The sequence below is a fragment of the Melozone crissalis genome, unplaced genomic scaffold, assembly GCF_028551555.1.
Source record: "Melozone crissalis strain CALT ecotype California unplaced genomic scaffold, PUWL_Pcris_2 ptg000111l_1, whole genome shotgun sequence".
Taxonomy (NCBI): domain Eukaryota; kingdom Metazoa; phylum Chordata; class Aves; order Passeriformes; family Passerellidae; genus Melozone; species Melozone crissalis.
The window spans coordinates 137,107-209,195 of record NW_026535888.1 but is presented as its reverse complement, the minus strand read 5'-3'; the positions used below and the strand labels follow the sequence as shown (position 1 = coordinate 209,195).

At 45.5% G+C, this 72,089-nt stretch overlaps 1 long non-coding RNA gene and 1 pseudogene across 2 annotated transcripts; one reads left to right on the top strand and one right to left on the bottom strand.

Annotated features, from left to right (window-relative positions):
• Positions 1-14,699: 14,699 nt before the first annotated feature.
• On the bottom strand, positions 14,700-19,052 carry LOC128947961 (uncharacterized). Of its 2 annotated transcripts, none has more exons than XR_008484070.1 (4): positions 18,818-19,052; positions 18,114-18,244; positions 16,656-16,781; positions 14,700-14,718 (listed from the first exon to the last, which is right to left on the bottom strand). It is a non-coding gene; the product is annotated as an uncharacterized LOC128947961 (long non-coding RNA). The 2 variants fall into 2 exon arrangements; XR_008484071.1 differs by having other exon boundaries at positions 18,874-19,052.
• A 15,457-nt stretch (positions 19,053-34,509) lies between these two features.
• On the top strand, positions 34,510-47,804 carry LOC128947958 (kinetochore protein NDC80 homolog; annotated as a pseudogene).
• Positions 47,805-72,089: the final 24,285 nt, after the last annotated feature.

Sequence of the window (72,089 nt, the reverse complement as noted above, 5' to 3'; positions counted from 1 at the left end):
GGGGCCGCTCTCCTTGGCCTTGCGCTGCCATCGCGCATGCGTCGCCTTCGGGATCAGCGTGTCCAGCTTCAGCAGCCCGTGCAGGTCCGCCTCGAACAGGAACTGCACCATGGTCCTGCGGGCGGGCGGCATTAGCCGTACCCGCCGGCCGGGCTGAGCCTACTCCAACAGGCCCCGCCGGCCTCCCCACCACCGCATCGTGCAAGCGCTCCGGCGCTCCTCCCCACCAACGGACACCCACACTCTCCCCAGCTGCTCCTCGGGACACTCCATCAGCCGATACGCCCTCCCTCCGCTCCTCAGGGGTCCTTGATCAGCCAGCACCCCTTCCGGCCGCTCTTTGGGGCTCTCTCGGATAAGCGACATTCTCCCTTCCCCTGCCGTTCAAGGGCAATCTCGTCCCTGCTCTTTCTCCTCCCCACCGTGCTTTGCCTCCGCCCTGTGCCCCTGGGGCTGCTCCTGGCCAGGCAGCCTCGGTGGGACCCAGCACTGGCTGCAGCCCCAGCGGGCCCCCCAGGACAAGGCCCAGCAATTAGGAGCCAATGAAAGCTCTGGGCAGCAGCAGAACCCTCAGCAGAGTTCTTTGGACAATCAAGGACTGGCCACACCTACCCTGCAGCCTCACTGGGAATGTTTCCTATGTACAGTAGACTTTCAAAAGAAGCTGTTTGAGGGAAAGGTGAACTAAACACTCACTGTCTTCAAGTAAGTCCAAATTCGGACAGAGCCTAAGATGAAGATGAGCTCCAAAACAAGCAGGCCTGCCAGGAACCCCAGCCAGCAGCCTGTTCCCTGACAGAAACCCCTTCCAAGGCCCTTCTGGGCATCAGGAACACGTGCTGTGGTTCCAGCTGCACCTGTGGGAGCAATGGGGGGCGTCAGCCCGTGCTGTGCTGCACTGCTGAGCTGGCAGCATGGTGGATGCGGGCAGGACATTCTCCGTTTCCCCCAGAACTGGGGCCTGCAGGCACCTTGCCGCCCCTTGGCACAGGCTGTGCCACCCAACAAAGCCCAGCAGGCCGGGAGGAGAGCCCAGGCCAGCAGGAAGCTGAGAGAAGGCCCTGCTCTAGAACTGAGGGAGTTCCACCAGAAGCAAACAAAGATGGGAACTTGAAGAGATTCTCTCTGTGCTCAGTTTGTCTGAGAAGACTAAGACGGGAGCTTGTCAAAAATCCCAGGAAATATCTGGGAAAAGGTTTTATATGTGTTGGTTGTGACCAGATAAAAAGCTTCTGCGGGAAAAGAGCCTCTGCAGCAGACTGGCTGGATGAAGGGGTCTTACTTCTTCCTAGAATAAAGATTACCACTGAAATGCAATTTTATTTTTTATTGTATAAGGGGAAAATATTTTCCAGAACTCTAAAACTAGTTTCAAAAATACAGATATGTTGTGGAAACAGGAACGAAACATTTGGGGATTTCTCTCTACAAAAGATATTTCTAAATATTTCTAAAGATGAAAAGTGAAGACAAAATGAGGTCACTTTTCCTGGATTCTAAAACTACTCAGAAAAATCTTTAACGACTATAGGAAATGAGAAGAAATATTTAGGGATGTCTCTCTACAGAAAAAATATTTTGAAATATTTCTACCAATTTATAATTTCTAAAACTGAAGAACTAAGCAAATGGGGTTGCTTTTTCACGGGAGCCCCATGCTGCTGCCTGCCCAATGGGCTCCCCCAGCCCTCGGGACCCCGCCGCTGGTCACAGCAGCCCCTGCCTGGCTCCTGGCTGCCCACACCGTGGGCATCCACGGCTGCTCCTGGCCATGGAGCTCAGCCAGTGCTGCTGCCGGCTGGGCTTTGCTGCCGCTGCCACCTGGACACTGGCTGTCAGCTCCATCTCTTTATTGCAATAGGAGAAGGGGCCATCAGCTACTCCTGCAGAGGTGGGTCAATGTCTGTGTTGTTTAGAGGGAATGGCCAGGGCGCTCGGGGGCAGAGGACACGACATGTTGGACTCAGGAAGGGCTGGAGGGTGCTGGGCTGCTCCTGGGTGTGAAAGTCTATCCGAAAATCTTTCATTTTTTGCCTCACAATTGTCATGAGAAAAGACCACCGAAAGGTTAAAAACTGTTGAGCCAGTTGGGAAAGAAAGTCTCATGCTTATTCAGTGTGTTCACAGGTGGTGTTTGCAGAACATGCCATGCTGTACTCGAAAGGGGCATGCTGCCCTTTTCTGAACAATGGATCTGGACTTTCTCCTTACCTCCTGACTTGGCTGGTCTGAGCTCTGGGGTGGCTCCCCCCTCCAAGAGAAGACCCCTCTTGCCTGCCTTCAACCACTGTGACAGACAAACAGAGATGCGAATCCTCTCATCAAGGAAGCATCCCGAAATTGATGTACAGATGACGCAAAGTTCATGACACTGTGGAGATGGGTCGGAACGGCCCTGCCCAGCAAAGGCTCTGGTGAGGCTAAGGAGAAACCCTCTCCCTTTACTTCCAGGGAGCCCGTCCCACTAAAGACCTCTCCGCTAAGCTGACATCAGATTGCCTCCTGTGATAGGAAAGGCTTCTCCCCTTCTCCCAACCACTGGCCCCGACACTTAGCTTTTGGAAGACGAGCGGACAAAAGCCATCGTTGGTCAGACAGGGATGTTGAGATGTTCTCAATGTGTGTGCTTTGGTGCTGCCGCTTCCAAGCTGTGGCTACAAGCCTCCTCAGGGTACCTAAGGCAAAACAGAAAAGGTGACTATTGCCCTCAAAAAGAGTAATCCCCGGGACTCCTCCGCACCCCTGCCCCAGCTCACCTCAAGTCTTGATTTGACTCTGGAGGCTGCCCAGAAGGTACCTGCAAAAAGAAAAGGGACACGCTCAGCATGCTGCTGCATAACGCTCGCCTATGAGTCAGCCTGCCTAAACCCCGAGTCACCTGCCCTCCTCTGTTCCTTGGCATGCCTAGGGCAGCGACAGCACCTGCAAAGAAACAAAGCAGAAAAGCATGCTGAGATACTGTGAAAACACAACCTCCCAACCCTGACAAGTATGCCACACCAATACCTTTAGCTTGAACCCACCTGGAACAGGCATGCTGGGCTAGGATAGATGGCAAGCGGACCATCTAAAATAAAAAGAAGAATAATACATACTTAGAGCCGCACCAAAAACTGAGACCTCAGAAATAACAACAGCTTCGGTACCCTACTCAATGCTCACCTTGCCCACTCAGCCTTGACAGCTGCTCTCTGCCTTGACTTCCTAAAAATAAAGACAAAGAGCAGAGCCGTAACAGCCACCATTTATGCTTCCTCTGCAGAGACAAACAGTGACTGACCTGCACGGGGGAATCCCCTCACCCAGGATGGGTGGCTCTGCCCTGGATTTTATCCTTCTGCAACTAAAAGAAAGTTAGGATGAAAGTCAAAGGGCTGCAGCATAACTTATCGGCTCCAGATATCCTGTGTCCATCTACAGATCCCATCTAGAGTCCACCTGCACCCCACATTACACAACCCAAGTCCCCAGGACTTCGCCTATCGCACCAGGCTGTGCGGCAGGGCAGAACAGCTCCGGCACAAATGTGTGCAGACACCCGTGACACAGGACAGACAGGACTGGACAGGACAGGACAGACAATGGGGACATAACACAGACAGAAACCTCTAGGCAAGGAAAATGGCTGCCAGGACTGAGAGAATGCAAAAGGAAATGACCGAGCTGAGACCGATGGTGAGCTGATGAGGCTCAGAGAACCCTGGGGGAAGAATATGCTAACTGAAGGATTTATTCCAAGAACAGCAAAGATGGATGCCTAGGAATCCTACGGTCAGAATGCTGTGCCTAACCTCATATTATTACAAGTCCTAATCCACCACAATGATGGATCCAGGTGGGGCAGAGCTGTCCATACAGCTCAGAACAAGACCTGACAAGACATCTGACTGGATGCTTCCAAAGAGAGATGGAAGTCTGATACCTGTCTGAGCTCCCGAGTTAAAAGTTCTATGGCCTGGGTGCCAGACCAAGGAATGCAGAGATCACAGATGCTAATAATGATGCCAAGGTTTCTGACAGACCCCTCAAAGGGCTAAACTAAAGGACAGGAGATACACAAACAACACAAAATACACAATAGACAAGAGACACGAGACACACCGGGACTGCTCTGCCCTGCTGCACGCCTCAGCACTGTGATCAAAAGTGAGACTTTGCTTTTATGGGGCCTAAGGGGCCACTTCATGAACACCCCCCACCTCCAAAGCGGACTCAGAAACCCCTCCCAGTAATTCCCAAACCAGCACCCCGCTTTCATCGCCTCTGTGGGTCGTAGCCCTCCACTTATCTCTCAGACATCTGGGGATGCCAGTCTGTCTCAGGTGCAAAAAAAGGCCACCTCGTCAGCTGGGAAGGTCCTGCTGGCACCCGGCTGCTGTCTCTGAGACAGCTAGATTAAACAGAACCAAACATCAGTGCCTGATCTTAGCACCACATCAGCAAAATCCCCACCACTCTGCTACTCACTGCGCTCCTAAGAAGGCCCAGAACCTCCTAACTCTGACCCTCTGCCACACATGGAATGCATCTGCACCTGAAAGAAAGTTAGAACATATGTCAAACACCACCAGGATAACTCACAAGCTGCAAACACCTTATGTCAACCTAGGAACAGCATCTAGAGCCCAAGTACAGCCCACACTACAAATTCCAACTCCCCAGGCTTGTCCTATTGCAGCAGGCCATGCGGCAGGGCAGAACAGCTCCGGCACAAATGTGTGCAGACACCCGTGACACAGAACGTGACAAACAGGGGGACGTGAAACACGACACATCATGCTTGTGGTGAGGGCCTCGAGGGGAGAAGGCAAAAGGGACCCCAAAGACACACCAGGGAACACGGCACACCAGACAACACGACACAGACCAGAGCTGTTCTGCACTGCCCGCCTGAAAGCTGCCATCAAAAGTAGAGCCTCTCCCTTTAGCTGTCCTAACAGGCACTTGGACAAAAATGCTTTTCCCATTGCTAATTTTTAAATTTGCCCCAAGAACTCCCAACCCACTACTCTCCCATCAACCCATCTCCAGGCCGTGGCCCCCGACTTATCTTTTGGATGATCAGTGATGGGAATCCACATTGCACCTGAAATGAGTCTGCCTCGGAGGGCCTCGTGATGGCCTGTCAGCCTCTCGGTCAGCTAAAATAAAAAAAACCAAAACCAAAGTATGAGTCCAGAGTTATGTGGGCCAAATCCCACCAAGGCGGCTACTTGCCCTCTCCTGAGTGTGCCTGGCTCCTTCAGGCTCCAGCTTCATCCTGATTCCAAGGCTGTGGCCTTCATTAGGGGTGGCACCTGGGTTAGAGAAAGGCAAAGTTAAATGGCATTCCTGTGAGTGCAGTGGATGACCTTGTGCCCTGTAAGACCTGTGAAAACCTCTGCTAGGCTTCTGAGAAGCCTTGTGAGGCGGGGGTCCTCAAATAAACAAATAAACACCCTTTCTCACCCTGCTGCCTGCAAACCTCCCCCTGCCCACAATAACTCCTAACTGGATACCTGCTCACCCTCCCTCTCCCAGTCACAATCCTCAACTCACCTGAAGCCTCAATCTCAAACATCATCCTTGACACTGGGCAGATCTCTCTTGTGATATGATGAATCTGCTGAAAAATTGTTGTGCTTTACACAGCTTGGAATTTCAGGGAGTTGCACTCCTCAAATACTAAAAAAAAAAAAACAAAACCCAAAAAGCCCAAAACACCAAAACCAACCCCACAAAAAAAAAAAACCAAACCAAAAACAACCCCAAAAGCAAAAATCCCCAAAACCACCAAAAACCCCAGAAAAACAAAAAAACCCACCAAACCCCACAAAAAAACCAAACCTCCAAAAACCAAAAAAACCCAAAAAAACAACGAAAACCAACCAAAAACCCCAAAAAACCCCAGAAAGACAACAATACTACACCAAAAATTCCAACAAAAATAACCCAACCAAAAAAAAAAAACCACAAAAAAAAAAAACCCCACCAGAGCAAAACCAAAAATTACAAAAGCAACTTACCACCCCTAAACACAAGACCCAAAATCACAAACCTAAATATTCCCTGTGTTCTATGCTGTTTTCTTCACAGAATCTTCCAAGCCGCTGTGCTTTAGATGCCCAGAAACACCCGCTGGAAAGAAGCTGAGATGAGCTGAAGGAGCCTCTTTACTGAAATGAGAGGAGAGCTCTCACCCCAGCACATCCCAGAGAGGGAATGAAGCCCCTCAGCCACGGCTGGGGTTAATATACCCCTGATTGTGCCCGCCTCTCGTTCCCATGGCACCCAGGAAAAGGGAGGGGGTGAATCCCACCCGGTATAAAAGCCCTCAGAGCAGCTGCAGCTGTTTGGCCCCTCTGACTCACATTCAAGGGCAGTAAGTGGCTTTTTATAGAAGAAAACTCTTCAGAAAAATACCAGTGCTTTCTTTTTTGCAACAACTACTTGGAGCAGAAGGACAGAAAACTGGCAAGATATAAAACTTTGTGGTAAGGTTACATAGCTGGATAAATTGGGTAATTGGCTAATTTGCTGTTACCTCACATAATTATTCTGTGTTTAACAAAAGCCATCTAATAAATTCACACCCAAAATTCCAGGAGCCCAGCTGGCCCTACCAAATCTGTATGTTTATGCATACAACAAACAAAACCAAAATCCCAGTAATACCTATCAGAATTCTATGAAAGAATCCTATTGAAATTAATCCTGCCTCAAATACAAACCAACCCATCCAGAAAGTCAGCTTCACTCAAAAAACAATTTACACAGAACTAATAACACCAAGAAATAAAACAACACACCATATACCACCAATGAATATAATAGTGAAGAAAAAAGAAACCACTTTTTTTTTTCTTTAATTTAAACTAACTTCTTTTATTAACTAGAACAAAAGCTTTTGCCAGGACTGTAACAACAACTTCTTCTCCTTCTTCTCCTTCTGAAATGTCCCTTATCCTTCCCAAATTCCTTACAACTTCTGAGTTTACATCCAAGCAAAAAGCAAAATTCGTGCACTCGTGCGTTCGCTGCTGCTGTCAGATTCTCTGTTTCCCGCCACATCTTCTTACACTTTCAGTCTTCACGCTGTCCTGCCGTGATGAGTTTGACGGAAGAATTGGTAGAGGTAAAGAGAGGTTTTCCCTGCCTCCCTCCCCACAGCTGGTTTCCCTAGTGCATTTCACTCAAACCCAGGCCGGCAACGATGCACGATCACCTCAAGCGTGCAAGGCTCACAGCTGCTCGGCTAAATTCGGCCGCATTTGGCTAAACTCGGCTATTGTCAGCTAAATTCGACTGGACTCGTCTCTTCGGCGCGGCTCGGCTTCATTCGGCCGAACTCGGAGCCGCTCAGTGCACTCGCGCAGATCAGCTTCATTCGGCCGAACTCGGAGCCGCTCTCCGTGCGCTCGGCGCGGCTCGGCTCGCTTCGGCCGAACTCGGAGCCGCTCTCCGTGCGTTCAGCTGAGCTCGGCTCGCTTCGGCCGAACTCGGAGCCTCTCCGTGCGCTCGGCGCGGCTCGGCTTCATCCGGCCGAACTCGGAGCCGCTCTCCGTGCGCTCGGCTGAGCTCGGCTCGCTTCGGCCGAACTCCGAGCCTCTCCGTGCGCTCGACGCGGCTCGGCTCGCTTCGGCCGAACTCGGAGCCGCTCTCGTGCGTTCGACTGAGCTCGGCTAGCTTCGGCCGAACTCGGAGCCTCTCCGTGCGCTCGGCGCGGCTCGGCTCGCTTCGTCCGAACTCGGAGCCGCTCTCCGTGCGTTCGGCTGAGCTCGGCTTCATTAGGCCGGACTCGGAGCCGCTCTCCGTGCGCGCGGCGTGGCTCGGCTTCATCCGGCCGAACTCGGAGCCGCTCTCTGCACTTGGCGCGGCTCGGCTTCATTCGGCCGAAGTCGGAGCCGCTCTGTGCGCTCGGCGCGGCTCGGCTCGCTTCGGCCGAACTCGGAGCCGCTCTCCGTGCGCTCGGGGTGGCTCGGCTTCATCCGGCCGAACTCGGAGCCGCTCTCTGCACTTGGCGCGGCTCGGCTTCATTCGGCCGAACTCGGAGCCGCTCTGTGCGGTCGGCGCGGCTCGGCTCGCTTCGGCCGAACTCGGAGCCGCTCTCCGTGCGCTCGACTCGGCTCGGCTAAATTCGGCCGAACTCGGAGCCTCTCCGTGCGTTCGGCAGAGCGCGGCTCGCTTCGGCCGAACTCGGAGCATCTCCGTGCGCTCGGCGCGGCTCTGCGCGCTTCGGCCGAACTCGGAGCCGCTCTCCGTGCGCTCGACTCGGTTCGGCTTCATTCGGCCGAACTCGGAGCCTCTCCCTGCGCTCGGCGCGGCTCGGCTCGCTTCGGCCGAACTCGGAGCCGCTCTCCGTGAGCTCGGCGCGGCTCGGCTCGCTTCGGCCGAACTCGGAGCCGCTCTCCGTGCGTTCGGCGCGGCTCGGCTCGCTTCGGCCGAACTCGGAGCCGCTCTCGTGCGTTCGACTGAGCTCGGCTCGCTTCAGCCGAACTCGGAGCCTCTCCGTGCGGTCGGCGCAGCTGGGCTTGCTTCGGCCGAACTCGGAGCCGCTCTCCCTGCGTTCGGCTGAGCTCGGCTCGCTTCGGCCGAATTCTGAGCCTCTCATGGCGTTCGGCGCGGCTCGGCTCGCTTGGGCCGAAGTCGGAGCCGTTCTCCGTGCGCTCGACGCGGCTCGGCTCGCTTCGGCCGAACTCGGAGTCGCTCTCCGTGCTCTCGGCGCGGCTCGGCTCGCTTCGGCCGAACTCGGAGTCGCTCTCCGTGCTCTCGGCGCGGCTCGGCTCGCTTCGGCCGAACTCGGAGCCTCTCCGTGCGCTCGGCGCGGCTCTGCTCGCTTCGTCCGAACTCGGAGCCACTCTCCGTGCGTTCGGCTGAACTCGGCTTCATTAGGCCGGACTCGGAGCCGCTCTCCGTGTGCGCGGCGTGGCTCGGCTTCATCCGGCCGAACTCGGAGCCGCTCTCTGCACTTGGCGCGGCTCGGCTTCATTCGGCCGAAGTCGGAGCCTCTCCGTGCGCGCGGCGCGGCTCGGCTCGCTTCGGCCGAACTCGGAGCCGCTCTCCGTGCGCTTGGCGCGGCTCGGCTCGCTTCGGCCGAACTCGGAGCCGCTCTCCGTGAGTTCGGCGCGGCTCGGCTCGCTTCGGCCGAACTCGGAGCCGCTCTCCGTGAGTTCGGCGCGGCTCGGCTCGCTTCGGCCGAACTCGGAGCCGCTCTCTGTGCGTTCCGCGCGGCTCGGCTCGCTTCGGCCGAACTCGGAGCCGCTCTCCGTGCTCTCGGCGCGGCTCGGCTCGCTTCGGCCGAACTCGGAGCCTCTCCGTGTGCTCGGCGCGGCTCGGCTTCATCCGGCCGAACTCGGAGCCGCTCTCCGTGCGCTCGGCGCGGCTCGGCTTCATCCGGCCGAACTCGGAGCCGCTCTCCTTGCGCTCGGCGCGGCTCGGCTCGCTTCGGCCGAACTCGGAGCCTCTCCGTGTGCTCGGCGCGGCTCGGCTCGCTTCGGCCGAACTCGGAGCCGCTCTCCGTGCGTTCGGCTGAGCTCGGCACGCTTCGGCCGAACTCGGAGCCTCTCCGTGCGCCTGGCGGGGCTGGGGTTCATTCGGCCGATCTCGGAGCCTCTCCCTGCGTTCGGCGCGGCTCGGCTCGCTTCGGCCGAACTCGGAGCCGCTCTCCGTGCGCTCGGCTCGGCTCGGCTCGCTTCGGCCGAACTCGGAGCCGCTCTCCGTGCGCTCGGCGCGGCTCGGCTCGCTTCGGCCGAACTCGGAGCCGCTCTCCGTGCGCTCGGCTCGGCTCGGCTCGCTTCGGCCGAACTCGGAGCCGCTCTCCGTGCGCTCGGCGCGGCTCGGCTCGCTTCGGCCGAACTCGGAGCCTCTCCGTGAGCTCGGCGCGGCTCGGCTCGCTTCGGCCGAACTCGGAGCCGCTCTCCGTGCGCTCGGCTCGGCTCGGCTCGCTTCGGCCGAACTCGGAGCCGCTCTCCGTGCGCTCGACGCGGCTCGGCTCGCTTCGGCCGAACTCGGAGCCTCTCCGTGCGCCTGGCGGGGCTGGGGTTCGTTCGGCCGAACTCGGAGCCTCTCCCTGCGCTCGGCTCGGCTCGGCTCGCTTCGGCCGAACTCGGAGCCGCTCCGTGCGCTTGGCGCGGCTCGGCTCGCTTCGGCTGACCTCGGAGCTTGTCCGTGCGCTTGGCGCGGCTCGGCTCGCTTCGGCCGAACTCGGAGCCGCTCTCCGTGCGCTCGGCGCGGCTCTGCTTCATCGGACCGAACTCGGAGCCTCTCCGTGCGCTCGGCCACGGCTCGGCTTCATTCGGCCGAACTCGGAGCCGCTCTGTGCATTTATTTGTATATTTTTATACATATTTTTACATAGCAAGTATATATTTCTGTTAGGATTTTTACTTCTGTAACACTCACAGTAGTCAAAATAAAACCGCTGCCTCTACCCCATACTTGGCAAATAAAACCCCCTTTCATTTCAACTGTATTTAAAATTTTTTAAAAAATATTTTTCAAATGTACAATTTAAATGTTTACTGATGTATGATCGATTTTGCATTTATATTTAGCGATTTATTTAGAAATTTATATTCTATGTTACATGTGTTCCTATTACTTATATTTTTTATATACTTTTATTCATATCTTTATATATTTATTATATCTTTCTGTGTTAGGATTTTTACATCTGCAACACTTACATTATTTAAAATAAAACCCCTGCCTCTCCCCATATTAAAGCCAAAACGAACCCCTTTCTTCTCAACTGTATTTAAATATTTTTTAAAATTCTTTTTTTCAGGTTCATATTCACTTTTACATTTAAAATGTATACTAATGTATACTCTTATTTGTATTCTCCATTGCTTCTCTTCCTATTATTTAGATTTACTTATATTTTGTGTTTATATATATTTATATCTTGATTTTATATCTCAATATTTAGAAATATTTAACAATAATATCTACATTCATATTATTTAAAATAAAAACCCTGCCTCTAACCCAATAATAAAAAAGACCCCAACCCGTTCTTTTAAAAATATTTAAATAGGTTTTATCCTTATGTCTGATTTTTATATTAATATTTGTATTTATAATGTATACTAATGCCTATTGCTTACTTATACATTTATCTTTACCAGTGTCAAGTTATAAATAAATTTTTATTCTATATTACATCTGATGCAAGTAGTTATTTATATATTTTTATACATATTTTTATACATTGAATAAATATTTCTGCGTCAAGATTTTTACTTCTCTAACACCTATAATATTCAAAATAAAACCCCTGCCTCTACTTAAATAAAAGTCAAAACATTCCCTTTCTTTTAAACTGTGTTTACATATTTTTATATTTATATTCCCATATAATGTTATTTATATTTTATACTACAACTCTTCATATTACTTACATATAGTTATATATAAATTTATATTCATACTTTAGCAATTTCTCTTTATATATTATATATTTCTATCTTAAGATCCACATTTCTATATTACTTATATTATTTAAAATAAAACTCCTGCCTCTAACCAAATAAAAACCAAGGACACCCCTTTATTTGAACCAGATTTAAAATGTAGGAAGTAAATTTATTTTTCAAAATTATAATGATATTTATATGGATATTTTTATTTATTTTATTCATAGATATTATATATATTAGAGAGAATACCTTCTAATATAATAATAGATATATATTTTCTGTATTGTATATTTCTTTTACTTTTATTTATTTAAATTAAATATTTATAGAGATTTGTATTTGTATATATATTTGTATATCTGAATTGATATTTTATTTCTGTCATTTATTTAAAAACCCCAGCCTATAACCTAATAAAACCTCCCATTTATTTTAACTCTATTTAAATATTTTTATATTTACAATCTATATTGACATATCTTTGTGTGTATATATATAACAGACTATCATTTATCTATATGATAATATGTTACAATTATATACCATGTATTACAGTTTTATGTATGTATCTGTTATCTATATTTATGTTTACCACTCTAATGTTATATTTATTTTTAAATTTATATTTATTTCTATTTTCATCTCTATATTAAACCATACAAGTTCATTAACCCCACGCACCAGAACCACAACAATACCGTACCTTTGTCGGCACCGGCACACAGCACGCGCTCGTCCCATCGCAGCGCATCAAAACAAAACCCATTGCTATTACTAACGGAAGAAACATCCCGCAACGTCATTGAACCCTAATAAAAACTCAAATAAACCTAACTGTAAATAAATTTCAAATCCCACTATAAAGTAGCCCAAAACCTCCGCACATTCTCATCATAAACTTCCTCCTAAACCACTATCTCAAAAACCCCAAAAAACTCAAATGCACCTTGAAAGTGACACAACTGCTAATAAAAACAAACACCCATTAACAATTAAATAAATTCAACTCACTAGACTCAAAACTGTACAACTGACCCTGAACAGTACTAAAAAAAGTCCCCAAAGCTCTACCTTTATGCTAATGCACAAATAATAACCTATCATCTCGAAAAGTTATTTGAAAAAATTAAAAAAAATAATTAAACCCATGAAAATAAAAAACCTGAACTATTAAAATACTAAAAAATATCACTACCTAAATTCAAAAACGTATTGCCTATAAAAACCCACCATATAAATGCCCCTGACCCAAAAAATAAAAATAAAAAAAACTATCGAACCAGAAAGAAATCAGAACTTAGGAACACCAAAACCATAGCGTTCAAGAAGTCACACCACATCCCTTATCATACACCAACTACAAACAACAGAAAACAATACAATGAATTCTTAAAAACCACCTTAAAACCACTACATTGAAAAACATTTCAAAAATTAAAAACTGCATTTAACAAAAGCCATCTCATAAATTCACACCCAAAACTCCAGCAGCCCAGCTGGCCCTACCAAAGCTCTATGTTTATACATACAACAAACAAAACCAAAATCCCAGTAATACCCATCAGAAATCTATGAAACAATCCCATTGAAATTAATGCTGCCTCAAATACAAACCAACCCATCCAGAAAGTCAGCTTCACTCAAAAAACAATTTACACAGAGCTAACAATACCAAGAAATAAAACAACACACCATATACCACCAATGAATGTAACAGTGAAGTAAAAGAAAAACACTACTTTTTTTTCTTTTTGTTTTTTAAACTAACAACTTTTATTAGCTAGAACAAAAGATTTTGCCAGGACTGTAACAACAACAACAACTTCTTTTTCTTCTTCTCCTTCTAAAATGTCCCTTCTCACTCCCAAATTCCTTTCAACTCCTGAGTTTACATCCAAGCAAAAAGCAAAATTCGTGCACTCGTGCGTTCGCTGCTGCTGTCAGATTCTCTGTTTCCCTCCACATCTTCTCACACTTTCAGTCTTCACGCTGTCCCGCCGTGATGAGTCTGACAGAACAATTGGCACAAGTTAACAGAGCATTTCCCTCCCTCCCTCCCTCTGCTTTCCTCAGCGCATTTCAATCCATCCCAGGCCTGCAACGATGCACCCTCACCCCAAAGCTCACAGCAAGCATGCAGCAGATCAGGCTTACCTGGCTCCAGGGCTCTGTGCCTTGGATAGCCGAGGAAACTTCTGATGAGCCTCCGTTCCAATCAACTGGAATGCAAACTCACCTCCATCTCAGAGCCTCAGTGACCTCGGCCAGCCCCTTCCTCGCTTCCCTGGGTCACAATGACTTCCAGGCACAAGGGTGCCAAGCAGGTTTTTGTCTTTTCTCTTGAGTGCCAACAGGTCAAATATGTAGGCTTTGACATAACTAATTACCCTCTCTCTGAACTCTCCCAAGGACACTTTTAAAGAAAAGACACAAGATTGCTGCTACAGCCATGTGGGATCGGGAGGAAAGCAGCAAGGATCCCAGGCCAGCGGCGCGGCCGGGCAGTGTCACGTCCCTGCCGCCCTGTGACAGGGCGCACGGCTGCAGGGCCCCAGAGCCTGCAGGCCCTGGAGCTGCCACACGGATGGACCCGGTTCCCTCCCCGGGTGCCCAGAGGGAAACCTGAGGGCAGGTGTCCACCCCGAGGGTGCACCCAGAGCCCCGGGCACGGATGGAGTCACTGGCCGCTCTCTGGGGACGAGACCCTCCCTGCAGGTGACACTGCCTTGTCCTCTCCCTCCCTGTGGCACAGGCACCTCCAGGCTCCATGACCAGCCTCCTTCCGTCAGCATCCAGGTGCTGTGTCGGAGCCAGAGGGGTCGAGGCTTTCCAGAACCATAGCATCCTTTAGGCTGCAAAAGCCTTCTAAGGCCATCGAGCCCAGCTGCTGCCCCAGCACTGCCAAGCCCCCACCCAAATCAGGTCCCTAAACACCACATCTTGCCATGCTTCAAATGTCTCCAGCAATGGGGACTGCCCTGGGCAGCCCGCTCCTACGCCTGACCACCCTTTCAGTGAACAAATTGGTCCTCAAAGCCAATCTGAGCCTTCCCTGCTGCAACTTGAGGCCATTTCCTTTTGCCACGTCACTTCTTACTGGGGAGATCTCGGTACTTCAACCTTACCTGCTCCTTCCCCGGAGCTCTCTGGCTTGCCTGCATGAGAGGAGAAACACTCCCAGCACAGGAACGGCAGCTCAGCAGGTCCCACACCGAGGCAGGGGAGCAGCTGTCCTCACCACGGCTCCCGTGTCAGCTCTCACAGATCGGCTCTGCTCTGCCTCCCGGGGGCAGATCTCTGCTCAGCGCTTCAGAATTGCCTGTTTGGAGGAGGGGGAAAAAACAGGTTAGCCAAGATTTTTATCCAGACTTATCTGATGTCTTTGCCTGCTTTGCCTCTTCCTGACTTCCTCCTGCTAAGAAAACAGCTGCCTTTGGACTTCTAGGGGCAACTGCCACGTAATGCTTGAAAAGGAACTACAGAAAAGTGCCTCATTTTTAAAGACTCAGCCAAGAAGACAGACAACTGCACCTTCTCCATCCCCACTGCCTGCAGAGCTGCCAGGCACCAGGCCAGCTCTGCTCCTGCTTCCAGTTGTTCCCAACTCTGCTGCAAGAACTGAAGGCTGCTTTGGCGTTCCATTGCTCCGCTTCTCCCAAAAAAGATCTTTCAGTGCCGTTCTCCCTCCACGGGAAGGGCCCTTCTGTCTCACACGCTCGGTGACACGAGGCTGCGCGATGCTGCAGCAGCCTCTGGTCCAGCTGGGAAGGGCTTTCTTCCTCCTCTGGCACCTGGCTGGCACAGGTTGCTCACACACGCTGGGGCTGCCCCATCCCTGGAAGTGTTCGAGGCCCATTGGTGCTCTGGGATCAGGCTCAGAGCAACCTGGTCCATGGAACCATGGCCCTGCCCACGGCAGCAGGCTTGGAACGAGGTGATCTTTAGAGCCCCTTCCAACCTGAATTATTCCATGATTCTATGAACTCAAAAAACTCGGGGAAGAAATCTGTAAAGGTCACTAAATACATAAAAGCATATCCCCATCAACATAATTTTGAATGAAAAGTATATCTACAAACAGGGAGAAATATTCTATGGATTTGCTCTTGCTACCTTTCAGGCGTAATTTTAGCTATCACTTCCAGTTTTAAAATATTCTCTTTTGAAATAATAAGCAGTGTTAAAATTTTAGCATTTTTACACTATTGCAGAAGCAAAAATTGCTGACAGTCAGGCCGTGTCATTCTTTATGGAGCAGAGCCATTGTGACAGCATTCCTGGGACAGAAATTTTACAGGACGTCACTCCACAGAGAGCACCAAATTCCATATCAGTTGGCAGTTCAGCTCCTCCACATCAGAAAGCTAAACTAGGACAAGACAGCCTCGGGATTCACGAATGGCAAGGCAATAAGAGACACGCCTTAATAATATCATTACAATTTCCACAGATCTGCCACCTGATCTGCGACAGCACAGCACCCTGGCCCAGAGGAAGGTGAGCCTGCCCAGGACAGGGGTGGAACTAGGTCGTTTTCAAGATCTCTTCCACCCCAAACCATTCTGCGGTGTGATGACACAGGAGAGTTGTAAGGGAGAAGAAGGATGAATTCCTTTGGAAGGATCATTGTTTGCCTCTCTAGTAGCAGGCTTTGCTGGCAGGATTGTTTTGCTCTTGCACTGACCTTGGCTGAAGGTGCTTCACCCTGCAGAGAGCGGTGACAGCCTGCTGCACACGCTGTTCTTGGGCAGAGCGCACGGAGCCAGAGGGCAAAGAGCCCCCAGCAGGTCCGTGACAGGAGCGGATGCTCCTCCCCACCTTTGGAAATATCCATTAGGGATTTTTCCAGCAGATGGCAACAGCAGACCGGCGTGGACTGCAAGGGCAGACTCTGCGGGCTGCCTGAAATCTGGCTGGGCTCCACCCAAAGCACCTCTCGGGTCTGCTCCTCCCGCTCCTGGCATTGAGCCTGGCTGGCAGCCCAGGGCATGGTTACTGGAATACAGAATAAATCAGTGCTGCAGTAAACTGCACTACAAGCTCTGCGGCTCTTGCTGTGTGTGCAGGCCTTAAAACACACCTGGTGCATTTGGAACAGATGAAAATTATGGCTCCCCGTGAATAAACATGATTTCTCTCCTAGATATCATTTTGAAAAATAATACTTCAAGGGGTGATCAGAATGGGAGCACAGACAAACACAAAGAATAAAAACTACAGCGTTTGATGCTTTATCAAAAGGTGTGTCTGCCCTACCCTGTCGGGAAGCTGGACTGCTGGACCCAACTTTGCAGCACATTCTTGTCATTGCTTCTGAGCCACCTTCACCAGCTGCTCTCGTGGCATTTGCCGTGCCATTTGCAAATTACAATACGAGCGAACCTGGAAGGCAAAACACAAGATAAATTTACAGCTGGACGGTCAAATCTTTTTCTCCAAAATGCAATCAATGTACAGCTTTCCCCTTAAGCTGAAGTACAGGCCAAATTCATAGAATCACTCGGGTGAGAGAAGCCCTTCAGGCAGTGAAAACGAGCATTTAGGTGTGGTATGAAGCTTGGGGAGCCCTGAAGAGGCCGTAAAAGTTGACTGATATTCTTTGGAAATTACAAATAAAAAATGGGAGGAATGAATTTACAATGAATCCAGTGCGGAAACGCCGCAAGGGACAGCTTGCAGGGGAGATGCCTGAAAGCCAAAGCTGTGCTTCAGTGGCATCTGAGGTGACAATTTTGCAGAGTGCCTGTAGACAAGTTTCTTTTCACTGTGAGCAGCGAGCAGCGGCTCAGAAGACCTGGCTGTAAAAAACACAGGTTATTGTCCCCAAGCACATGCCAGTGGTCTGGAAAAGGGTGACACTCATTGACATGAGTGTTGTGATTGCTCAAGGGGAGAGCTCCTCAGTCCTCCTCACTTCACTGATGCTCCCAGTTGGGGTGCAGGTGAATGGCACCACTGGGCTGTGCTTCACCTCCCTGGGTATATTCTGTGCAGGGAACTGCAATGCCATTGCAACTTTTCTGCTCTCACATCATTCTTCCAGAAAAAAACAGTACCTTGAAGAGGAAAGTGCCCTGTCCCTGTCCCACTTCCTTTGTCACTTGTGCTAACCCACAGCACACACTCCCTGCACATGTTATCTGAATGTTAACTCTGTTTACAAGTGCTGTGAATAAACCCCAATCCAACTGACAAAGTTCCTCTTTGCTCACATTTCAATACAAGGCTGGAACTATCACCTTGCAAAGAACTTTCCTCTACCAGTGCTAGATGCAAAACCAAAAAGCAAACCTAGGAATGCCTGCCACACTCCAGCACACAAAGCTGCTGCTGCTGCTGCTGCTGCTGCTTTTAATGGCTTAGCCTGAGGGCTTTGCTGTTCTTCCTTTGCTCTGCTGTGAGACCTCTTTGAACTAGCTACAGATAGGAAAGACTGAGTAAACCAGTATTCTTCATCCCATTTCTCTTAAGAGTTTGTCCTGACAGATGTCTTCTCCCTCCTGAGGTGTGGATTATAGTTTGTGTTTCCCCTTTTTTCCCCCTTTAGCCCCTGACGCATTTCACACCCTGCTGGGCAAATGCCCAGAAGTAATCAGACTGACTGAACAGGGGAAACGCAGACAAAAGAAAAGGCTGGAAGTTACTGTTCTTCTCCCAGCTGGCACCGCCAGCTCCTGAGGGCTCAGCCACGACAGCCCACGTTTCTGAGAGTACCTGCACACTCTGGGTGTGTGCAGCCCTTGGGTCCTGCGGCAGCCTGGAGCTGCAGGCTCAGATATCCACCGCGAGCTCCTGGATCCTCCAGGACAAAGCCAGCTCTCCCTGCTGCTCCCGTGTTGTTCTGCCTGTGGAGCAGGGAGGGAAGGAGAGGCACACAGGTTAGCACAGTGGCAGTGCACGAGCTGCCAGGCGTCACCCATCTGACCTGCACCAAGGAGAAAATCTTAATTTTCAAAACTTCCCATCATGCCACACAAAACACTGAAGACTTCCAAATCTGGAAGGGATAGCCTGGCATGATGCCCCCCCAGGTCACATCTTACATAAAGAGTTCTTTTTCTCCTGCACAAGGCTCTATATCCTACTTGGACAGATATACAAATATCTATAGAAACTACAGATATTCAATAAGCAATCTTAAATCATAACAGCCAGGCCTCTGTACGACCGTGCTTAACTCCTGCTGAGCTCAGGCCACCTCCCCGTTCCTCAGGCATCAGAAACCACTGAAACTCCCGTGTTTTCCTGGGGGCTGCCTGCCTGCAGCTGCCCTCCTCTCACCAACGGGGCCACCTGCCAGGCTCCCCAGGGCACAGCAGCCTCCAAGGGGAGCATTCGTCTCTTTGAGAGGTGATTGAAAGCCTGGGGGAAAAAAAAGCTCAGCGATACTGTGGCTCTGAAGGTGCAAGAATCATTACCCTGGAGATGTGCAGCTCACCTGGTTCATGCTGGGCATGCTCTCTGCTCGCTTCACCTGAGCGTTCAGCTGGAGAGATCCATTTCCACACGCTGGGCTGGGTCCATCTCCGTCCCTGCTGTGAGAAGGTGTTCGGGGGGATGCCGCTGCCCGCTCAGCAGAGGCTTCACACACTCTGCCAGCAGCAGGGGCAGCCTTTGAGGCCACACCAGCCTGGCACAGAGTCACTGAGCCATTCTGACTGTGTTAACAGCACCACGGATGACTCCCCATACCCTCGGGCCTTTATTCTCCGGCACCCCGAGCCCCGCGGCTGCGCGGCAAAGAAGGAAAGGGGGCACGGGAAGAGAGGAGCGAGAGCAGGGCATGACAAAGGGCGGCGAGGGAGGGCGGCGAGGGAGGGCGGCGAGGGAGGGCGGGCCGTGCAGGAAAGCGGCACGGGAAGGGAAAGCCCGGGAGGGGGGTAGAGGGAGGGTGGACAGAGGAGGCAGAAACGGGGAACGGAAAGGGAGCAGCGGGGAAGGGGCTGGACAGGAAGGAGCCGGGCTTGTGGGGGGAGAGGGAATGGGGGAAAGGGAGCGAGAGAAGGCGAATACGGGGAGAAGGAAGGAGGGCGAGAGAGAGGGACAGGCGGGGAAGCCTCACAGAGCCCCGGCTGCACCCCGAGCCCGGCCCGGCGCCTCGCCCGGCCCGGGAGGCTGCGCTAGGGGGAGCTCGGCTCGCTCCGGAGTCACTCGGCTCCAGTCGGCTCTTCGGCTAAACTCGGCTATTGTCGGCTAAACTCGGCTATTGTCGGCCGCATTCGGCTTCATTCGTCCCTTCGGCGCGCTTTGGCTCGCTTGGGCCCAACTCGGAGCTGCTCTCTGCGCGTTCGGCTGAGCTCGGCTCGGCTCGGCTCCCCGAGGGCGGGCAAGCGGCGCCGCCTCACGTTAAACTCGCCCGGCTCGGGGCTCTCCTGCTGCCGCGTCCCGCGGGCGGCCCGGCCATCGCACTGACACGACCGGGAGCGCGGGGTGGCACAGGAGCTCATTGGGCTGTGACCGCACTCGCGCTAATTAGCGCGCACGAGAGCGGCGGGCTCGGTTCGGCCAAGCTCGGCTCCGTTCAGGCAGCCTCGCAAGCCTGGCCTCGGTTCGCTCGAGCCCGTCAGGTTCGGCCGGTCTCGCCTTGCTTCGGCTGAGCTCGTTCCATTTGGCCGAAGGCGGCGTCGTTCGCTCGTGTTTTTACAAATATCTTTCCATATTGATTGTATATTTCTATATTTAGTTTTATACTTCTATAATACTTCTATTATTCCAAATAAAAACCCCGTCTCTAACCAAATAAATACAAAAAAGCCTTCTTTTGAACGATATTGAAATATTTTTATACTTTTGTATAATTATATTCACATTTATATTTATTGTTTCTTTTGATGTATTATATTAATAATTATATATATTATATATATAATTCTAGGAAAGTATTTAAATTATTATTTATATTATGTATCACATCTACTGCTACAACTAATTTTTTCTTATAGTTTTAAATTTTATATATATCTGGATATATTTATATTTCTATACTTAGATTTCTCCCTTTATATTATTTGTATTTATAATTTTTACAATCAAAACACTGCCTATTGACAAAAAAACCCCCCCGTTTTATTTAACTATTTTAAAAAATATTTTCATGCTTATAATTTTCATATTTATATTTATAATTTGTTCAATATTACATGAGAACACACCTGCTCCTGCACTGCAGCGGGGCTCCCTCTCCTGGGGACCTTGGGGTGCCCCCAATGGCATCAGAGCCCCGCGTCTTCACCCCCTTCTCCTCTATTTAGAAACTACACTACAACTTTTTTCTGGAAACAAAGACATTACCTAAATCCTCTCCCCGTGTCCTAGACAGATGGATATTCAGCTATTAGTTGGCTGGGCAGCAGTTTCTTAAATGGAATGATAAACAAGATGTGAACATTTTAGCTACAAGCAAATAGGCAAATCTGAACAAGGTACTGGTGGCCAACACCAACCACCAAAGTGATTTTGAAGGAATTTTTTAAACAATAAAATAATGATACCACAAAAATTAAGCAAAAAGCTAACTACTGGCTAAGAAAGAAGGAAAAATTAACTTTTGACAGCAACAACGTTCCAACCACACAGGCTTTTTCCCCATGTCATACCTTGTAACTACGTCTCTTGGCAATTCTCATCATGTATCCCAAAAGGAATAAATACCTCAGAGCGTCCTAAAGCAAAAAGCAGCACACGTGAGCTCCTCACACTCCCGGGAGGCCGGCACAGCGTGCACTGAGTCTGCAACAAATTCTGCTCACTGAGGGTCTGCAAACAAAGGTTCAGCTGATGAACTGAACTGATTTTAAAGAGAGGTTTTCTAAGCACTGAAGCACAACAAAGAACAAGCAAAAACAATTCTTAAAAAAATCTGCAAGTTTTATTTAGCATATATGCGACTGATTTCCACCCTGTGGCTTCTCGCTTTGATTCGTCTGTAGGGTCAGGAAGATGACAATGCACACTCTGCCTTCCCTGAGCCCCCCACAGCAGCTGAGCCCTGCTCCGTGTGTTCAGATCATCAGGAACTGGATTACACATACCTGGATGGACTGTGTGAGATGCAAAGCTGTGTTTCGTGTCAGGTACAAACAGGGGACGTGTGTACTTGTGATTGCGATATGTGTGGACACTGACAATGGGATAGTTGCGAATTCTAATAACTGAGGAAAATAAAGCATGGAAACAGGCCTTTGAACCTATCTTTTGTTTGCAATTAACCCTGGTTGATTTAGGAGCATTGGAATTAAGGTGTTAAAGGTGTTGCTTTTTGCTTGCATTTAATCCATAAAAAGCTCTGCAATAATAACCTTTTGAAGTACAATTTTAGAATATTACTTGTATCCTTGAAACTATAACTTTGGAATATATATAAAGGAAATATGCTTATCTCATGCCTTATGGAAGCAGAGCAAAACAGCTTGAGAAAGGAAGATGAACATCACCTCAAGGGTTTATGGTTTCGACCAAAGGGAAGCTGGACATCACTGTTATGAGATTTAGAGTCTCTGCAATTAAAAGGTGGACACACATCTGGGGAGCTGGACCCCACCAGATGGGATTCGTCTTTCTTCTTTCAGAAACTGGACCGTCACCATCTGGGGATACTCCTTTGAGATACATCCTGAGAAATTAAAATCACAGTAGTGTATAGAATTGTGATGTAATAATTTGGAATAAAAATTGCTGATGAGTAAAAGATTGGAAATAGAAACTGCTGAAAAAAGCTGATGAGTACCCCTATAAATACCTGTAACCATCAATTATCTGTGTGCAGTTGGAGGGAAAATATCCCCCACTGTACCCAGCGCTGTATTACTCATACTTTACCATATTAAATAATAAATTGATTGCTGCTTGAATATTGGCCTAGTCAAGCTTCTTATTCATAACAGAAGGAACAAACCAGGTGTGAAGACTGGAGAAGGAAAATGAGCCCACATCACTTCCTTGGGAAGAGAAGAGAAGAGAAGAGAAGAGAAGAGAAGAGAAGAGAAGAGAAGAGAAGAGAAGAGAAGATCCGGCAACTTCCAGAGGGAAGGAGAAACAGAAAAAAAGGTTTGAGATGCTGAAGTAGTGGCAGAGGTACCAGGGAGAAGAAGTAAGAGGTGAGAGAAATGGTGGCAATGAATTGCAGGGCAGGCAGAGGACACCAGTGACCCAAACAGTTTGGCACCTCCTGGCCATTGGGCAGCTGACCCCAAAAGTTCATCTCAGCTCAAAGGGCATGCACAGCCTCGGCCACCCAGTACAGGTGAAAGAACAGCATGAGGAAATGGGAGGTGAATGTCATAAACAACCTAAATACTGTCATGCATTTCCAGCAGGTTTTGCAGCCTGTACTGAGCATCTCAGTCCTGGCTGCACTGTTCCCAGACACCAACACCATTATTTCAGAGGGAGCTGATTTAATCAGTTGTTAAAATTTCAATTTGAAGTCAAGTCATTTGAATGATAAGGACCATTTAAATCTTGCTGCTCAGAAGGCAGAAGATTGGGCTGAAGCCAGAGCTTTGAGGAGCAGCCAGACAGGGACAGGTAGAGCCAGGGAATGATAACATGGCACCCACCTCAGTTTGGGAAGAATCATTTGCCCAGCAGGAGCCCAGCTCCACAGCAACATCCCTGGAAACTCTGCATCATAAATAGCAGGGAGTTCATTCATACAGCAGCAGATTTCCTGGCCTTGTTTACCCTTCCACATTTGCTGCAGCTCTTCATTTCAAAAGCCATGTGAGTACCCTGTGCTGGAAGGCTTGTCCTTCCCCTGCTCCTGGCTCTGCACCAAGATGTTCTCTGTTCTGCTGCTGACCAATGCATCTCCTGGCTCCCTACCACTGAAGGAAAAGAAATCTATTTACAAGACACAAACAGCTTTGTGTAAATCACAGCCATGGGCTGCCAGTTGTGTGCTCTCCCAGCCCAGCAGTGCCTCCTTCCCCCAGCACAGAGTGCTGCACTAGCGCAGCTCCAGGGGCGTGCTGCTATTAGGTCATGTCACCAGGGACTGGAAAGCACTGGACTATGCTCTGTGTCTTAAAAATCCAGATGTGTGATGATTATCTCATGATAGCCATTGTAGATCCTGTGGTAATGCTGTTTCTAATAATTTAGCCTTCAGGGGTTCTTAGGCTGGGATGAGCCCATGCTCTGAGCTGGAGCAAACTGTGTGCTCAGGTCTACTGTGTGAAACAATCACTGTGGTCCAAGTGCTGCCTCCTCCCTGAAAAGATGGAGCTGTTACATTCTCTTGAGTCCACATGGTGGAACCAGATAATGTCTAGTCATTGGGAGGATGTACAGCAATGCTCAAACCACTAATATCACTAAATATAGTTGCATTAAATTAAAGAAGAATACCCTTACTTTCAATTGCACTCACCTTTTTTTACCACCTGATTACATGATATATGTTGTTATAGTACTTTCCCCATATTTCTTCTTTCTATATGTGCAGCAGGAGTGGAAGCACCCGGGCAAACGACTCATCTCCCTCAGGCCAGACGTGGATTTTGACCCAGCAAACCAGAGCAACACTGACATAAAGGGGGAGTTTTGTGTTATTCAGGGAACAAAACATCACAGCAAATGACTGCCTGGAGTTTGGTGTGTTCCCTAGAAGATTTGCAAAGTAAGTAGGAAGGAAATGTCCTTACTGTTTATCACAAAAGGTCAAGTGTACAAACACCTGCAGCTGCAGACATCAGAAGGATGCTGTGTTTACAGCAGGCACTGCCCCATTCTGCTTCTGGGAGTCTTTAGCCCCAAAGAGAGCTTGTTCAGGCTGGGGGAGATTTCAAGAGACAGCAGGAGGCTCCCTTTTTCTCTATGCTCCCCTTTTCTTTATGCTTCTTAAAAACACCTCCCCTCTTCCCACCAACTGTGCAGGCACTGTTGGATGCAGCTTCCTGCAGCAGATTTCTTCTTCCTGTGATAGTGCCAAGCTCGCAGGGCCCTGCAGGAGGGACCTCTGTGAGCAGTGGGATTTACACTCTTTAACAGCAGCCATGTCCCAGTGAAGCGGTCAAGCTGGGCCAGGACTGTCCTTCTCGGACGGCCCGGCCAGCTATCCAGCACCGCTCGCAGCAGGGCAGCACTGGCCCGATCTCCGTGGCTCGGGACAGCGCCTAAGGCAAACGCCCTGTGCTGTGACAGCAGCCACGCCTTGCGGTGGGACGTGGCATGGCTTATGGCTGCAGCCAGCAGAAAAAAGAGAGCGCTCTCCAGCTGCGGGGAATCCAGGTTCACTGGGTCCCAGGGGAACCGACAGCCGGACAGGGAAGGGGAGAGACACTTGCAACAGCTTCTAAGGAGGGAGGGAGACAGGGGAGGAGTCCACCCTCTGGCCAATAGAGTTTCAGAGGGGAGCGGGACACAAAAGATTGACTTAGGGAGAACCCCAATGGGGATAACGTGAGGGTGGGGCCCTGGTCCCTGAACCAATCACTCAACGCTCCGGCTGGAAGTCTCTAGAGAGAAGGGTGCGAGCGCCGAGGGACTGAAAGGGCCCCGGGGAGGGATTTGAGAAAGGATACATTAGTCTCCAAGGCAACTGGGAAGGAGTTGGGATAACTGGCAGCACAAGGGAAGGGGAAGATAACCAGCGCAGAACCATTACATTGTAGGGGGAACAGAAAAGTCCAACTTCTGCAGAAGCAACACAACATCCCAGGACAGTCGTGGCACTGCAAACATGTTTTCCCTCTGCAGTTTCCAGGAACAGTCAAGGAGCATCCAAACTCTTGCAAAGCAAAGCTTGTTTAAAGGATGGGTTTAGTGCCGGTGAGCTTCCAAGGACTCCTCCTTTGAAGCAGCCTATGCAGGGGGACTCTGAAGTGTCCCTGTACCCTCCGAGTTTCAGACAGAGCTGGGAAAACATGTAACCCTCCGCTCACGGTGCCCAAGAGCAGACAAGATGCCGTCCCCCTTTCCCGGAGCTGGGCGATGGAAAGGAGGCTGGAATGGCAGTGATGGGTGGGTTTGTGGCCGCCCCATTTCCAGCAGTCTCTGCCTTCTCCCACTGGCCTGGCAGGTGCTCTGCAGCTTCTCCCCGTGGGAATACCCTCTGCCCCTGCGCAGAATTCAGGAGTAATGCACAGTCTCTCCCCTTCCCAGAAATCAGGCTGTGTGAGTGTGTTTGCATATGTGGACATGCCATGGCCATGTGGAAGACCATCATGTGCTTGCTCAGGATTGCAGAGCCAGCGCTGCTGATCCTCCTGGATGTGCTGGGGAGCTGGCCAGAGCACAGCACGTGCACCTCCGATGGGGACGAAACGGGTGTCTTTGGCCTGACTGTGAGTTTCTGACAATGGCCTTTGCTGGCCCCAGGGCTGCCTCTCCAGCAGCTCTCCATCCTCCTTCCCCCACTGCATCTCCCTGCCTCAGGCGCTGGCCTGAAACCTGGCCCAGGGGCAGCTTCAGGCCCACCAGGCCCCGTGCTCCCCCTGCCAAGGTCTCTCGGGGCCTCTCCCTGCTAAGCTTGGGCCCTGCCACATCCACACCACGGCACTGAGCGCTGTCTCGGGGGGCTTTGTCCTTTGCAGGCGACTGTGGTGATGTGGAAGATCCTCCAGGTGCCCTGTCTGCCACGGATATTAAAGGTGTATTTCCCCTGCCTATTTGTGCGTCTCCTCTTCCAAGTGTTCTTCAGCACTCTGGATATGCAGAGGAGGTCGATACATTCTGGAAGGGATGCCAGGAAGAGCATGGCCTTGCCACCAGCCCCAACAGGTGCTCCATCCCACTCCTCCTGTCCCTACCATGTGGCCTGCCAAGGAGCCAGTGCTCCCAGTGTGACCTGGGCTTTGCTGTGCACACAGGTTTGCAGTGCAGACCCTGAAGTCCCTGCTCTGCCTTCTCCGCTGTGAGGATGTGGTGGTGGCAATGGAACGCAGGTGTGCCTGGGACACGCTGCTCTCTCTTGACACCCACCACTATGCCGTGGGTTTGCTGGCCAGGTGAGACCCCCTTCTCCCCACTGCCTCTGACATTTGTGCTCTGTGCCCAGGTGTCCCACAAAGTCCCCGTGGTCATGGGCCAGAGGGCCTTGTCACTGAGGGACGGCCAAGCAGACTGGAAAAGGCTGGGACAGGAGGGTGCCCATGAGCAACCAACTCCCAAATGGCCCAGGCCCCCTTGCTGGAACGGTGGTGGGGAAAGATGAGAACTCTGTGAGTCACTCCTGGGAGAGGTTTGCCCCACTGGCTCAGGGTCTTGTTTCCTTTTTCTCTCGTCAGGATACTTTGCAATTCAGCCATACACTTTTGTTCCAGGATTGCATTCTACCGACTCGCCATGCTCGGTGAAGAGATGCCATACTGGGATTTCCCTGCCCTGGCATTCCTTGTGGAGGTGAGCCTCAAGGCCAGCGCTGCCTGGCTGAGCTGCCTCCCAGCCCTCTGGCCTCTCGCAGCCACAGCTGCCAGGACAGTGCCCGTGCCCTGTGCTGCTGCCTGGGCCCAGCCCTGTGTGGCTCCGGGCTCCTGCCGGCCAGCTCCCTGTCACTGCCCTGTGCCTTTCAGGTCCTCGAGTGCCTGGACTTGAGGGAATGCAGTGACAGTGTTCTGGAGATCCTGGCACAGAACCTGCAGAGCGAGCACATGGCCAGGCATTACTTGGCACTCAGAGGCCTCGTAGTGCTGGGCAAGAATCCCTTGATGGTGAGAAGGGGGCAGTGGCTGAAGCCCTGCAGGCAGCGTGGGGCGGGGCAACGCAGTCGCTTGGCCTTGCCTGGCCTTCGGGCGCTGGGGCAGCTGCTCCCAGCTCTCCTGCCTCCCGCTTCAGCTGCCCCAGTGCTTCGGGACAGGCCTTTGGCCTCTGGGCCCTGCGGCAGCAGGGTGGCCTTTCACAAACTTGTGTTCCACACAGGCTGAAAAAATGTGGAGCCTGACTGGAAGTCTTGTGGAGCTCCTGCAGGAAAATGATAGCGACATGATCGGGATGACCATTCTTCTTTTAAGATATTTGCTCCTGGATGATGGTGCCCTAATACCCATCCCTATTTCCCTGCAGCTGCCTGAGGCGCTCCTGCCACTCTTTGACAGCATAAGGCTCTGTGCCCACAGCCACAGCCACTGGCTGCTGCCCGGACCCTTGGTGCCCTGTGGAAATGCAGGCCTGTGCCCTGGGGGACCTGAAGCAGTTGATGCTGAGGTCTTTTGCCCTTCCTTTCATACAGGATGATAGCTAGGTGCAGCTGAGCTCCATGTGTGTCTTTCAAGAGATGCTGGACTCATTAACCAAAGATGGAAGAAAGGCCTTGAAGTCCCACGTGCGCCAGAGCCTGGTCCCACTCTACTTCCACTGCCATGATGAAAATCAGATTGTTGTTGAGGTGAGGACTTGTGAGGCTGCTGTCCCCCTGGGAAGGGGCTGGGCTGTCTCCTGCCCTGGCACCTTGTGGGCTGCAGCCTCCTCCAGGCTGTGGCACTGGCCTGTGGGGCCATCTGTGCCTCTCTGCTGCTCTCCAGGCCTCCTGTGTAGTACTGCATTCTGCAGCCAGATTCCTGAAGAGAAGGAATCTCGAACAAACGCTACAGGTGGATCACACATGGAGGTTCGGCGAGAGCCTGGTAAGAGCAGCCAAGAATCCTCAGCCTGGAGAAGGGCCCTGAGGGCGGTGCTCAGTGTGCGGGGCTGGCAGCTGTGCCCCTGCCCGCTGCTGCAGCCAGAGGCCGCGCGGGCTCTGCTCCAGGCTCCCACGGCCCCAAGCCGGGTGCCCATGGAGCCCTGGCCCGGCGGGGCTGCGGGGCGGGCCGGCACCGCGGCTCCCCGGGCAGCAGCCGGCCTTCTGCCCCCTCCCCTCGGGAGCCCTTGGCCAGTGGCTGCTGGCCGCGCCTCAGGGCTGTGCGGCCAGGGGAGGCCGGGGCTGGGCGCAGGCAGCGCCCGGCCCAGGGGCTGAGCCCGCACCAACCCTTCCCTCCTGCCACTCTCTGCAGCTGGCAGAGGACAGGAGCCGAGCGGCCGAGCACCTGCGCCGGGCCCTGCGCTACGTGGAGAGCCCACACGAGCCCCAGCGAGAGGCGGCCATCAGGTTCATGGGTGAGTCCCGAGCTCGGGCCCGTCCCCTCCCCGGCCCGCCGCAGCTCGGCCCCAGCCCCGCCTGCTGCCCCGGCAGCGCCAGCCGTGCCCTGGGGCGCCGTGGAGCCTCGCCTGGCCTGGGCATTGCTGCTGCCGCCCTCTGGAAGCCGTGCCCTGGGGCGGCAGCGTGCGGCGAGGGCCGGGCTGAGCCCTGCCGGGCCAGCAGCCCGTGTGGCCACAGCGCCGGCAGCGCCGCTGGCAGGGAGCTGTGCCGCTGGGGCCGTGACAGGCTCTGTGTTCACAGGCATGGCCGGGCGGCACCTGAGGGGGCAGCAGCAAGAGCTGCAGCTGATCTGCACTGGTGAGTGAGGGCAGCAGGCTGACAGCGCAGGCTGCCGGGGGGAGAGCCGCAAGCCCTGCCCCGGCTGCGGAGGGCTCTGCTCCCGTGGGCAGAGCACACGGAGCTTTCAGGGCCCCGTGGGCCATTCGTGGCCAGCAGCTTCGGGCTGATCCCCTTGCTCCCTGCTGATCCCCTTGCTCCCTGCTCCCTCCTGGCCATGGCAAGAGCCGGCTGGGATGGCCCTTGCAGGGGGCTCTCCTCGGGTCCCCGCCGATCCGGGATCTGACCGTGATTCTGTTCCTCTCTCTTGCAGCCCTTGAAGAAATGGCAGATGACATCAGCCTTTCTGTCAGAAGGCTCACTCTTCAAACTTTACACATTCTCAGGGCAGAAGCTACAATTCGATATTCCATCTTGGAGGACCTGGAAGATCGGCTCCGCAGGGCGTGGAAGAAAAGGCTTCCTGTCTCAGGGCTTGGCCGCCTCTGCTGCTGGAGCTCCATGGAGAGATTATCCCAGAGGCTCTGTCTGCTGGGCCCTGAGCCAGCAGGGATTTTCCTTGTGTTCAAGACTGTTCTTTTCTTCTTTTTGTTTTCCTTTATTATGTAAATATGGAATGTGTTACAATAAACAGACTCCCAGGATCTTTCTTTTCCTGCCCAGGATCAGTAGGGCATAGGGGAGGAGGGGGAAAAAGGTGCTTGTGCTCAGCCAGCTGCCCAGGCGTGCAGCGGGCAAGGGGCAACGGCCAGAAGCCCCTTGGCCTTTGGTGGTTCTGCTGAAGCCTTTGCGCTGGCGACAGAGCGGCTGGGCAGGGGCCGGGGCTGCAGGGATCCCTGCCAGAGCGGTGCCTGGAGATGGCCACAAGCCCTGTGCCAGGCGGGAAGCGCCATCCGTGTCCTCCTGCCCGGGTGCTGCTGGCTGCCTCGCTGAGGGCTCCCAGGTGGCTGTGGATGGGGCTGCTCTGGAGCTGCGGTGGGGCTGCGGCGCTGCTGCCGGGCAGCTTGGCCGGGCTGGGGCAGCCCCTGAGGGGCTGGGGCGCTGGCAAGCCCTGAGCAATGGGCTGTCAGAGGCCACAAGCAGCCCCCCGGCAGCCGCCTTGATCCTGACAGAGTTGACTTGCAAGAGGGATCCCGGGCACTGTGGAACTAACAGCATCAGTGTTGTGGGAAACCCAAATGCAGGGAAATCTCAGACCTTTGGTCTTGTCAGCAAAGCTTAGAATTAAGCACAGGATTTGATCTGAGACCTTGGATAGGGCTTCCAAACTTAGGTGCTAGAAACGAGAATGAGGATTTCTAGTTTCTAGCAGAGACAAGGGGACGAATGTTGAAGTGGAGGAAAGTTTGGAGTTTTAGAGTCCAAGATCTAGAAAAAATAAAAGTAGTTACAATGGAAAACAAGAAGCTTAGGATGCAGTGCTGTAGGTTCGTGTGTCATAACATGATTGGCTAAGGAAGCTTACACTGTAGCATGAGTCCATAAGATGAAATATTGAAGGGTTAGCTCCAAACCCCAAATATCCTTGTTGGCAGTGTCTTCTTGGCCAAGAAACCCTTCAAAGCTCTTGTAACTACAAGTCTTGCGGCCTTGTGAGCCATGCAGTGCAGATGTCAGCCAAACTCACCCTTCCTGTCTGTGTAGAAGTGAAGAAAATGCAATGGCATCATGTAAAAAACTCAGAGGTCCGCTCTCTAGCTCGTTCCAAACTCCTTCAACTCCTGCAGAGTGGGATTTAGTTACAAAGAGATGACAAGGACCCTTAGTGCTGCCTCTTTGACTCCAGAGCAGTTGCTTTAGAATCTTTCACATAAGCCTGTGTAGTTATGTGCCAGAAATGGATCATTGGAGGAAACTTTCCCAAGTGACTTGCATGGAGGCTTGTTGGAAGGGTATTTGAGGAGAAAGGCTCCCAGCAGAGGTCTGGGCTTTGGCCTAGCTGTGTCCCCTGCTGACTGTGAAGTGTGCCATCAGCTGCAGGGCTTTCTGGGCTAAAAAGGTCATCCAGTCACTTGGACTTGCTCTTTATGGCCTCTAAAAGCTGGACCCAATTTTGGGGCAAATTTGGAGACCGCATCTATGGGTGGATGGAGCACCTAGGATTTTCCCAGTTGCTGGGAATGGTTCTCCAGGTCCCTGGAGTATCCATCCCATCTGGTTTTGCTTGTCCTGGTTCCCTGACAGCTGGGGCCCTGGGCAGAGCCCTGAGAGCCTCTGAGCTAGAAGGGGGCTCTGATGGGAAGGCTGCCAAAGCTTCCAGGAAGGCTACCAGAGCTTCTGGGCTGGTTGCCAAGGCTTCTGGGAAAGCTGCCAAAACTTCTGGACAACCTGCCCTAGCCTCTTCTTATCAGGCCCCTAAGCCTCCTTATCTCACACCTGCGCAGCAGCTCGCGATGGTGCCTGTATATACTACGCCGCTACGCCAGTTAGCTAAATGTCTTTAGCGGAGAGAGAAACCCAGCCATCTGCCCCCCCGCTTCCCTCCTCTCTGGTCCAGCCATCCGCCCCCCCGCTTCCCTCTGAGCGGCTTGAACAATCTGCAAGGCCGTATCCTCCCTTACTTGACAGTGACAGCAACAGCGAGTCAAGTGATGAGCCGCCCGCAGTAACACCTGAGTTGGGGCAAGGAGCTCTGGTCCCTTCATCTCCTAAGAGCTCTAGTCTTACTGCCCCATGGACTTTGCCTCCATGTCAAGTAACTGTGCTTCCTCGACACCCTCAGGAGTTCTGGGAATTTGTTAGGAGGAAAGCAGTTGAAGAAAATAATTGGGACATAATAGAAAGGTTAGGTGCTCCAAGAGTACCTCAGGAGAGCAGTGCCATTGCAAATGTTGCTTGTGATAACCCTATGGCTTTTCCAGTTTTCAATAATATTCAAGAGAAACCATCGTTTACCATATTAGTGAAGTTATGGAAATGTCAAGGTGTGGGTCAAGGATTTGATTACTGGTATATGGTCTGGTCCAGTAGAATTGATAACCTGATACCCTGATAACCTGACAACCTATGCTTGTGTTTTGACAGATAATGGTCCTCGATGGGTTCCTGCTCGCTGTGTCAAACCTTACTTAGACCATGCGGGAAAGGACAGGATCGATGGTTCCGCAGCTGAGGCAGAATGTGCGGATGACACTGGCTAAGACCATATATCAGTAATTAAAGATGGATGAAGGACAGGAACGATTGCATTGAGAGTGGGAATTCTGTTGATGGTTGTGATTGTGATTTTGTGTGTCCCCTCTCTGCTTGGGTTTTTGCAAAGGGGCCTGCAAAAATCCATAGCAGCTGTATTTACAGTTCAAAAACAAAAAAAAAAGGGGGAATTGTGGAAGGGGCTAGCAGCGGGCCTGTTGGCTAAAGGAGCGAGAAGCAAGAAGAAGCTGAACCAAGGAGATCAAGGAAGGAAAGATGGGAGCCTTCTGCGACTGGAGGGGAAACGACTGGAAAGTGTATCAGCCATTTTCACTAATAAAGTGTTGCCAACTGTTGCCAACGGTTGCTAACAGTTGCAAACGGTCCTAACCGGAGATCACCCCACAGACGACACTGAGTAAGGTCTGTATGTTTTAATTTTCTAAACACTTCAAGTGAAAGTCCATTTTGATTAATAATTTAGAGACAACTGAGACTGAGACTGAGTGTGCTTGTGGTCTCTGCTTTAATGTCGTGACCGCCTCGACTGCGACACCTGGTGACTATCAAATGCCAATCTTGCATTATTTGTTCTTGGGACTGCCTCTCTTATCCCTCTTACAATTAGTGTCCTATATTGTCTCATGCTCGCTCTTCCCTCTTCCTGGTTTGGATCCCAATTAGGTGGGTTAACAGGCATTTTATCTTCTCCTCTAGGACCTCCTCTATTTTCTCTTTCCCAAATCCTCATACCCGCAGTACGAATCATTTGTATTTCTTCAGAAGAGAACAGTATTTCTAGGATAGAATTTAATTCCTCCCACGTAAAGATGTTAGGCCCTAAAAATTGGTCTAATTGTTGGGAGATGCCTATTGGGTCTTCTAATAAAGTCTTAATTTCTTTCTTAAAATTTCTAACTTCAGAGGCGGTTAATGGGGCATTCACAAAACCAATACCACCTCTGCCCGCCCCCATAGGCACTTCTCTCAGAGGAAACAACTTTTCAGTTCTCCCACATTCACCTTGAATTTTCTTTGCTTGGAATCTTGTATTATACTGATGGCTTGCTACAAGCTCATCTGGTTCAATTAATTTCTTTTCCTCTATATCTTTACAACAACAGGCCTTTTTCACTCCCTGACCTTTTGTTTGCAAACTTTCCTCCTGCTTGTGACTCTCAGTATGTTGGGGTACAGGGGATAAATAAAAAGGAGTGTTTTGTGATGTTCCAGGAATAAGAATAGGGGAAGAGGTACTTTGGGTTATGGGCTGAAATATGGGGGAAAATTAAAAAGGAGTATTTTGGAAAGTTTTGGGAGCCAAGATTGGGGTATGGACACTCTGAGTGGTACTAGAGACCAGTGTCTGGGTACTTGAGGAACCAGAGGGACTCTGCAAAACTGAAGGAGTACTAGAATGGGCAGGTTCTGGTATATTTGGGAAAGGAGATGATACAGAAGAGGGGATGCTGGGAGCAGGACAACTTGAATTAGAAGGTTGAGGTGCTTTTAAAACTCCTGTGGAAGCAGATACTGAAATTTCATCCACCTCGTGAGATGGTACTGAGGGGTACAAGGTTGGAGGGGGAGGAGGAAGGTGGTCTATAGGAGGAGTTGGTTGAGGAGGTAACGGGAGGTCATCTAAGGGATCAGAAGGGGGAGGCGGAGGAAGATGGTCTAAGATGGTCTCCGTTCTGGTAGCCCAGTTTCTTCTTTTTCTTTTTCTCTGGATATTTTATATAATTTTATTTCCTCTTCCTGTTTGTCCCTTTCTAACCAACATTTAGCATATCTAATCTCTTCGTCACAAGGTTCTATTCTGGTATTGACATATCTAATTAATGCTATACATAGCCATCTTTCTTTTGTCCCATACCAGGGCCAATAAATAGGTCCTTCAGCAATACTCTCTTTAGGCCATATTTCTGTACAGTATCTTATCATTTTTCTCTTATCTAGATACTTCATTCCCTCATTAGTATCCCAATTTATTAAAAGTTCACCTAAAGGACTACTAGGAGGTATTTTCTTAAAAACATCCTTCCCTTTTCTCTTCATGCTGGCACTTTTCCCAGCACACTGTCCCATCTTTAACTAGCAATTGGTATCCAAATATAATTTTTTTTTTCCAATAAGGGATATGTATTAGTTACAAATGAGGAAGTTGCAGAGGAATGGGCGGGCTCAGAACAAGAAGCTCAGGAGCTGATGTACAGCAGACGTGCTGTAAGCAGTACTTGTGTACTCGTGGTAGTGTGGCCTTTTTCCCAGTGGACTGAAATGAAAAATTTCTCAAGCTCTTTTGCTTTTGGGACCCGTAGGTCTGAAATGACCAAATATAAAGAAAGACAAAACAGTAGGTTTGGAGGAAACAGTAACACTTTTTATCAATAAAATGGTTGATTTAAAGGGCTGTGGCTGCTCTTATATATTTGTGGAGTCAAACATAATTTTTTTTCTTTCTTCTTTTTTTTGGGTTTTTTTTTTTTTTTGTCCAATGTACAGGTCTACTTGTTTATTCTGAGCCTTTGGAAAATCATTGTGGCATTTAGAAAAGAAAATACCCTTAGGTCCTGGATTTTCTGATACTGCTGGAATACTGAGGGATTGTGGTTTACAGCAGTCACAATGAGGTGAAGCTCGAGTATTGCTGGAAGCAGCAGTTGACAATCTAAGATGGCACTGAGAGTGCAGGACACCAACAAGACGGATCTTCAGACACCTCAGCTGTAAGTCTGGCTGGTCATGTTGCTAAAAATAAGTATATAAAACTAATTCTGAAGAGATTTATCATAGTGTGTTTGAGTGTGAGTAGCAACTGAGGGGAAAAAAAACAAGACAGTGAGAAGAAGGCTCCCTACAGCCAAGGGTGTTTGCACATGTGCTCCAGTTTTGCAAAAATACTTCCTTTCTGTGTACTTGTGTCATGTTTCAAATTGTAACACTTTGTTACATGTTTCTGAGGAGATAGCTGGATGCATCAGTTAACCTTTCTAAGATGTTGGGGGATGAAGGCGCTTAGGAATATATGACTGTTTGTATCACTCTTGTATGAGCTATGTATGGTCTATGCTGGGGTCTATTCCTATGTCTATTCCTTTTAAATATTCCTTAAATATTTTAGATTCTATTTACAGTCTTGTACTATAAGAGCTACTTACTATAGCTCTTGTATGAATTGGTAGTAGTAGTCACTTGAATCTTTTTCTGCTCCTCAGGAAGGACAGAAGCACCTTTGAGAAGCTGAGCATGAGCAAACCTACATCTGTAGCTTCAGAAGGAAAAGCCAGCTGTTTGGGGAACAGGTATGGATAGCTTTTGTTGTCTGCACTGTACATTAAAACAAAAATGGTCCTCTAATTTTGGTATTTTTCTTTCTTGACAGATTTTCACTATAGGGAATGATGGATCTGAGGCAAGCAGACCTTCAGGTCTGCCTTCCTCCAGTCCTTGGTCGCTAAACAATAATGCTCTGGAGCAGGAATTGCTTTGGGAGCTTTTTTTTTTTTCTTTTGGGAATGATGTGCACTGCAGACCTTAAGAGTATCTCAATACATTTTCTTGTTTAAGGAAGAAAGACATCTGAAGTATACTCTGCATTAGTTTCCTCTCTCTAAGATACAAACTTTCCAAAACTCTATAATCTTTCTACTTAGCTCATGACTTTCTGTGTTATGGGTATCTTCTTGATAGTACCCCATTGTTGCAGGGGTTATTCCTTTTAAATATTCCTTAAATATTTTTAGAGTTTATTTACAGTCACCAGCATTATTTTTTTTCATCTTTGGGGTATCTTTCTGCTCTCTAAAAGTTTATTTATTTCAATAAAATGAAGAAAGTATTCATCTAGGATGCAGTAATCTTTGTTGTACTTATGGCATTGTGACTTCCAGGTTGATGATGTTTTTCCAATGACCTTAAACAAAGAGAAAACTTCAAGTATCACTTTGTATAACAAATGGAAAGAAAACATAAAGCTAGCAGTTGTGCCTTAAACATGAAGAGAGTTCTTCTTTCTATGTATTGTCACAAGACCTGTATTTATTGTCTGTTCCTAGCGCGAGTGGGGCTGGAGGGTCAAGCAGCAGCCTGTACGGTGTGTTTGGGACAAAAAAGATAAAGGATCCCAGGCCCCTTCATGACAAGACATTCATCCAACAATGTATCCAAAAGCTTTATGAGGTAACATATGAACTTGTTCTGCATGTATGTTATGAGGTGTAAAATGTGCTAGGCAAAGTGGTTATTTCCCTTGGTTTCAACTATAAATTTTATTTAGTGACTGGTATTCCGTGTTTCTTTTGCACAGTTCCTTGTTGAGAATGCTTATGCCCACGATGTTTCCGTGAAATCACTACAATCTCCATCAGTTAAGGACTTTTTAAAGATCTTCACCTTTATCTACAAATTCCTCTGCCCTTCTTATGAACTGCCTGACTCAAAATTTGAAGAGGAAATTCCCAAAATTTTCAAAGCCCTTGGGTAAGATGATTATTGTTAGTCTCCTGGGCTGAATAGATATGCCATGGCTAGAAATTTAAAAGCAAAGAATTCTGCATTGATAGTTGGGGGGAATGGATAGGTTTATTCATTCAGATGAGACTCTAAAAGTACAATGTTGTGATTGTTTTGTTTCACTTTTGTTTAACTCTAGGTTTACTCTCTGATTTTCAGCATCTGCTATACATTTTATATTTGAATTTACAGAACTATAAGCTCTGGGAATCTTGCTTTGTCATGTAAAATTTAATTGATTATTTGTATAGAACTTTGGAGGACAAGGCACAATTTTCTTTTACAGGCCTTTCTGTTCATTTTGTTAGAATCTAAGAACTAAAATTTCCAGAATTTTGGATCAAGACAATTTAATTTTAGTTTAAACAAATTTAATTTAGTTTAAAATATATTTTCCTGCAATTTTTCTCATTCTGCCTTCAAAGCAGAATGTGGAAATAACAAAATTACTGTTGAGGGGAGAAAAACACTAAGTAGCTGAGTGGTTTATTGCTGAATTTGTTCAGTGTTTGAAATCATTAATGCCCCAACATTGTCTTGGAAAGAAAATCCTCTGCCTCTTGATAACAGTGAATTTTCAGTCTCATTTAAAAAAAAAAAAAGGGACTGTATACCCATGATGGTGTCAGAGTGCCAGGGCTCCTTAAATGTAGGTGCAAATCTTTTTTGCACACTTCTCAGCATTTTAATAAAGTTTTGTTTTAATCTATAACATTTGAAACTGCTGATATAGCTTAAAATGTTGAAAAGGATTCCACTCTGCTGCATCAGGGGTGTAATTCTGGATAAAATGACTAATTCTGACAAGTCACTTGAAGTTTTGGGAGCTCAAGGAGCATCTGGATGACACTCTGGATCATATGGTTTAGTTGTAGGCAGTCCTATGAGGAGCAGGGAGTTGGATTTGTAGATCCTTACAGGTCCCTTTCAGGCCATGTTATTCTATGAGTTGCAAAATGAGAAACCCATGATAATTGAATAGAATCGTACTGTAAGAACTCAACTAATTTCCTTTGAAGTACAGTAGAATTGAGTTTGCTCTTCCTTCTGTGCTTTCATCTACATAGAAAAACATGCTGCTTTGTTTTCAAAATGTGCTCGTTTGTTTTCATCACTGTCTGCCACAGCTATTAAAAGTGTATCTTCTTTGGCCGTACAGGTACCCCTTTGCTCTGTCAAAAAACTCCATGTACGCTGTGGGAGCACCACGAACCTGGCCTCAGATTGTGGCAGCTTTGATTTGGTTAATTGATTGTGTCAAGGTAATGTTTGTCTTAAGATAAATATTTTCACTTTCCAGGCTGGAATGTTAGTTTCAATACAGATTCAGTACATATTTTCTACAAATCTTTGTTTAACATATATGTAAACATATATGTTCTTAGCTGTCATCTGGGAGCTGACCCTTGGCCTAATGTTTTGGTAACTTTTAAAGTGAGCTTTTCATGTTATATTATGATAGGGTTTTTTCTTTACATGTATGCACTGGATAAATTAATGTATAAAAGGAGGTGGCAAAATACTGATCTGTACATACAATAAATGTGAGAAGTTAATGAGTATAATCACTGAATGGAACGTGTATCTCCAGCGCAAATGTTGTGACATCTGCCATTCTCCCCTAAATTTGAAATCTAAGGATGGAATTTTCAATTGAAATTATTCAAATGTTCTGTGATTCTGATACAGAGTGGCAAGTTTTCGGTTTGAGTGGGGTGTTTTTTATTTAATTTTGGTTTTGTTTGGTTTGTTTGGGTTTTTTAGTAGTCCTAACAGTTGTTGCTGCCAACTCAGGACTGAGCAAAATTTGGCATCTGTGACAGAAGTTGACCACTGCTGAATTGAGTGCCCAGGAAAACCCTGTCCTTTTCTGCTCAAAAGACACGAGAGAATTTGGCAGTGTTGACTGTGTAGTTCATGCCTCTTTACCTGTGTGTTTAGTCAGCTCAACACAGGTTCATTCCAACCTGCCTGCTGAAATCCTAATCCAGTGTTACTCTGCTTCTTTTCACGAAAACCAGCATGGAAACTAATGGATGTCTTCATGTTTGCTCTTTGTTGTGTGCACCTCTGCTTTTCAGCTGTACAATGCGATCAGGGAAAATGCACCGTCGTTCGATGACACACAGAGCTGGGGAGGAGAGACAGATGATGGAATTGTACATAAAAAGGTACCATAAAAAGGAAATTAGTATGAGAATTGCTTAAATGGATTTTGCCATGTGCTGTAACAACACAATTTAATTACAGTTTAGATTGCTGGGTCATGTATTTATGGAATCTGTTCCCTTTTATATTCACAATGCTTTCTAGGAGGTAGAGTAGCATTGTATAAAAAACCTGATCAACTATTTCCTGAGCAGGTATGATGATCAGTCTATTGGTGTAGACTGGGTATTAAACAAAATATTCTCTTTATTTTATATTCACCTTATTCTTCAAGTATATACTGTTCTCCTTTGTAGAGAAAGGGCATCATTATGCTGTTTATTTTTTTAGAGTTTCCGATATATTTTCCTTTAGCTCTCAAGACTTCTGAGGTTAACTGCAGTGCAGTATAAAGACAGTGACTTATTTCTAAATATAGTGACTTGTGCCAATATCTACTCAGTTTACTATGTAAAAATTGGTTGTAAAGTTTTATTTCTGAGCCACAAAATAGGGTGGCAGTATAATTTGAGCTCTTAATCCAACAGCTTGCTTTCTTTTTAATTTATCATGGATTATTAGAACTACTCAGATTTAACTCAGTGTTAAATCACAGCAGGTGTTTGGAGAGGGTTGCATTATAAGCTAAAACATTTGATTAGAAATTGCAAAAATAAAGTAAAATCATAATTTTGGACTAAGGTTACAACATGATGGTTGGCAACTAACAATGCTTTTAAACGAAATACGTTCTTCTACATTGGCACTTCTGCATATATATATAGATACAAAATTCACAATACTGGTGTAATTGCTTCTGAAGCATCTGCGACTTAGTGTCCAGCAAATTCTTTTTGGGTAACCTTTCTTTAATTCTAGATAAGAGTGCTTTGAGACCTGCAGATCTGAATTTTAATGGTCATATTTATAGAAAAGGTCTGTTAAACAGACCTGCAGTTTCCATAAACTAGCCTGAGAGAATCATATGCATCAAGATGAAAAATTCTTAAATATTCTATCTACAATATTTGTTAAATATCTTTTTAAGAAATACAGGATTTCCAGACCTTTCTTAGTGTGAATTATAGTTGTCTCCTTCTGCCTGAATATATAATCTGTTGACATTCTATGTTCAAAGGGAGGAAAAAAAATTAATTTTACAAAAGTACAATCGAAGCATTAAGGATATTTTTGATGTCTGTTTAATTCCACTGATTGAGTAGCTTTAGACTATCCAGATATTTTACAGGTCTTGGAATTGTTGAAATGAAAGATTTTTAAATTGTTTTCAGCTTTTCATGGACTACTGTGTGAAGTGCTATGATCTTTCCATGAAAGGGAGAGATACCTTTGAAGAGTTGGATGCTGAAGTGCAGTCAAAATTAAGTAAGTTTTTAAATTCTAAGTATTCAATTGTGTTACTGGTTTCCTTTCTCCTAGCATCAGTTTGTTCAGTTTATGAGTGAAAGTGATCTAAGGGAGTCTGAAACACCTAAGTATGTTTCAGTTACTTCAACTTAATGCTCTCTTTTTTATGTGTATTTTGAGCAGTACAGATGGATAGGTCATGATCTGCTATCAGCTGTAGCTGTGTCACCTGATTTTTTAATGTCTTTGTCACAGAAAACCAGTATACAATTCTTCAGATGTGAACTCCATCTATGCAGATGGCTCTTGTTTCTGTCTGGAAAAGCTAACAATTAAAAAAAAGAAAAATATTTTCAGAGGATGCACAGCTGACAAGAAAGTTCAGCTTTTGAAAGATCTGAAAGCAGTGTGCAAGAGTTCCAAACTCTATTGTGAGGGTTCTGTATGTGATTCAGCATGCACCTGTGTTTGTCTTCAGGGAGGTAGAAAATTATTGGGTTTTTTTGACTCGCTCATTTCACCACCTGCAGAAATACAAACACAATGTGAGAAAAGGAAGAAAAACATGTCTTACTTCCTTTGCTCTCCTATGAAAAGCCAGACTAAGGGCCCTTTGTTTGCAAACTGGGGCCATCAATTGGAGAGGAAACAAGATACCACACTGTTACTGGATATTGGGAAAAAATAATCATCCCACTTTTTGGCAAAGCCAAATTAAGTTGGGGAAAAGATGCCTCAAGAAGCAAGGAAGTCTATGGATAAGAAAGAGGTTGTTAAGTAAGTTTGATTTGTTCTAGCTTCACAAGGTAGTCCTGACTTGTACACTCTCCTGAGGTGTGGGCTGCATGAGAGTTTGGAAACCCTTACCTCTTGGGAGTGACTTTGGCATGAGCACTCTTTCTGACATGAGGACTGAGAAACCCATTTCTCTTCTTGTTTCTTCTGGGGTTTTTGCCTGGTAACATTTTAATGAAAGGTTTTTCTGGTAAGTTTCTTGGTTGTTTTTAGTTATTTTTTAGTGAAAAATAATTATCTAGATAATGGGTATTTACTGTGCTGAAGCTCAAGTTCAGGTACTCAAAAGAGGTGGTGATATTGAGATAAATTTGTAACTCGAGTCTCTCTTCTGCTCTCCCACAGAGGATTTATTTAATGTAGATCCATTCCAGATGGAAAGTTTAGAAGCTGAGAACAAAAGACTTCAAGAAGAGATTGCAAGACTAGAAAAAGAAAAGGAAAGTGAGCAGGTTAGTAAATTGTGTCTGTTTTTATGGTGGAGTTGAATTTTATAATATCGACCATTTCTGAATGAAGATACTTATGATACATAACAAATGGAAAAATTTCAGTGCTTTGAGATTTTAATTAGGCCAGATTTTTACAGACTCTATACTATTAGAGAACAAGGCTTTTTTCTGTGGAATCTTCAGTAACTATTTGTTTGATAATGTGCAGGTATTTACAGGTAATAAGGTCTTATATTGACTGAAATATCAATAAAATACTTGAACCAAATTTTTTAATATAAATTTCAACATTATTTTTTTCAAGTGTGTTGGTATTCAAATATGAGGCATGGGATTCAGTGGTAACAAATATATTTTATGGAAAATACTTTGCTTGAAAAGCTGGATTCTGCTTTTAATACATCCTGAGTTTAAAAATGGGTTAGTGGCTGTGCAGGTGGCAAATTGAAATTCCTGCCAACTGTGCAAAATGTGCTGAGTTTATTCCTAGTTTTCCATGCCCCTGTTTCATCTGCCCTCCATGTATTATTAGAGTTAAGTTGTGGACTACCTGTAGTAAGAATTGTCTAAAGCACTGTCTGATGCAAATGAGAGACATAATGCTGAAATGCAAGAATCTTTTCAGCTTTCTTTGCTTTTATTTTAAAGGTGTCCTGACTGGACTTAGCTGTCACAGAGATAAAAAATTATTAAAGTTCTTTAGTTCTATATTTGTGCTATTGATGTTGATCAATTACTCTACTGTCTTATCTGGAAAGTGAAGTCATTATTTTATATTTATCTAAGAGTGGTTGTTCTTTTCACCCATTTCCTAGGATCGTATAGCAACGCTACGAAATGTGAAATCGTCCCTTGAAGCAGACGTCCAGAAATACCAGGCTTATTTCGCTAAAATGAAATCTCATATATCCATCCTTGATCAAAAACTGGAAAGTGTTAATGATGAAGTTGAGGCAGCAGGTAAGGAGGACTTGATGACAGTCAGGACAGTGAAGCTAAAAATAGTCTTCAAATAATTGTAGTTCTTAGCTTGAGAGCAGAGCAAGGTACCTGGAGTAGCATGATGCTACAAATAAACTTTCCAGAATGGATTGCTAATAAAAATTTTTTTTGTCTGATAGCTTTCTGTACACTGGAGTAATGAAATGGTAATTTTATGTAATAACTGTGTCATTTACTCATACAATACAGAGGTGAGGTTTATGTATATAGGCTGGTATTTTATGTCCATTTCACAAATGTTTTATGTACTTAGAGGCAGAAGTAGAAGCCACGAAGCGGGAGAATGCCCGGCTCCGGCACATCTTAGATAACCAGAAGTACTCAGCTGCAGACATTGAGAGAATAAATCACGAGAGAAATAAGCTGCAGCGAACCATTAACAAGCTGAATAAGGAGCTGCAAGAAGAACGAGAACTGATGTGGAATGAAGAGATAAAATATGCTAGGAACAAAGACGCGGTATGTGAAAACCCCACAACACTCAGAGGTGGCTGCCAGTTTTCATCATGCAAGCTTAAAATTGGATTCTTGATAATTTCTTTCCTAAATAATCGAACACCACCATACGTGTATCTAACCAGGCAAAACTGACAAGAATGGCCTCTGTTTACAGTATCTCTGAAAAATGTTGCCCTTTTTTCCCTTTTTCTGTTTTGCACTGAGTGGAAATGTACTTTTTTCCTGCATCGTAAGAGATGTGTCTAGAATATGAAGCATGGTAAGCTGTCACTGCTGTAGCATTTAGAGCTTTGATAACATTAGCATGCCATTGCTTTGATAACACAAGAAATTACAGGCTAATGTTAATATTTCAGAGCAAGGAAGTAAGGCAAAACTAGTGAATTTGAATCAATAGTTTTGCATGCATTTAGGGCCTGATTAGTTCTTTGTGTAGCAGTTGTAACATATTTCAAGGGCCAAGTTCAATCCCTTCAAACAGAGTGAAAAGATATAGTCCTGGAAGTGATGGGATTTAAAAGCTTCTGCTTTGCCAATTGGAGAACTAAAGAAAAAATTTCAAATATGTTTGGTAGGGTCACCCTTTATCAAGCACTTTTATCAACTTAAATCCTCAGGTGCAAGTATGAAGCATATAAAACTGGAAAAAAAAAACCCTGGGGTCTTTAATGTTTGCATTTAATAGCACTCATTAATTAGAAATTAAAGCATTTAATAAGCTTTGTTTAAAGGCATGCTCAAGTTAGTTTGTTGTTAGGATGTGTGGCTGTGTAGCATTTCCTGTCAAAACTAATGAGAGAAGGCATATTGACCTTATAACTGATCATTTGTTTAGTATTATTTTCCAGCACATTTTTAGTTCCCAATCAGCTAATTCTCAAAAACTTGAGGCAGGAAAAATTATGGCAGATGAATACGGAAAACCACAGGTGAAACCATTCAGTGTTCTCAGCCATAGACACTAAGAAACCTCAGTGTGCAAACTCTGAACGAATCATAAAACAGTACCTAATGCAGCAAACTGCTGTGCTGGCATTGCATGCAGCTCTTGAATACTGTGGGGTAGCAAGGAATTATGGCTACAGAGAGCAACTCAGGAACTTGTTTAAAGTACTATATGAATACTTCTTGCACATCTTTTCACTTGTATCTCTTCTATGATTTGTGCCCTTTTCTCCTCTGAGCAGATTGAAAAGCAACTGGCAGAGTATCATAAACTGGCTCGAAAGCTGAAATTAATTCCACTTTATGCTGAGAATTCCAAAGGCCACGACTTTACCATTCAGTTTAATCCTCATTCAGGACCAAATTGCCTACTCAAATACAAAACTCAGATCATGGTAAGTAGAATCAACACTGAAGGCTTTAGATACCACTCACAAAAAAAAAGTGTTTCTTTGGGAATGCTGGGAAGGTCTCTCAATCTCACAATGAAATGTCATTGAAAAGCTTGTGTGATGAGTCACCATAATGACATTACAGTATATGAAAGAGATTTGGTATTGGAGAATACAGTAGCCTAAAAAAAATAAAAGGGAAAGATGTACTGGGGTGCATCTTGGTTCAGATTAGCAAATTGCATTTGTTCAATCTTCTTGTATACGTATTACAGGCTCCCCTCATGGAGATCATCAACGAGACTGAGGAAGAAATTAGTAAAGCCACTCAACGGAAAAATTCTCTGGAAGACACTTTGGAACAGGTGAGTTAGTTAAAGAAGATTAACGCTAAGATACCAACCCTAAAACCTTATCTGCCTCTTTCATTCAACTTTTTGCATAGTTAAAGTGTGATGTGTTGGGTTGGTTTCTTGAATTACTTGGGGTTTTTCTGAGGACAAGTAGAGGGGGAGAAACTGTGAGAAAACTGCTTTTATTGTAATGGAACCTAAAAGTTTTTCTAAGAACTGAGGTCTTTGTTGGTTGAAATATCGTGTATTCCCTGAATTAAAGTTTATGTAGCTTACATATACTTGACCATAACCATTGGAAGTATTTGTTTCTAATAAGTTGCCCGTTCCAGTTGATTGTGTGGCTTACCATCACCGACAAATTGTCATCGGGAAGATTTTTAGTACTATTGGATTTGGGACAGATTGAAAGAAGGAGAATTTTATTTCCTCGTTCGTCTACCTGAGCATGGTGTTCTGCGGTATGGAATGTCCTCTTGGCCCGCTGGCCTCGCTATGCACCTTCCCAGTCTCTTGCCTGTCCCTGCCCTGCTCAGTGAGGGGCCCTGGGAAGCATAGAAAGCCTTGGACTGCTGTGCTAGCGCTATTCAGCAGTAGCCAAAACTTGGTGTGTTACCAACACTGTTTTAGCCCCTTATCCAAAACAAAGCATAACATAGGCTGCTATGAAGAAAGATAATGCCATCCCAGCCTAGCCTAGTTTAATGGTTTAACCTGTTTAACCAGGTGTGGTTTGTGATGGCATGGATTTATATGTTGGAATTCTTTTTGAACCATACTTCCTTGGTTATGTTTTCATCCTAGGTGAATGTAATGCTAGAGGACAAGAAACGCAGTGGGAAAATGCTGACAGAAGAAGCTGAAGAGCTGGATGATCTTTACCAGCAGAAGCTTAAGGTAGAACTTCTTACACCTTGATGACAACTTATCCTTAATGATAGCCTTATCCTTAATTTTTGTATTTATCGATAAATTTTTGGGTTGCATTTTTGTTTGGGCTTCTGCCTTTGCCTTCTTCCTTCCCTCTTAGAGGATTTTTTCATTCTTTTCAGAAAAGTGATTTGACTGCCACCTTAACTGAATCAATTTTCACTTTCTTGTAAGAGAATCTGGCATCCTACTGTAGCAGATCCTGTAAATCATAAATTCCTGCATCCAGTAATAAAAGCAGCAACAATCATCTGACCTCAGGATGTCTCCGGGCATGTGCTTGAAGGAAATTTTAGGATTAACAGAACCTGTCTTGTCTAATCGATTTGTATATAATAAATACATTTTTACAGTTTTTAGTAAACATGTTTAATCAGCTTCTGTAAAAACGAAGGAAATCATTGACCAAAAGCATGTGAAATTGTTTTAATGATCTCAAACTGTTACTTCCTTTAGCTTCCTTTGCCAGCACAGGAGCAGTCCCTATTCTTTTCCCCACTTGCAGTTCAGCAACAAAACATAACCCTCTCTGTTAACAACTGAGTGGCTATTTTGGTAGCTCCCAACTTCTCTGACAACACTGCTTCAGCGGGGCCGTGGTGCCCTGCAGAAAAATGTTCTTTGAACTACACCAATATTTACCATATATGCTCCTGTAAATCCAAACTCCTGTGCTATAGCCATGAAACAGGGCTATTTCACTGCTAATACCTGCTGAGGCCGGTGTATATATAGGTTTATAAAGGCAATTAATTTAGTTTCTATTTTTCAAAACCACATGACATTTACCTTTTGATCTGTGCTCTTGCATATACTTTTCTCTAAAGTTAAGTTCATAAAATCAACACTTGCCACCAGACGCTTAGTCATTTAATTCCTCTTCTAATATTTAAAATGCTGTTTGTAAGTCTTAAGTATTAAAATTATTTTTGAAGGATGATGTTTCAGTAATCTACCAAAATTGCACGTTGAGTTGACGTCAGAATTTTGTTTGGTTTTGTGGACTGTATAGCATCAACAGTGTCATTCTCCTAGAAACGATGATTATTTGGAATTATACTCTCTTTCAGACAAAAAAGAAAAGCTATTTTCTTACTCAGATGTGGTTGTATTTTTTTAACCTAGAAACAGTTGCTCATAATGTGCCATTTCTAAGCTATTTAGACTATCTAAACAACACTTTGTGAGCTTTAACTCGGAAGGGAAAGTAGCTGCAACACAGGCCTTTAAATGTGGTTAAAGGAATAAAGAGATGGTTAGGCTTATTCTGGGATGGGGATGATACAGAAACTTTAGGTTTGGGAGGGATATCCTTGGGGCTTTTTTCAGCTCTGAACTTGGGACTATTTGCGTGAATTTTGAATTCAAGTATTAGGATATAATCAGGTAACAGAAAGAAAAAAAGATCCGAATTATACTTGAGAGAGGCCATTTTTTTTTCTTCTCCTTCCTTATGACAACAGGAGATACAAGAAGAAGACAAGAAATATGCAAATGAACGGAAATTGTTTAAGAAGCATAAACAGTTACTTGAGAGTGGTGTCTATGATGGGCTCAGTGAAGCTACAACTGAATTGCATGATATCGAAAGAGAGTAAGGCTCCTAACTTCCATGTCTGCCTTGTTTATTTTGGTTTTTAAGGATAAAGATATTTTCTGGAATGTAACATACAGTTGTTTCATCAGGTATCCATCTCAGTGTGTTAATTTCACAAGTTAACAACTGAAAGATGTTTCTCCTCAACAGTATTTTGCTAAAATGTTTGTCTGCTGTATCAGAACTCCTGTTTTCCGCGTAAGCGTTTTTCTTTAAGTTGAGCATTAATATGTTGTAACTCGGTTCAAATTAATACTAATGGAAAAAAAAGTATGGCTAAACGTGATGATAAATCAGACTTGAAGTGATTGTTTTAAATGTCAGGAATTCTCCAATTATGGACATGACCTTCTGAGTATCTTTACCTTTTAGATATCAAATCGTTTTGCTAAGAACAACAGAAGAGAACAGAAAAATTGATGCTAACTTGAGTCGTCTTGTAGAAACAGTTGCTACTCATATAGAATCTATAGTGGTAAGCTAAAATTTGATATTCAGAATTAAATCTCTCTAGAGACATTTTGCAGTTAAACACTTGGAAATTAGAGCTTACTCTTTCTAAGGAAGGATCAGTTATTTAGCTGCTACTAAGTCTGCGGATTCTAGTTAAATTTTCTGACAAAACCTTTGGTGTAAATAATCAGAATTGGTTGTTAAGTGTCAGCAGTAACATCCTGTCAGGTTAAACCTGCTTCTGAGAGGTGTCTTTCAGGAAGGTGTTTAACTGAAATCAGTTAACCTGTGCAATGACTGCTTAAAATGCTTTAGCAGAATCAGTAAAATACAGGCCATGACAGAGCTAATAAAGCTCTCTGTACCTCTTTTCTAGAAATACCTTGAAGAACAGAATGCAAGAATAGAAAGAGACGATGAAGAATTCATGCCTGAAGGTCTATTGTCAAACCTGACCAGCATCCTAGACACTTATAAAAAGAAGGCTGAAAGTGTCTTATCACTAGAAAAATGAAGATAAGATTTTGGTCCCATTCAGTGCCATTTTTTGCCATTTTAGCCCCATTTTAGTGCATTTTTTTGCTATTTTAGGGTAATTTGGAGAAATTGGGAGAAATTTGAGCAATTTCCTGCTCCACAGGGTAACTGAGGGAGCGGGCCAGGGACAGGTACTGCAGCTGGTGCTGGGGGAAAAAACAGGGAAATTGGTTAAAAATGGGGAAAATTGGGAATTTTGGGAGAAAATTGGGGGAAAAACCAAAAAAAAAATGGGAGAAATTTGGTTAAAATTGTGAGAAATTGTGAGCAATTTGCTGCTCTGAGGGGTCCGAGAGACGCCAGAGCAGGGAGAGGGGCTGGAGATGGAGCTGGGAAAATGGGGAGAAAATGGTGAAAAAAGGGGGAAATTGGTTAAAAATGGGGAAAAGTGGGGAAAAATTGGGAAAAAAAATTGGGGAAAATTGGGAGAAATTGGGGAAAAAAAGAGAAGAAATTGGGGGAAATTTGCTGCTCTGAGGGGTCACCCTGGGAGCGGCCCAGGGAGAGGTGCTGCAGCTGGGGCTGGGAAAATGGGGAAAAAATTGGGAGAAATTGGGGGGAAAAGGGAAAAATTGGTAAAAATAGGAAAAAGTGAGAAAAAATGGAAAAAATTGTTAAAATTGGGAGAAATTGGGAGAAATTGGCTGCTCTGAGGGGTCCGAGAGACGCCAGGGCAGGGAGAGGGGCTGGGGATGGGGCTGGGAATTTGGGATTGGAATTTTGGGATCTGGGAATGGAATTTTGGGAATTCTGGGATCGGAATTTTGGATTCCCAAATTCCCACCCAAACTCCTCTCCAAAACTCCCCAAATCCATCCCTAGAATCCCCAAATCCCCCAAATCCACTTCCAAATTCCCAAAATTCCAATCCCAGTCTCCTCAAATCCCTTCCCAATCCCCTTCAAACCCCTTCCCAACATTCCCAAAATTCCCATAGCCCTGATCCTACAAACCCCATAGCCCTGATATCCCACAACCCCGAGCCCTGCGGGAGCTGCAGCTCCTCACGGTGCTGGGCCAGGGCCTCGTGGAACAGACCTGGGATGGGAATGATCCCATAAACCCTGACTGTATAAATCCCATAACCCTGATCCCAGCAAAAATCCAATTTCCCATTTCCATTCCCATTCCCAGCTTCCCATTCCCAGTTTCCCCAGCTCCATTCCCAATTTCCCAGTTTGAATTCCCACTTTTCCCAGTCCCAGTCCCAGTTTCCCAGTTGGGAATTCCCATTTTTCCCTGGAATTCTCTCTCACCATGAGCAGCCAGGATCTCTCCAGCCCCATTCCCAGTTCCACTCCCAGTGTCTCAGACCCATTCCCAATTTCCCATTCCCAGTTTCCCATTCCCAGTTCATTTCTCAGTTTCCTTTTCCGAGTTTCCCAGTTTGAATTCCCATTCCCAATTTCCCATTCCCAATTCCATTCCCAGTTTCCCATTCTCAGTTCCAGTTCCCCCAGTTCCACTCCCAGTCCCATTCCCAGTTTCCCATTTCCATTTCCAGGTCCATTCCCTCTTTTCCCAATTTCCCATTCCAGTTTCCCAGCTCCATTCCCACTTTTCTCAGCTCACAGTTCCCAGTTTCCCAGTTCAGAATTTCCACTTTTCCCAGTTCTCCCAGCTCACAATTCCCATTTTTCCCTGGAATTCTCTCTCCCCATTTGCAGCCAGGATCTCTCCAGCCCCAACCCCAGTTCCATTTCCAGTTTCAATTCCCAATTTCCCATCCCACAATTCCCATTTTTCCCTGGAATTCCCTCTCACCATTTGCAGCCAGGATCTCTCCAGCCCCATTCCCAGTTTGAATTCTCACAATTCCCATTTATCCCAGTTCAGAATTCCCATTTTTCCCTGGAATTTTCACCATTTGCAGCCAGGATCTCTCCAGCCCCATTCCTAGTTTGAATTCTCACAATTCCCAGTTCTCCCAGTTTGTAATTCCCATTTTTCCCAGGAATTCTCCCTCACCATTTGCAGCCAGGTGGACTAAAACAGCTGGACTAAACTAACGTGTTGGAGGGAGGAAAAAAGCTTTGCAATTTATTAATGTATTCAAAAGACTGTTACAAAGTTTACAATTTAATTATTGGAAGATTATAGAACTGCTTCACTGCTTCTGTACTGTGTTAAATAAACTGTATGTGCAAGGAGTAATAAATGAAATTGTTAATTTCAGTGCATCCTTAGGGAATAGTAAGAGGGAGAGTTTACATTATTTAGAGCTCCAAATGGATTTGAGTTTATATACAGTAATAAATCTTAACTACATTGTTAATTAACCCTGCCTCAAGCCCCTTTTTGCCTTAGGAGTTGAAAGACACAGTGTCTGTTAGCATAACTCACCATTCATGCGCTTAAAGATGTTTAGGACTGGGAGAATTTGCGGATAATAGGGCACCAAGGCCTCCCCCACCACTTCAGCTGACACCACCAACCAGGTGCTGGATGACTTTCAGCGTGGTGCAGAGGACCTGTCGGTTACGAAGGTTCAGTGCATCTGCGATGCAAAAAGAACAACAGGCAGAAAGCAGAATTAATTTCTAAAATGTAAAGGGAGGGGGAGGAGTCCTCCAATGGACAAATTTAATTAAACTATACTCTGTTGGGAATTGTAAGTGGGCCTTCATTAGCCCAGCTTAGAAAGATCCCAAAGATGGATCTGTCAAATGTACTCCTGAACAGGCCAAAGTCTGCCCTCTGTAAGTCTAAGGCTGCAGGTCTGCTGACCTATCTCCTTCCTTCTCTGATAATTGAAAAGTCTATCATTACATGAACACTGTGCCCAAAAGGTCTGCAGCCACCACATCACCACATAGCAGCCAACCAGCTCCTGGCTTGATTATATTAGGCACTTTATAAACATTCAATTAGAGGCAGTCCCTGCCCCGAAGATACACCACTTTCAAATACCTGTTTATATTCTTAAAATCTGGTAATTATTTTACGTGTACTACCATCACTACAATCCATTCTCCCACAAGAATAAAAGGAAGGAAGGAAATATTAATGCAGTATATGAAAAAAGTATATTCCAATACATGGGAAAATATCAGTGGCATCTAGAGGTTAACATAAATTGAAGAAAGTATCCTTACACAGGATTAAAGCAGACCATTTAGGAATCTTGTTACACTACAGCTACATAGCCCAAATGAAGGAAAGACGCATAATATTCAAAGTATTCAATTTTAGAAAGCATTCTAGGCTGTTGCCTCTTGGCCTAGAAGTCTGCTGGATCTGTTATTGTGAAGACATGGATCTTCACAATAACTGCAAAGTGCACAACTGGTTTGCTTCTCAGTTAAAGATACCTTTCTGCTCCCTGAAGGATTTTGAGAGGACTTTCCTCCCTCATCGGTACATCTTTTTCTTTGGTCCTTTAACTACTGTAACATTCTCTTAAGCAGCAAAAAACTCCAACCCAATAAATTCACTCTGTTGCTTGGTAGTTTTGATGTTTTCTACTTTAATGGTATGAACTAAAGATTTTGCTTCTGATTTAGGATATACTTTTCCAAGAAATCCTCCAGCTTAAATAATAGCTCAATTGAAGTATATAATGAAGTATTTTTCATTCAAACATACGTTATTTCGTACTGCTATAGCTTTTCCAAACAAATATTTTCTGAAGTTCATAATAACTTTCTTAATTAAAGAAAATTTTACAATGATATCAGCTTAATATCTGATTTAAAAGCTGAGTTTGTGCTATTTCTACCATTCAAAGCCAAAGTAAGAGATAGTTATGAAATTTGAAAGCATATTCAAAACACCATGGTGCTGTTTATTAAAGCTTGTTACCAATGAGACAACATAAGATACCAATTCACTGACTTCAGCGAAGACTTTAATGCTGTCTAGCCTCTCTTCTAGGTCAGCCTTCACAAGGCATCAATGTTAATTCACTATATTTTTAATTTCAGACAAATTTTATTGGTAATTCATGTAAACTGATGTAAATTTAGTGTTTCTTTTGTTAATTTCCATTAAGAGCAAAAGCTTTCCTTAAGATACATGCCACTTGTTTGCTTATCCATTTAGCTAGATGTTTACATATAAAGCAATAGAAATAATTATTTTAAAACATTCAAATCTTTTTCTTGAGTAACTCCTTACCTCTCAAAGACCTAGGAATTATATAAGTTGATATCTTTTATTTTTATGCGGCAGTTTGGAAAATCCTATCTCAGTCCCAGACATTGTCTGTAATAGAAGCCACAGTTCTCGTCTGACAGATAAAATGGATAGATTCTATAAGTCAGGAAACATGACAGCATTTCTCCCAATGCACAGTGGATCTTTATCATGACACAATGTAGTTCCACTGAAGAGAACAGAGCAAATCACAACATTTTCTCCCAGATAGCACATTGATATCCTGAGCTTTACAGAACCGAATCAGTTTGCCTAAACTTCTGTCTCTTCTCAACTACTAACTCTAGATTTTGGTCGTTATGTTAAAAGTTATGTTGATAATGTAATTCTTCTCTTCAACTTCTTTTTCAAATACCACGTGAATCTATGCTTAGAAGTGCACCAACATTTCCGTTTTCCATTTAGGTCTTGCAAGCAAACATTAAAACCAATTTATTTTGCATTCATTTCTCTCACTCAATTGGTAAATGAGGCAACAGTTTAGGACAACTCTTTGCCTGAAGCAGAACAAGATACCGTCCTGTGAGGTAAAAAGCACTCAGGATGAAAATGCTTGACTGTTGTGATCTACTTAATCCTGTTAACTAAGGTGCTATTTTAAATTCACAGAGTTAGGTTCAAAGAAGTCCTAACATCAGATGTTCTCAAAATGCAATTGACTAAAGTGATACATACGTTTAGAAAATTTTGTTCAAAATCTTCAAAGTGCATAATACTTAACTAACTGTACTTACAGAATAGTATTATGCTAAACTTAGAGAACAGTAATGAAGACTGTTACAAAACACAGCATTTCAATCAAGAGTGAATAAAAACCAGAATAAGAACCTTGTGTTCTGTACCTTTTAGAAGTCCAGAAAGAGCCTGATCCAAATAATGCAGATGTACAAAAATTTCTTTCTGTACAACTGAAAGAATGATGTGTTACAGTGAAACCATGGGAAGGATAAATAGGGGGTAAGACATGAAAACTTTATGCCAGTTTTGTCATCAAAGACCTTTTTTTGTAAAGCCAATCTAAGGCACAGAAAATGCTCAGATACATAGCGAAACACTGATGCTTTCAAAAAACATGATATAGCAAAATAGGGAAGGAAAAGTAATACACGGAAAATCAGAACACAACACGGAAAATCAGAACACAACACGGAAAATCAGAACTCAACACGGAAAATCAGAATTCAACATGGAAAATCAGAATACAACACGGAAAATCAGAATACAACACGGAAAATCAGAACACAACACGGAAAATCAGAATTCAACACGAGCTGCGGGGTGGTGAAATGAGGAGGGGATTAACCCCAGGATGGAGCAAATAATGAGGGAATTAACCCCAAAATGTTCTTCACGCACAGCACCCTGTGAAAAATGTGTATTTTATGATTGGCTTTTCGCAAATATTCAAATGAATATTAGATGCGTTGTGTTAGAAAGTGATGCTGGATTCATTCTCTTAAGTAGGGTGGTAAATAGAGTTTGAGGTTATAAAAAATGTTAAAATAGAAACTATACTATATAGGATTTTTTTTTTTTAAAGAAAGGACTCTGAGATAGCAGCCCCAGGACATCTGAATCTTTCAGAGCAAAATGAATTTATTCTGATTAATTTATCAGAAGAAATGAACTTCTTCCCACCTCTGTTAAGATTCAGAGGAAGAAGCTGAGGATGACCAGACAGAATCCTGTGTTTGAATGGAATTTGTGCATCATGGATGAGGTGTATGAATATGCAATAGGTTATTGTCTTATTTTACTTTTTTTTTTAATGACTATTTTTTATTTTTATTATTACTTTTATTTTGAAAGTTAATCCTTTGTTAATGCGTGTCCTTTTTCGGGCTTATTTTGCCCAGAAAAGGTACCCAGACTGTTCATAACTCTTTGCTTTTATCTCATATTGTCCTAATTCAAATTGTCTATTAATCTAACTGTATTCCTATTTTTATAACCATTTTATTCCTATGAAACTTTTAAAATTTTAAAAACAATTGACTGGCGTTTTTCACACCCCCTTCTCTCTGTGACATTCCCTCAGCATCACCAGCACAATCAGAATTTAAACCCTGTAATCAGCACCAGGTTCTCACTCGCACAGGTGGCAAAACCCCAAATAAAAACCCCTCAATTTCTCCATTTCCAGCCTCCGAGCCCAGCTGGCCGCTCGGGTCCCACCCAGCATCAACATTTCAGTGCAGGTCACTGCAAACTCCTTGTGCTCTGCCGAATGACAGAGGCACAGCAGCGAGAAGGAGCAGAGAATTCCCCTGGCAGGTGTTCAGCAGTCATTTGCTGAAAAGCTGCAGGAAAAAAAACAAGAAAAATTCATTTTTTAGCTCTGACAATGTCATGACCGCTAAGGCTGATGCTGGGAATAAAAAGGTGGATTTACAAATATTCCCCATTTTGGGGTGGCTCCAATTCCTGAGGAAACACCTCGGGATTCTTGGAGGAAAAAGGAAAGGGAAAGGGAAAGGAAAAAAGGGAAAGGGAAAGGGAAAGGGAATTTCAGGAAAGGGAAAGAAAGGAAATTTCAAGGAAAGGAAATTTCAAGGAAAGGAAAGGAAATTTCAAGGAAAGGAAAGAAAAGGAAAATGGAAAAGGAAGGAAGGGAAAATGGAGAAGGAAGGAAGGAAGGAAGGAAGGAAGGAAGGAAGGAAGGAAGGAAGGAAGGAAGGAAGGAAGGAAGGAAGATGCAAAGCTCCCTGCCACCAGATCAGGATCTGATGAAATGAATTTTTGCTCACAGAGCTTCCAAATAACGACTCCAGCAGTTAAAGTTGGGAAATGAGCAACAACAAAGGGCAGAGAGCTTTGGGGTAAAATCCCATAAATTCTGCAAGACTTATGGAGGAATCTGGGGATTAACACTCAGTGATAAACAGGGTAAAGTAAATTAGTTTGGGTGGGAAAGGACCTCAAAGCTCACCCCATTCCAACCTCAACACCTTCCACTGCCCCAGGTTGCTCCAACCTTGGACATTTCCAGGGATGAGGAACCAGAACCTCCCTGGGAATTCTGTGCCAGAGCCTCAGCACATCCATGGCTGAGGAAGGAAAGAAGGAAAGGAGATGCAAAGCTCCCTGACTCAAGATCAGGATCTGATGAAATGAATTTCTGCTCAGAAAGCTTCCAAATAACACATAGATGTTTGTACGTGGCTGAGGGTTTGGTCTTCAGCCTGCAACCAGAAACAGCCAAAATCAACAAAAAAACACCCAAAAATCACCCAAAAAACTCCAAAATCTCCCAAATCTGCCTTCTTTTCCATACATGGCACACAGATCCAGGCAGAAGGATTAAACACAAGCAGCTGCAGGGTGGGGAAACACCAAAAATGAACTCACAGCTGTGCCTGCCTGAGGGTTTGGTCTGCAGCCTGCAACCAGAAACACCCAAAATCACCAAAAAACATCCAAATCACCCAAAAAACACCAAAATCAACAAAATCTGCCTCCCTTTCCACCTTTACCCTACAGTTCCAGGCAGATCTCTCCAGGCAGAAGGATTAAACACAACCAACTGCAGTGCAAACACCAAACATCAACTCACAGCTGTGCCTGCCTGAGGGTTTGGTCTGCAGCTGCAACCAGAAACACCCAAAATCACCAAAAAACACCAAAATCACCCAAAAAATCCAAAATACGAAAATCTGCCCTCCTTTCCACCTCTGACACACAGATCCTGGCAGGCCCCTCCATTTCTGCTTCACACCCAGCTGCAGGGTGTGGGGAAACACCAAAAATCCAATCATAGCTTCCCTTACCTGGCTGAAGTTTTGGTCTTCAGCTGTGTCCTGGGGTGATGTTATGATGCTTGTATCCCCATTCATCTGTTCTGTGCCTTTAAGACTGGCTCTGAAGAGTGGAAGTTTGTTTGGGTTTCCCTTATCAGGGACACAGAAATGAGCAGTACATAGGGCTGTTTTTCACTTCTAGCTTGCAGCTTGCTGCTTTGCTTGCTTACTTTTCTGCCCTTGCTTCTGCTCTCGGTTTTGATTCTGCTTATTAGCTAGTTTAGCTAAACAGTCCACATTCCTTCCCGGACTGTTTCTCCTCTCCTGTTCCTGTGACCATCTCGAACCTGCTGCGGACTGGGATCCGGGAACAACGAAGGTTTGGCTGCAGCAGCTGCCCAGCGCCGGAGGGACTGAGAACAGAGCAACCACCCCCGAAAGAGACTTTCTGATTTTGTCATCTTTCTCAGAGTAGTGTCATCGGGTATTGTTCATTTAGTGTGCGGGGGGTGCTGTGTCAGCCAAATAAACTGGTTCTTTCCATCTCTCTCTGAGGAATTTCTTCCCGATCCAGTTGGGGAGAGGGGCCGTGTGAGTTTTGCTTTCTGGAGGGGCGCTCCTTTCAAGATTCTTTAACAAATTTGCCCTAAACCAGGACACTCTGCCAGGATTCTGAGATTCCAACCCAAACCCTGCCAGGATTCTGAGATTCCAACCCAAACCATGAAGGAATTCTGAGATTCCAAACCAAACCATGAAGGAATTCTGAGATTCCAACTCAAACCATGCCAGGATTCCGAGATTTCAACCCAAACCCTGCCAGAATTCTGAGATTCAAACCCAAACTACATAAGAATTCCGAGATTCCAACCCAAACCCTGCCAGGATTCTGAGATTCAAACCCAAACTACATAAGAATTCCGAGATTCCAACCAAACCATGAAGGAATTCTGAGATTCCAACCCAAATACACCAGAATGCTGAGATTCCAACTCAAACCATGAAGGATTCTGAGATTCCAACCCAAACCATGTAGGAATTCTGAGATTCCAACCCAAACTACATCAGAATTCTGAGTTTCCAACCCAAACTACATCAAAATTCTGAGATTCCAACCCAAACCACACCAGGATTCTGAGATTCCAACCTAAACTACATCAGAATTCTGAGATTCCAACCCAAACCCTGCCAGGATTCTGAGATTCCAACCCAAACCCTGCCAGGATTCTGAGATTCAAACCCAAACTACATCAGAATTCTGAGTTTCCATCCGAAACCCTGCCAGGATTCTGAGATTCCAATCCAAACACTGCCAGGATTCTGAGATTCCAACCCAAACTACATCAGAATTCTGAGATTCCAACCCAAACCCTGCCAGGATTCTGAGATTTCAACCAAAACTACATCAGAATTCTGAGATTCCAACCCAAACCGTGCCAGGATTCTGAGATTCCAACCCAAACTACATCAGAATTCTGAGATTCCAACCAAAACTACATCAGAATTCTGAGTTTCCATCCGAAACTCTGCCAGGATTCTGAGATTTCAACCCAAACCCTGCCAGGATTCTGAGACTCCAACCCTAACCCTGCCAGAATTCTGAGATTCCAACCCAAACTACATCAGAATTCTGAGATTCCAACCCAAACCACGCCAGGATTCTGAGATTCCAACCCAAACCATGAAGGAATTCTGACTCACCTCCATGGCTTGTACTAATTCAGATTTCATTCACATGCCATGAGTGGTCATATATTTTAATGAAGCTTTTTGCAGTAAATACAACCCACGTCAGAAACTTTTTAAAAAACAAAAATTAAAATTAGAACTGGATTGCTATGTATGATTGGGAATATTAATTCATCAGGTTAGTGCTTATTTACTCAGGAGCCTTAAACTACCTTTGTAACTCCTGCTCTGCATTTTCAGGGGTCGTTGTTGGACAGAGAGCTGTGGAATGTTCACTCAAAGTCAGCCTATGCTGGGACCTTGGAAAAGTCCAGCTGTAAACACTGATCCAGCCTAATCACAGCAGTCTGGCTCTTATGACATCAGACTTCCCCTTCTGCCTCACCAGTGTCTTTGGAAGGCTCCAAGCAGCTTCCACTTACCTGGGAAAGCAGCCCATGGCAGCCCCTTGGCAGAACAGACAATGCTTGGCCAGTGATGGCACATTATAAACAGCAGGGGGAAAGTGTTGATTTTTCCATCAGAAACACCATGAAAGAGTCCTCCTCTGAAATATCTCTGTCTGACATCCTAAAACCAAAAACACCATGGAAATGATTAACTGTAGTGCAGAGAGAGGAATAATTATTTTCCAGAACAGCAGACATGTTCCTTACCCTTTGTTCAGTGGTCCCAACAGATGTTGTTCCCTGAACTGGACTCCCCCTACTCCTCTGGGTTTGTGGTTTCACTGAAGAGCTAAGTCCCACAGGATGACTCTGTTGATTGAATTGACAGGTAAGTGGTGATCTGAACTAAACCCATGTTAAATCAGCTGATGATCTCCTGGGTCTCAAAATAAAGAAATGATACAATATTGGTGAAGGTAGGTTTTCATTTTAGAATAAAAGCTTTGTCAAATTTAAGCTTCGCACAATTTGTAGATCTGATCTTGTATAAATTGAACCTTTAGCACTTGCTTTAAAATATGCCTGTACTATTTTTTTTTCATACTGTGGAATCTTCCAAGAAATCATAAACAAATTATCATTCAGCAAAAGCACTGATAACAAATCTGACCTGTCTGAAGGCCTAGGGACAGGTTGCCATGGCCAGCTCTACAGGGTGCCAAAAAAAGAGGCAGAAGGAAAACAGACATTAAGGAGGAGCTTTCCCTATCCTAGAAAAATCCCAACAGGAGAGGCCAGCACCCTGCCATCAACTGAAGGCATACCTGTGCTTTATCACCCTTCTTTCCAAGGTCTGGTTTGATCTCCATCCGATGGATCTTAAGGAAGGATGGATTGAGCTGCTGCCGTTACAAGGGGAGATGAATGCAGCAGCTCCGCCAGAGACAGATTCTCAGAGTTAGGGAAGTGTCTGGGGCCTGAGCAGGAGGCCCCTTGGAGGTTTCCTTGCTCTGAGGCTAGATTTCCATGTAGGAAAATTGGAGAAGAGAATTCACTTAAGAAGAGCTGCTGGTTGGAGAGCCTCCCTTGGAGGTGCACTCAGCAAGGCAGAAACTGTGACAGAAATCAGCTCCTGTCTCTGTGGGCACTCAGCCTCCAGCCTTTACAGCCCATCTGTCCCTTCCAGAAGCAAGCACAGTTTTAGGGAATTTGTGTGACAAAAGCCTGCAAGGGAACTCCTGTCTCTTTTCATCTCTCTGTTCCTTCTTCCAGCCCTGCTAGACTTCCCCCATCTAATCTAATCTAATAATCTATTAACAAAGACTTTTTTTTTTTTAAATTCCCCCCAGAGCATGTAGTTCTCAGCCTCTGAGAGTGGCAGCTGATCCCTAAACCTGCCTGCTGTTCCCTGAGCAAAGGGCAGGCTGATCCCTCACCCACCTGGGCAGGCTTCCTGCTGTGAAGAGCATCTCCTTGGAGCAGAGAGCAAAGAGCACCTGGACCTTTGTACACAGCAGTGACCTTGGGGCTGGGCACAGTGACCTGACCCAGGAGCAGCCTCAGGGGCGCTCTGCATCTCAGGCAGCTGTGGGAAATGTCCATGAGTAAATAAATAAAGCACAAAAGGCTTACACCCTGATTCCTGTGCCTGCTGTCCCAGGCTGAAAGCAGCTCCCCATCTCCCACGCAGACAGAAGTGGGGCAGTCCCTGCTGTCTGCAGGAAATGCTCTGAGCCCTCTTGCCCTCTGCCACCAGCCCAAATGTCCCACCCACACCACAGAGCTCCTCTGGAGTCAGAGCTGCTCTGGGGCCAGGCTCTGCATATCCAGCAGGGGGCATGGAATATTTCTGAGGGATGAAGAGCCCTTGGCCAGCCAACTTTTGTACCACTGGGTATGAACTGATTCTCCATAAAACTTCATTTGTTTCCTGTCTAATTCTGCCTAGCACGAACAGTTTTAAACAATCTACTGCAACTTCTCTACTTGCTTGCCTTTCATTTTCTCCAGAAATTAAATACATTACAGCAGCATATCCTTAATGTTTATTATAGAATAAATGACTTATTCAGACATAAAAATACTTTGAGCCCTGTTGTGATACGTACAATGGTGTAATAGATAACCCAAATTCAGACAGCAAATGTGATGCCAGAAAACAGCAATACATATTTTATTGGGAGAAACTTGTGCTCTTCAGATGTGGCTTTGATTTAATATCTCTTTGGGCACTGTAGTTTAGCTGATTTAACTTTTAGTCAAGAAGATGAGTAATAAGAATTTAAACTATGTGGTTTTCAAACTGCAAATTAGTTATCTGACTGGGTTTCACTTACAAAAATGTAAAATTACTGTAGTATTTAATTTACTGGTATAGCAAACAATGCCTTAATCAATTTAAATTTCTTCTTCTCTTTTCATTCTTTCAGTAGATTAACAGAGTTGTATAAACTGAATACTGTTCATTCTACTTTGACTGAGCTTTTAGACTGAAGGAAAGGAGGTGACCACTCAATGTAAATGTGAGGGGAAAAATTCTTTCTCAAATTAGGATCTCTTCACAGATCCTGATCTGATTTGCACTGTTGCTGAAATCAAGCCTTTGTAGACCAAGAACATTGTGATCACAAGATGAACTTCTGAGAAGATAGCAAAATTAAGGCGTGCATATCAAAAATAATGCATCAGGTATGTCTTTCAGAATGAAGATAATGGATGAAACCTACAGTGATCATTGGGAAACCTCAATGAAATAAGAATATTTTCATACTGGAGCAACACATTTCTAATTTGATATTACTTTCTCAGTAACCTTGACTAAATATTACAGACTGAAAGGTGGACATCCTCAAACATTTGCCTGTAATATGGAGAACAGACTGTGCCCATTGGAGGAGATGAATCAGTGCAAGATCCTTTCCATTAGAAGCACATCTGGCATTCCCCACGGCTGCCAAGCAGATGTTTTAAGGAAGTCACCTTAAGGAAGGGTGAGAAGATCCATTTTGGCAATGGAAGCCCTGCCCAAAGGGTCAATGAGCTGGTGGGCAGCCCTGGGCACACACACACACACTGCTGAGCTCTGCACACTCAGGCCCTGCCAAGCCCTGGCACCAGCCCAGGTGAAGGAGCCCCTGCTCCATCCTGCCCTGGCGATGGACGCAGGCACACACAGGGGCACAGAGGTGAGAGCCAACAGCCCCAGAGCTGCATTCATCCAACATCCAAGCACAATTCCACTCTGCATTCCCTGCCTTGTTCCCAGCTGAGCTGCTGTGGCTGTAAATCCATGGGCATGGCTGATTCCCCAGGAACTGAAATAAATGGCTGCTCCTTTCCTGCCCTGCCAGGGCTGCACAGCCAAAGGAGTCCTAGAAAAGGGAGTTGCTTTCAATTCTGGCTTACCAGCACTGGCATCAACTCAGCTCTCCCTGCAAAACCTTCATGGCTGATGAGGCAGAGAGCAGCAAAGGCAGAGCTTTGGCTTTCAGACCACAGATGAAGCTTCCAAGGGTTTCTTCTCTTTCTTTTGTCTGACAATTAAAAACAGATTAAAGCAGAGTCGCTGTAAGCAGCACATCTGCAAGCACAAACCATCTTTATGCTGCACACAGGCAGAATCCCACTTGGAGGTGGAGCACTGAGACACAGAGTCCCTTCTCAGAGCCTGTGTATTTCAGAGAAGTGTTTTAGAGAGCTCTCTCCACCCCACTGACGGCATCTCTGACGTGGCATCCACAGCCACAGCCTGCTTTCCTGCTGCTCTCCCTCTGCTGTGTCTGACAGCATTTTTAGCATTTCACTGACCTAAAAATGGCTTCTGCCTGTTCCTGAAAATGCAAAAAAAGGTTCCACTAAAAACAGCACTTAGGGGGAAATGAGGATTAAAGAGCAGGCAGCACTTAAGCCATGTAAATGTGAGTGATGTCAAGCTGACTGCAGTGACAGAGCTCAAGAGCAATCTAATGGTGCTTTCTGCCCTTTCAAGTGAAGCACTCAAACACTGCCATGTAAGGCTGTTTAAAATGCACATTCTGTGACACTTTATTCAAGCTGCAGTAGTGGTTTGATAAATCCCCTATTCTGACTGGCACACAGCAAAAGATCTCCCACATCTCTGTGTGTTGAGTCCTGTAAATTTAACAGCATTTTTTTTTTACGCTGTGTATCCTGCAACATTTCTGTGCTGGAAAACCTCAACTTATAAAATCAGTGTCTCTAAAATTTTTGCTGTACCCTGCAGCCAGACCATAACATGTGGCACATTTGAAGGCCTAAAATTTGCAGCTTTAAAATTTTTCTGACTGGAATAATTAGATACTGCCCTGTATGCCTGCTACAATGTTTTGCACATAAATTACTTATAAACCACTGTGAGATTCAAACACGAATTTTACAGGGAAAAATAGGTATTAACTCCTGTGAGTAATTTAGGCATGTCAAAACTATAAATTGTTGCCTTACTTTTTTCTTTTTATGACTTGTGACACAAGAATGGATTACCTTACTGTTTTCTACTTAGGTTATGATTTTTGTCATTCAAACAAAGGCAGAGCAAGAAAGAATGAAAATAAATTATTATGATTCAATGTAAACCATTTGCTGATAGTCTTAAAAAGGAAATTAATAGAAAAAATACATTCCTAAATTTCAATTCTAGTAATGAGAACTGTAACCTTAAGGGAAAAATCATGTAAAATGAACTAATGTATATCTAGTTTTGGTACAATTATTTAATTCTCCATGCTGCAACATCTGACAGCAACTCAGATACAATGATCTTGAAGTTCTAAAAATAATGACTAAAATTTTTATCTTTCCTCTCCATTGTTACAGTTCAGTGTCACTACAATTCACTCACCTGGTGCCATTTTCCCAGTTGGTTGTAATTCTTGTCACAGAAATGAAGAATTTGAAACCTTTCCCAGATCACTTTTAACATTCTGCATTTGGTTCCATTGCTAAATTCTATCCCCACATTCATCTACAGGCACAATCTCTGAATACATTTTGTAAGGGCTCACTGAGCCAACCAAGTGAAATATGGAATAATAACAAAATGAAACTTCTCTTTCCTTGCTGAATGGTGTGTTACCACAAATCACTAGAAGACATCCCAATTCTTATAAATCACGCTGCACCAGGCATAAGAAGGGGGAATGACTCAGGAGAAAAGGAAAATATCATTGGTGTGCTCTTAATGTCAGAGTCACTGGTAGATGCCTGCAAGTGTGACTGCACTGTGACATGCAGGTGTATTTCACCGGTTGTGCAAGAGTATCAGGTGCTCTATTTTAACAGCAGAATGATGCTCCAGTAACTCTGCATCCCCATTCTGAGCCTGACTCCAAATTCCATCATAAAGGCAGCATTCCATGGATTCTGTTGTACAAAGGGTTAGCAAACTCACCGTGCCATCACAGAGCCTGGTGAGATTTCCTGAGGTGACTTTTCCTTCAGGTACTGAGCAGTTTCAGGAGGAAGGTCACAGTCCTCTGGTTTGGCAGTGAATTTGTCCTTCAGCTCACCCTCTCCTTGCAGAGGGGTTTCCTGCAGCACCAGCTGCCCCGTGCCCCTCTGTGCCTTGCATAAGGTCCAAGTCTCTCAAAGCCCAAATCTCTCAGGGACAGAATTAATAACAGACTGCCAGGAACTACCCCAGCCCAGTTCCCATCCCTTTTCCCTCCAACACACCTTATCAAGGAATGAAACATGCTGCAAACACAAGCTGAGACACGGGAAGATGCAAAATATGGGGAGCCTGTGGTACCCTAAACACAAATTTAACTGCCTGGGGCAGAACTCTCTGAGAGAGTTTGTGCTCAGCTCAGCACAAGGAGAGGTCAATGCTCAGATGAATTTTTTCCAGGCAGGCAGAGCTCAGTGTCCTTCCCTGTGTCCAATGGGTGCCCCCAGGCTTCCTTCACTCCCCCTGTTCACTCTCCTGAATGCAGAATCCAGAAGGACTCAGGGCCACTCAGCCACTCAAACAAGCAAGGAGGTGCACATTGACATCTGGGAAAAAAACTCTCACAAGTGCCTCCCATCATTTTAGAGCAGGATTTTTAACATGGGAAGCTTCCCTGAGAATTGAGTTGCTTCAAGACATTTTCTCCTATTTTAAAATGTTACCTATCTTTTGTGTAGAAGGACTTTTTTAACCCTGCTCATTTCTGGCTTCATTGGTAACTCTGGTGTGAGGGATTTGAGCAATGGTGCAATACTTGCCAACAGCCCTGTGGGTCCTGAACCCCACACAATTCTGCAATTCCAAAACTTCATGGACTCATTTCAGTATTTTCCCACCATCCCTCTGTACAGTGGTGCAAAGCACAGAGCATCTGAGAATTCAGTCACTCCAGGAGGTGTCATTTGTATCACAAACCAGGTTTCAATATTGGAAAGGTTTCAATATTGTTATTCTGCTACTTAAAATGCTTCTGGTTTTATGTCTAACATGAGATGTTGCTTCAATAAGCCAGAGAAGCATTTGCAGTTTCTCTGCTGCATCATGAACTTTTACATGTACACAGATCTGTCCATCCAGGCATCTCCAAACCTGATGTAACACCTCTGTCATTTCTCATTGCATCAGAGCTCCACTACTTATTCAAAGCAATGTTACAAAACTGTTTTCTACTTTCACTCTTACTAGATGGATAACTGCAAAAGGTAAACAATATGAATTTAACTTTCTTTTTCTAACAGAAATAATATAGGCTGTTGTACTAAAACCTAAAAAACCAGATTTACTAATATTTGAGATGCACTTGTAATTCTATTTCTCCTCTTAGCAAGGATAGAACAGAGCATCATGGGCTGGGAAGTTTGCCTTTCTTTTCCACTCCGAAATATTATCTTTGCTGTTAGAAAAACAGTGTAGTGTTTAAAAAAACACAGCACAGTAGCTCTGAAATGCAGTATTGCATCTGGGCACCATCCATTTTCAAGAAATGCCATCCACAGGATTGAATTTGGATCTATTTTGGGGACAAGCCAGGATTTCCAACACTCAGTTTAAAATTTGGCTATTTTTCTCTTCCTTTTTTTATAAAATCCTGTCAATTTATGGGAAGAAAAAGCTGTTCTGAACGTGATGTGTTTATAATCAACAAGATGGTCTAAAGAGATTTGGACTTTCAGACATTTGGATTGAATTTCAGCTGTGTCTCAGCACAGTAACTGATTATCTCAAAAATCATTCTACCTTCAGCTCAAGTCTATCAGACCAGACAATTCAAAATGTTTTTAAAAGCCAGGCTATTCTAACCACTTTGCAGAATGCCAGCCTACCAGATGGAGGAAGAAAACCCTAGCAAGGAAATAATGGGATTATTACGTTACTTTAGACCGTGGAAGTCTCTCCATAGATAAAAACATCTGCTATGTCTATGTGTGTGCATATGTTTAACAAAAAAAGGCTGGCCTGTCTGTGTGCGCATGTGTAACAGCCGAAGGCTTTACATTTGAGACAGCAATTTCAGAAAAAAGCAATTTTTTTTTTCATGTTCATATAGATTTCACTGATGTTCCCATGGAAAAAAAAGGTGTTAAAGAGTGAAAGAACTTCTGCTAACACATGAATTAACAAAGACCAGTTTCTTCTGAGTTTAGTCTGCTTGTTCCTTATGTCAGAGCCAGAGAAGTCTGGCCAACATCTTCCCAACCATTGGAGAACAAAAAGAGGGAAGAACAGCCAAGAGGAAGAACAGCCAGTGGCACAACAATGGGGTCACAGAGACAGACAGATGGACCCCTTCCCTCGCTCCATCTCCTCTGCCATTGCCTTTATGATTCCCCAAGTCTTGTTTCCACAGGAAACCACACTAAAGTCTGTCAGACACAAACCTGGACTCACCGTTCCATGGGCAGCGCGTCCCTGCAGAGCGCTGGGAGGCAGCGGGGCAGGGTCAGCCTCTGCTCCACAGAGAAACAATCACAGCACAGGCACCTCCCTTTCTTTGTGTGCCTCAGCAGCAGCTCTGGGGAGAGGAAAGGCATTAAATGTTCATTAAATGGTGAGAGCCATCACCAGGACCAAGGGGAAATGAGGCTTTAGAGCTGCAATCCAGGGAGGAACATTTTCCCTTCCTCTTCCCAGCCCAGCCCAGCTGTGCTGTGCTGGCAGCCAAGCCTTGCCAGGGCAGGGCCTGGGCAGACCCTGGCACACATTTCCTCTGCCCTCACCCTGGGCAGAGCCCACAGCTCTGTGCATTTTGCACATCTCAGGACACTGCAGGGCCCCTTCCCCTCAGGCAGGCTGGGCTCACCTCCCTGTTTGTGAGGAGAGCTGAGCTCTATGAGCCTGGGGGACCTTCTGCCTTTTGCCTGCTCCTTGTTCTGCCTCCTTGCCAAGGAGGCTGAAGTAATTTCATTTTTTTGGTCACATATACAGATGCAGGCTGCAAGTCCAGCTCCTAAGGCTAACACCTTGTGAGAAAGTCCTCTTCTACCACAGGCAAAGTAAAGCGATTTGTTCTGTACTCACTCAGTTTTCAGAACGTTATTTTAAGCCCCAGACGGATCACTGAGATTCCAGGCTCTCCTGACACAGAGGCAAAACCACCCAAACCTGTGTCAACGAGGCACAGATATTAAATCTCCTGCTTATGTGAAATATCCCTCTTGTGTAGCATCTTAAATCTCAGCCTCAGCCAGAATTTCAGAGGGTAATTTCCTCTGCATCAGGGCTCTTTCTATTTCTTTATCACAAAATGTCCTCACCTTCACACCCTCTTGCAGTCAGAGCCATGGGGTTTAAGTAGCTGTGTAAAAAACAGATTTTTTTGGAGTAGCACAGGGGGGTCAGTTCCCCCAGACTGTTACACAATTTATTTCAATTGAGCTGGCCTCTGTTTTGGGTAGGACTGCAGTTGGTGGGTCTTAATTCCAAACTGAATCCAGCAAAGCCAGCTCAAAATGTGGCTGGTGAGGATTGCCTCACACAGACTCTAAAATTAAACACAGTGTATGGGACTCATCAACTCCTGACCATCCCAGTTCTGGACAAAGCAGGGGAATGAAAAAAAAAAAAAAACAAACAACATTGGCAACACAAGAAACCAGGCAAGACTCTGATCCAAACTGATCCCCACAGACAAGACTGAGCCAAAAGTCACATTCTGTGGCCAGCACCTCTACAGGACTCCAGAACTGACTGCAATTAGGATCAGGCACAGATGCAAAGAACCCTACAGAGTTAATAATACTGAAATTAGTTCCTTCAATTTCAACTTGCAGATGCAAAATGTAGCCATTTAATATCCATGGACACCACTAATATTATTTTGCCTTTTCTTTCTAAAAGTCACTGAAAGAGATAGGAAACAGAACACACATCCCAATCTAATGCTTGCAGTTCAAATAATCACAGGCAATCAGCTGTGTGCATGTCCACAATCACTACAAAAAAAGTACAGAAAAAATCTCAGCAATGTTTCTCCTGACCAGTATTATTCAGATTAAATAGCTATTAAAAGTAAATTTTATATTCATCTTTTACATGTGCTCTCTGGGGAAATGTAAGGAAAACCATGATGAACAATACCCTGGGTTAAATGAAGATAATAGCACAGATGTAGACTGACCTGATTTTAGTCATGCTCTGTACATTTGAGAAGGATTAAAAAAAAATCCATAGTATTCATGCATCAAATAGATAAATTCCAATTTCCAGCACTTTCCTGCACACACCAAGCAAAAGCTGCTACGGAATAAAAAATGAAATACGCAACAAAAGAGGCCTTTTTAATTCCTAAAGAATGCAGTATAAAAGTCATAAGAAAAATTTAAAAACAAGAATAAACTCATTTTAAGGACTGTTTTGCCATTAGCATCCAAATTCTGAAAATAAGAAATAGCAGATGCTTGGAAGCAGGGTCTAAAAATAGAACAGCATTTTACTGCAATAGGAGGCTGAAAAGGTACAGATTAGTGCTGTAACAAGAGAAACAATTTAAGGAATATTTTTACTTGATGTGATTTGCCAGGAACACTACAGAAATTCAGAACAGGTGTCAGGAGCTCAGTGGAAATGCACCTCTTAAATCCGCACTCACATCTGCCCTCTTGCTTTCACACACCAATTGTTCACGGGGAAAACCCTTCAATACACATCCCAGTGTCCTGGTCATTTCTCAAACAGACTTCCTCAGAATTTGGATCCACAGAGACTCTGGTTTGGCAGCCACACACAACAGCATCAGGAGGCTCTGCTGGTTTCACCTGGAACGAGTTCAAACATCCCCTTTGCAAACAGCATCCAAAGGAATGGGAGGATGCTTTTAATTAAGAGCTCTACAATTAAATATCAAACAACACATCCCAGTCTCAGCCTGACCAGGGAGTGATGCTTGGGTCTCTCTTGACATCAGTTCTTTCTTCACCTTCTGCCTCTCCTGTCCTTGTCCTGCTCTCAAACACAATTACCCTCAGCTGATGCTGCATGCTGCAGTGTGCACAAGGGCAAAATGTGCTCCAAAGGAATTCAATAAAAAAGCTGTTCCCCTGCATTCAGGCACCAGTATTAACCTTCTCTAATTCTTTTCATGCACTCTTCTTTGATGAAGGATTTTTAAATTGTACTATAATGTTAAATGTTCCCCATCTGTTCAGGAGGGTGGTGCCATTCTCCAGAGGCAAGAATGAACTGAGAGGGATTTGCTCTGGAGGTGACTTTTGGGGCTTTGCTGCTGCTGCTGATGCTTCCATCACAAGCACTGTATAAATATCACCAACTGTATGGGACACTTGGCAACAGATTTCCAGAGAAGCTGAGTAAAAGAGAATAGAACTGGGAGTGCTTTGAGGCATTTCCCCAGTATTTCTGTGTTTATCCACATCTTCCACAAGACATAAATCAGTGGTAAAAGTGCAGCTACCTGGTGCTCTTGGCCAAATGAACAGGCTCTAACCTTTGATATTACCAGTGAGAAATCTTTCTCACATCCTTTTCTATTTTGTTGCTGAAAAAAAAGAAAAAACAAATGTCAAGGAGTCAGTAAAACTTGTCAGGCTGGCAAGGTATCACAGGAGGAGAGAAAACATGCTGTGAGCAGCACAGTCTATTTCTCACAGTCAGGAATGAGGGTCAGTTGGAGGGAAAAGAACTGTGAGCTCCAAGGAAAGATATAGATGGAACTAAGTCAGGCATTTTATCATTTTTACCCTTTTCTCTGCATGCTTTGAGCTTTGGGGGAATGGAGGGGACAGGCAGAAGTGTTTGAAGATGCTGGTTCAGAGTCAATTTAATCAACTTCACAGTTCCTGAGACTTAAAGCACTCACAGGTACCAGTTTCAGCTGGACGGATGCTGTGAGCCCAAACTGATAAAAGACCTGGTGCTAGAACAAGCAGGTCACATCATGTCACCCTCAGCGAGATGCCAAACGTCAGCCCCGTTCCTGGAGGCCAGAAGGAGCACTGAGCACCGAGCGCACACAGAATTGCCCTTTGCTGCTCTCCAGGAGTCAGTTCAGCCGCCCTGGCTCAGTTCCAGACCCCGCAGGCGGAGCCGCCCCGCACAGCCCCGAGCTCCGGAGCGCTGCTGGGCTCGGCCGAGAGACAGAGCCCGCCCCGCCTGCTCTGCTTTGCCCGGCCCTCCCACAGCTCCTGCTCTCTGCCCCGGGAGCTGGAGCTTTCTGGCACCTTCCAAACCCAGATCCCCTCCGCTGCGGTCTGACATTCGCCCCTTTAAGGAAAGGCAAAGAAAAGGAATCGCTTTTCCTCTCCCATCTTTCTGGCTTAGACCTTTCCTTAGACCAAAGAGAGGTGGAGATCCTCGTTAGAGCAGCATGATCACCCCGATGAGTGAGAGTTGTTCGGGCAGCTGATTGCACAGCTTATTTAACCACGGATAGATCCGAGTCATTCTCCTAACACAACACAACAGCCCGGAGCTGAAGAAAGCCCGGAGGGAGCAGAGCAATGACACACACCCCGATCCGGGAGCACAGCCCGAATCTGCCCACGGGAGCTGAGGGGGCACCCGAGGCTCGCTGACCTGGAGGCCGTTCCAGCGCCAGCTGCAGCGTGTGCCGGAGCACCTCACACTGTGGATGGCTGGGAACAGCGGGGGCAGCCACATGGGGAAATGTGGGGTTATTGATAACTCTGCTTCAGAGGCAGAAGAAATAATAATGCTGCTTTCTTCCAGCTGCCCACTAAGACAGCTGAGTTCATAAACAAAAAGTTCATAATCTGACTGTAAAAGATTTTGCTTCCTCAGGCAACACAGAGCTATGAAAGTGTTTAAAATGGGCTTTTCTCTGTGTGATCAATAAAGCATTTACAGAGACTGGTTCTGTTCCAAAGGCTTTTTCAGCTCCTTGCACAGGACCCCCAAACACCAAATAAGCCTTTTATCAATTTATATTTTATAACTTTCTCCTATTTCTTTATAATCCCTTCTCAAAGTACACAGAATGTAATGGCAAAAGATTTATTTAAATCATAATGTAAAAAAAAACCAACTCATCATTTCTAACTGAGATTGTCACTATGTGCAACTTCAGTTCTAGTGACAGAAAAAGTATTTGTATTTTGTAGTCCTCTCCTCCCTCTGCATTTGAACATATGTCCAGGTTCAGAACCTCCTAAGGGCCATTGAGTGGGGATTGGCTTTACATGGATTGCCACCAAAAATGGGAGGTTTAAATGGTTAACATCACCAAAATCAGGATATTCACCTTCTTATCAAAACAGATCGATTTACAAGGCTTTCTTTTTTTCTCTTTATCATAAAATGTTACTTGTCACTGTAATCACATGGCAGAATTTTGACTGGGCACACCACACCTAAAATTGTAAAACCTCAATTTGGGCTTTTGTGTACAGCACCTCTGCAATCAGTTCAGATGGAAATGCATTAGCCCTTCTCCCACAGCAGTGTTCACCCTCTCCCCACTGACCACAGGCTCTGGCACAAGTAATTCAGGGGCTGGGCATTTGCAATAAATAATGAGAATTTTTCTGTGTGTATTTCAGAATAGTTCATCTGACTTTCCAAGACTTGCCATGGCTTCTCTTGTGGTTGCGAGGTCAAAACTCCACTGCAGGTCTGTGTACAACAGAACCAAAACCAGCTCTCAAATCACCCATCCTCACCCATTTTCTCAGCCCACATGGACTTTCTTCCCCCCTGGAATCAAGCTGAGTACACTGCCAGGCAGAGCTTTTGCTCTCAAGGATTTCCTTCCTCTGCAGAAATCATTATCCTGAATTTCACCCAGAGAAAATGGTCCAGGGGAGAATTGAGTGGATGCCTTACCCTTCATTCCACAATGCTGAAACTGCCATGCAAAGCTGACTTCACTGCTTTTGCAATGAACAGCAAGGGAAACTGGATAGTGCTAGGACTGCTTTATGTGTTCCTGTAACATTGGCTTCCCTCATATTCCAGCCACTTTCCCTAACAGAATTTCAGCAACAGGGACCCTGAGCATCCATTTCTCAAGAACTGAAGATTTCCTGCAGGTGCTGAGTGCCCCCAACTCTCAGAGAGATCATCCACATTCTGAGATTTTAACCTGCTCTCATTCTTCTCTTGACTTCCCTTGCAGGAGTTTGCACAAATGAGGCACAAGGAACAAGACCAGACTGTCTGCAGATGGAAGCCACGGGGGGATAAATCAGGGAGGGAATTTCAAGTCTTGTAGTTGTTCTCCACTACCCCCCCGTGTGGCCACATTTAGTCCATACAAAAATATTCCTGGTGTGGGAATTACTGTGCCCACAGTGGAGCTACTGCAGAATTGCCACACCATGGGAACTGGGGCTGCTCCACATATTTCATAGCTGGACCCATGCACTAATTCCATTTTATTCTAGATAACAGGTTTCTTTAATCTCTAAGTAAATATTGGGCTTTTTTTCATTAGCAGCAGTCAATGAGTGGTTATCTCATATTTATAATCTCATATTTTTAACATCTGAGTGTCTTATTACCTTCCCCTGCCAAGCACAAGCTCTTGATCTACCACTTTGAACTCTGAGGGTCTCAGAAAAGATTTTTTTTTTCTCTGATCTGTGGAGAAACTACTAAAATGGTGAATAATCTGCTCTGAGAGGTGCCAGGGACTTGAAAAGCTCCAGTATTTTTTTCCCTCTGAGAAGATGTGGTCAATGTTGTCACAGGAGAAAAAACAGACAATGTTTGGTATCTTAGGAATTCACAAGGCTGAATATTTAGGCACTGAGAAACTAAAGTGACCTAGAGTAGCAGTTTCAATTTATTTCAGCTGCTGATTTCCACATCCATTTCAACACTCAGGAGGTGCTATCTGCAGCTGTGAC